The sequence below is a fragment of the Cervus canadensis genome, chromosome 10 (assembly GCF_019320065.1).
Source record: "Cervus canadensis isolate Bull #8, Minnesota chromosome 10, ASM1932006v1, whole genome shotgun sequence".
Lineage (NCBI taxonomy): Eukaryota > Metazoa > Chordata > Mammalia > Artiodactyla > Cervidae > Cervus > Cervus canadensis.
The window spans coordinates 53631607-53692554 of NC_057395.1; the positions used below are offsets into that span (position 1 = coordinate 53631607).

General features: G+C 56.4%; 1 protein-coding gene and 1 long non-coding RNA gene across 4 annotated transcripts; both read right to left on the bottom strand.

Moving 5' to 3' along the window:
• Positions 1 to 8362: 8362 nt before the first annotated feature.
• On the bottom strand, positions 8363 to 32474 carry SLCO4A1 (solute carrier organic anion transporter family member 4A1). Its single transcript, XM_043480152.1, has 12 exons — positions 32296 to 32474; positions 20395 to 21218; positions 19375 to 19465; positions 18670 to 18791; positions 18185 to 18296; positions 15227 to 15381; positions 13605 to 13800; positions 12894 to 13059; positions 12619 to 12791; positions 12294 to 12358; positions 11542 to 11690; positions 8363 to 9572 (listed from the first exon to the last, which is right to left on the bottom strand). The coding sequence occupies exons 1-12, from the start codon at positions 32364 to 32366 to the stop codon at positions 9408 to 9410; spliced, it is 2289 nt and encodes a 762-aa protein (XP_043336087.1). The 5' UTR covers positions 32367 to 32474; the 3' UTR covers positions 8363 to 9407.
• Positions 32475 to 35679: 3205 nt separating this feature from the next.
• Positions 35680 to 42436, bottom strand: LOC122448297. Of its 3 annotated transcripts, none has more exons than XR_006271561.1 (4): positions 42219 to 42436; positions 39969 to 41263; positions 38195 to 38925; positions 35680 to 36979 (listed from the first exon to the last, which is right to left on the bottom strand). It is a non-coding gene; the product is annotated as an uncharacterized LOC122448297 (long non-coding RNA). The 3 variants fall into 3 exon arrangements; XR_006271560.1 differs by having other exon boundaries at positions 38195 to 38947; XR_006271559.1 differs by lacking the exon at positions 38195 to 38925 and having other exon boundaries at positions 42219 to 42425.
• Positions 42437 to 60948: the final 18512 nt, after the last annotated feature.

Below are 60948 nucleotides of genomic sequence, written 5' to 3' on the forward strand. Positions count from 1 at the left end.
TCGAGATGACTGCCAGAGAAGGCAGGTGACCCACTTGCCTGGATGGCCCCTGCTCTGGGGCAGGAGTCTTGGAGAGAGGTGCAGTCCCACAGAAGCGCCAGCAGCAGGCCTGGGGGCTTGTAGATTCCAGGGTGCAGTCCCCATGGCACGTCTGAGACTCTAGTGACCCCAGTGGGCTCATCCCCTCTCCCCTTCGCCCTGCAGGTGGGTGTGTCTTAGGAGTAAGTTCTGGCCTGCAGGTGGGCGGGGCAGAGAGAGGCGCCCTCTTCTGTCAGGCCCGGGTCCTCCTCTGGCTGCCATTGCCTGCCTCTCACCTTCCTGGAACTCCCTTGCCCTGCAAGAGCCCCCTGAGACCATTTCTGAGGTGAGGTAGAGTCTGCAGCTCCCGAGGATGTGCTTTGAGACCCTGGATGGGCCCCGATTCCTACAGGATAAGCAGACCAGTGAGGGATGGGGTGGGCAAGGCTGGTCAGCGCCCAGCCCCGGGGACTCAGAGGGACTTCCTCTGGACCTATTAATCATGGACAGTTGAGGAGCTCCCCTGTGGGCCCCATGAGGGTCCAGGGGCTGCTGTAACCAAGGAGCACAGCCTGGGGGGCTGCAGTGAATGCAGGTGTGCGTGAAGCCCCCTTCTCTAGAGGCAGCAGTGATGTGCCGTCACTCTCATCCCTGCTCAGGGCCGTCCTCGTGGCACTGGGAGGATGACCAGGTGAGGGTGAGGGCCAGGGCTGGCCTTCTCTGGGGCCCAGTCCTGGGAAAGCCGTTTCCTGGGGCAGGGCTGAAGGCTCTGCAGACGCATGGTCTGTTCCCCTCAGAGTGTAATTCTGGGGCGGGCAGCATCATGTCCACACGTGGAGAGCCGCTTGTTTTCACTTCGGAAAGCTCTCTCAGTGCAGTTGTACCGCCCAGCAATCTGGTTTTTAAAAATATCATTGAGGGGGAAAAAAAAGAGCATTAGCACGTTTGAGGGAAATGTGTTCTCGTGTAAATGAGCAGTTAAAATATAATCAGATTATGCATGCAGAGCAAACGCGATCTGCTGAAATCACAGCCTCTCTCGGGTCCATAAATACACACGTGCTTGCCGTGCAGATAGGCTGCCCGCGCTGCCGACATCAAAGCGGGGATCTGCTGCGGGCATTGTTCTAGGCGCTTCACATGCACCGTCGCCTTGAATATGCTCCCTCCCTCCCCACCCCCTGCGCGCACACACACACACACACACACACACACACAGAACCATAGATCGAATATTAAATACACACGCATATGTCATGGCTGCGACAGCTAAGAGAGCTAATATGGTATAATATTTTTCTTTGAAAAGGGGCCAAGGCTGCTGGATGCCACCAAGTGGATAACCTTGCTGTGGACACCTGTCACGACCCTGGAATCTCAGCCTGCTTTCTATTATCTTGGTTTCAAATGCCAAGTTGGTGGAACAGGCTCATCCTCCACACGGGCAATCTGTTGCCCGTTTGTTACTCTCCACAACAGGCTGAATGGCACTGCTCTGCCGGCGACAGTGGGCATGGACCCAGGAGGGGACATCTGTTGGCTTTGCTCATCCAGACCCACAGTGCCCACTGCTCCATCCCGGTGCCCCAGACTGGCCCTCCTGCTGGGTCCCAGGGGTCTGTGTTCCTGAGAGCCCACCCTGCATGGCCTTGGGGAGGGGCTGGTCCTTTCCTCTCCATTCCTGCTAATCAGAGTGCCCATCCCCACCACCCTGGGGACACGAGTTGTACACTTAGAGTCCTTCCTGCTCATTGGGAGAGGCAGGCCCCTGTCACCGGTTGCCAGGCTGGTTCCAGCAGAGCTGGGGATGGGAAGAGGCCTGGAGTCCTGATGGCATCTAACGCTTGATCCTTTCATACCTGGAATGCACCCACCCACCCCACTTTTTCTCAGGCTGGCTTGATATGCATTTCTATCCACCCCCCACATTCAAGCATTGAAACTGTGGGTGCTTGAGCAAAAATGTACGCGCCGAGCCTGCCACGGGCCCTTCAGACATCAAGCAAGGATTCCGCATCCACTTGATGGCTGATTCCTTTATGTGTGAGGATGGAGAAATGGCCACAAAGCATCGAGAGGAAGCCCAGGGTTTCATTTTTCTGAAATCAGTGGGAGGATGACAACCAGGCCACGCATGAATTGCCGTCTTCTCTGGAAATTTCAAGGCTGGGTAATGAAGACATCAGCTCCTGGGCTGCTCCTGTCTGATGGGAGCCAGTGGGGATGATCGCCTCCTTCCTGTGGCAGCTAATGATTAGCTTCATGCCAGCACGTCGCCGCCACAGACTGATTTGCCTACACGGTCAGTTACTTATGAAAAACAAGTTTTTGAGAAAACATAATTCTGGGGCCCCAGTGCTACTTCTTTCAAAATAATCCAGAAACCCCACCCAGCGTCTTCTGAGTCTGAAAATTCTCGAGCAGCTCAAGTCCACTTCCTTCCCACCCGGGGATGGGGGTGATGGTACCTGGCCCTGTCATTCGGGTTTAAGGGGTGGGGGTGTCAGCTCTACTGTGGGATATCCGTGAAAATAAAAGCCGTGGGAAATTACCCCGAAGCCAACATTTCACCCTATTCTTCACCTGCTGATGGATGGACAGATGGATGAGGGATTTTTGACTTTGTCAAATTCATGTTAAAATAACAATAATTCAGTGGAGACCCTAGATTGACAGTGGACAAAACTGGAGTGCCTCTAGGCCCAGAAGGTGGGAGCAGGGGACACTGTTCTCGATTCGCTTCTGTGTGTTTGGCAGTCTTACAACAAAGTTAACAAAACCAAGTCTGGCTTAAATAAAAAAGGTGTGTATTGAGTCATGATGCTCCATTTGCAAAGACTGAGCTGGAAATCAGTGGGTGTTTCCCTTTCAATGCTGAGACTAAACCTCAGAATCAGTCCATTGAGGTACCTCACTGCCTCTCCTGTTGCTCCCAATGTGGAATGAGTGGTGAATCCAAAGTGTCTGTATTATAAATGCAGAGCCAAGTGCACGGAAGCACACCATCCCATGTGGCTGTCTGGCCTTTAGCTGTCTCCATGACATCTGGAGCATCGTGAGGTTGAACCAGGCTCGGCCCAAATTACAACAGAAATGAAGGTATTTTTCTTCAGAGATGCCTGGTCCTGTTTGGGGAGCTTTTCTTGCAGGTGGCACTCCCTCCATCTGCCTTTGCTCTGTGGCTCTTTGTGTCCTACCTCCCTCTCACCTCCCCCTGCACCATCCATATCCGCCTTTGGTGAAGAAGTTGATGCTAATTCAGACTAAAGGGTGACTACCAAGGCTTCATGTACCCTCTTTTCCTTTCTATCTTGTCACAATAGATTTTTGAAAAAAGAAAGCCGCAAAGATCTGACTGCAGAGTGATGGCAGCTAGCAGGGGCTGTGTGTGGGGTCTGAGCTGCGGGGCTCAGGGCTTGGTTTTCAGTCCTCATTCTGCCCCCTTCCCGAGGCTGGTGGACTGGGCACCATGTCCCCTAACCTCTGCCCTTGGAGGTGGGAATTTTCTTCATTTTGAAGCTTCATAAAGTCCAGTCTCAGCCTGGTCATCAGACAGTCAGGGTTGTCCTTGGTAACCAGAGGGTGTGTCTAGGGCACTTCTCCACTGCAGGGGTGGGGTGCAGGGGTGGCAGGGGAAGGAGGCTCATTTGAGCTGGTTCTGGAGGTGACACATCTCAGTGAAGAGCTATTCAGACGTCCTCTGTCCCCCTGAGCCTGGGAGCCGAATTCCTACTGAGACACTCAGGCCTCCCCGAAACAGCTCAGCGGGGATGGCTGCTCTGGGAATGACCCCTGGAGAAGCCCACTGCCTGGAGGCCTCACCCTCCACACGGTTCTGGTCTGATTCAGTTTTCTCACTCTGGGCAAGTTTTGTCATCAGAGACCAAAGGTGGCCGGACAGAGAGGCCCAGCTGCTGCTCTGGGGATCACCCACAACTGCAGCTTGGGGGGCAAGGCAGAGAGTTGGGGAGAGGAGGGGCTTTCTGGGAGGAGGAGACCTAGAGCAGCCTCCCCTGCAAGGAGCCCTCCTCCCCTGCTAGACTGCCAGGACCCCCAGAGCCTGAGCTCTGCTGCTTCCATGGACCAGTACAGGTTGATCCACACATTCCCTGTCAAACCTTCCTTTGAAGCGAGTTCACCTGGTGTTCCGGGAATGAGGGCCGCAGCTTCCTGCCTGGTCATTTTCTGTATTTGACTCTTCTGTCTCTGGGCATTGGACACCAGTGCATTTCCTTCCCAAGAAGGCCAGCAGGCAGTTCATCCTCCATAGAAAAGCCAGGACATTCACCATGGCCTCAGTGAAGCTCCCGCTGAAGGCAAGCGATGTGTAAGGCCCACGCCTGCTCTGATAGCTTCCTGCATTCACTCTCTCCTTAAGACAAAAGACTTCCTGCTCAGCCACACAGACAGAGTGGAAGGGCCAAGTACAAAGTGGACTCCGGAGTTCTTCCTGAGGATCCAGGCTGGGGAGGCATAGGACACAGCAGCCAGGCCCCCCTTTCCATTCTACGCCCACCTGCCTGCACACTCCCCTGTTCCTGCCCTCCCCCAGTAGCTTCCCTCCCCCCGAAGGCCCTCCCATCCCAGCTAAGACAGGATGGTGGTCACCCGACCCCTGCCCTCAGGTCCATGGCCCAACTAGCAGCCAGCCCTGACCTGCACAGTGCTGCGGGCCCCTGGGTGGCTTATGCACGCTGCCCTTGGCACTTTTCTGGGGAAGGTGGAGGTAAATACCAGAAAGAATTGCCATTCTTGTCATGAAGACTCAGTTATTAGTTGCAAAGCAGACTCATGATGGGCCGTTGTGATGAGAAATGGGCTGTGGGGCTAATTAGGCTCCTAATTAGGGACCTCCAGGTGCGGCAGTGTCTAGGGGGCGGGGGGCAAGGGCGGCTGTGATTAATTGAGGAGAACGTCACACTGCTCTTGGGGAAAAGACTCCCAGCAGTGTGGACAACACTACATGCCAAGGGGATGTGCCTGTGAGATAGCGGATGGAGGGTGGGGCCAGGCATGGACCCAGCAAGCACTGCTGGCCTGAGTGTGGTGCCAGCCCTGCTCTTTAATGCAGGTAGTAGAAGAGCCTCCCCAGAGATTCTAAGCCAGTGCGTGCGAGGGTGGTGGACTCTGTCCTTAAAAGCAAGTTCCCCACAGGACTCTGGTGGAAGTATCGGGGACTGAAAGCCTGAAAAAGGCCCTTTGGATGGTGGACAGACATCTGGGAACACCTGAGTTCTCAGAAGAGGCAGAGAGGCCTGGCAGGTGTGTGTGATGCTTTATGTTCTGTGTCAACCAAACTGGCCACGGGGCACTCACATGGAGGGACTGGGACTCACACCCATCAGCTCCCCTGGTTCTCAGGCTGTCAGGCCGAGAATGAGCTTGACTGCCAGCCTCCTGGTCCTCCAGCGAGTGGTAGGTGTAGGACTCCTTAGCCTCCCTGGCTGACAGCCAGCTTCTCAGAAGGCCTCCACCTTCATGCATTTATATACCCACTTCGGTATTGTTTTGTGGGACAACCTTAGTTTCCTTGCCTGAGCAGCAAGGATGAGAATTGCTTTAATTATTTAAAAAACTCTTTGACTGCATTTACTATATTCTGGATCTCCAGTCTTCACAGGCCCCAGTGAAATGGGTACTGTGGTCTCATCCCTGTGTCAAAAGTGGGGAAACTGAGGTGTGGAAAGGTGAAGTCAAACACTCCGGACATCAGAACTGAACCCACAGGTCCTCCCAGGCCTGTTAGACTCACACTGAGCTGTTGGCCCCTGCCTTTCGGGTGTGCTGGGTGTGAGGTGTGCACACGTCTTGCGCAGTTATTACATTAAATAGAAAGTGTCTGATATTATTTCAGCCTTTGCTGATTGCATCACCATCATTACCACCCACTGCTGGCTCTGGCCGGCTCAGAGTTGGAGCTGCTGGCCCAGAGCTCCCACGAGAGCCGAGGAGATGTCGGTGGCCTCGCTAGCTTCCTGCATGGCCAGAGCAGAGGCTGAGCTCCTCAGCAAGTGGCACTTCCCTTGAGCCTGTGGACCAACCCAGCATGACTTGGAATAAACGATCAAGTTATGAATTAAACACAGCAGAATGTAATTACCGTGGGAGCCAGCTGAGAATAAAATGGATTATACATATAACAGTCATTAAACGGTTATCGCATGTGCCTGGCTAATGTGCTGCCGATTATAAATCTAAGTGCAAATTATCATTCAGAGCAATTGCTCTTCAGCTCATCTTTGTGCCCTCAGGAGCTGGCATGGGGAGCGGGGGGGAAGAGCCTTGCCACCCCCACCCTCAAGTGGCCAGTCCTTCAGGGACCACTGGCCCCCAGCCTCAGATCACAAGGGGCACTGAGGGTCCTAGAGTGACCAGGATGGTTCACTGTGTCCAGGGGCATCCTGGGGGCTCTGCACAGAATGGATCCATCCTCACCTCACCCTGTGAGGTGGGCCCCCATATCGGCCCTACTTAGAGTGGGATCACTGAGGTGGGGTCACCACAAGTCTCCCAAGGTCAGATCTCCCTGCCAGAGCCAGGCTCCAACTAACTACAGGACCAGATTTAGAACTCATTTCCTAGGACTCACTTTAGACATGACTGAGTGTCTGTGTGGCTGCTCCTTCTGCCCTGAAAAGCCCCCTGGTTCCGGTGCCTATTCCTCTACGGTATTCACTCCCTCCTTCCAGCCTCGGGTCACTGGAGGAGGGGGGCTTCTGTCGCGGGCAGTGGTCTCACCTTCAGAGAGGTCCCCATGCAAGCTGAATCATCGTCCCCGGAGGAGCTGTGGTCGGAGAGCCTGGCCCCGTGTCTGCCTTTCCCCCTGTCCCCCAGGCCATATCTTCCCCCTAGTCCATCGCTGCTACCCAGCCTGCCAGACCCGGCATGTGATATGTAATTACTATGGGCTCCAGTGCATTCCCAGAGCTCCCTGGGTGTGTTCGATGTTCTGATGCTTTATTCCAACTCCTAATCTAGGGGCTTTTCTGCCTTTCATCTCAAATTCCTCTTGTTTGTGTCGCTTAAACACTGATGGGCATTGTGGACCAGGAGGACTGTCTTGTGCACTCTGCAAGACATCCCAGTCTGCTGCCTGAGCCATTCTCCTCAAATGGACAAATTACATGCATGTCATTTATATTTAACTAGAGCTACTTTTTCTTAAATGTGATTTTTAATAAGCACACACTGGCTCAGTGAGTGCACACACAAGACACCCCATCTCCAAGAACAGAGACAGAAGGCATACAATCTAGAAGCATTGGCTCTGCCAGGCACCAGGGGTCCCTCTGCCCAAGGGCGTGTGCCCCAGGCCCGGCATGGGGCAGGTGATCAGTTAATGTACCAGCCTTTGTTTCCTGCTTAAACCCTGGCCCTGCAAGTCCTCAGCAAATGGAGGATCAGGATTCCAAGAAGATGGGCATCCACCTCATGTCTCAGACACCTCTCCCAGGGGAGTGGAAGGGAGAGACCCCATTTGGTTTCCCCCTGAATTTTGGGGGGAGGGGCTACCAGCGGGGGACAGGACTGGGGTCCAGTAGGGCAAGTGGGCCAGAGAGACTGGGTTCCGGGAAGCCTGCGGCCCAGGACGCATCTGTGCTGCCCTCTGGGGCCCATGGTTGCAACTGCAGATCCTCTGGGCTCCCAGCTGGGCAAAAAGGGGCTGAGGGCCAGCTCATAGCTCATACCCAGAGCTGGCGCCTGAGGACTCCCCACCCCCAGATTCAACCAGTGATTCCATCCACATTGATGGATCCCCAGAGGAGGCAGAGGGGCTGATGTGCCCTGTGTAATGAGACACCAGAGCACCAGCCGCAGGCACCGGGACGGGCAGAGCCGGGAACCAGATGCCTCCTGTTCTGCCTCTTCCAAGAAGCATCCAGTGAGAATGGTGATTGCCACCTCTCACCTTCAGGAGATGAAGCAGACAGGGTCACAGCCCATCCTGGTCACTGCTCCAACACATTTGGGCATTTAGGGAAAGAGTAACCCTGGGCTGGGTCTGACAGGTGTGCATACGCGTGTCCACACACACAAGTGCCGGCCACGGTATCCAGTCACCCCAATCGAATCCCACTGCTTCATGAGAGTGGTGGGAAGCAGGACCCTGGCTGAGGGCCAAGCCCCCTGTCCCCAACTTGGGTGCTGGACCCTGAAGGGAGGGGACTCAGGTCACACGGGGAAGGAGTCACCACTTGGAGCGGTGGGAGGGACCTCAATCAAGTGACGGCTCGCCCCAGGGCAGCCCATAAGGACATGAACTCACAAAAGCCCACTCAGACAATTTGCAAAACTGCTGAACTTTGCAGATTTATGGTAATAAAATACACTGGGCAGGAACATATGCTTTAAATATTAAAATATATTTATACACATACAGTTTTAACAGAGGACATGGACAATAAACATTCCACCCAAGTCCCAGTGCCCTCCGGGTAGAATTCTCAAGTGCTCAGCACACGGTCAGGTAAAAACAAATTCTATAAATAAGTGCTTATACAGAATATGGGTCCTTAGCTACATTCTTAGGTTGCTCCTGTCCCACTGTGGGGTTGTGAGCCCGAGGACAGGAGATGACAGCAGGTTTACAACAACACATGAAGGAGAAGTTCCCCAGGACACAGCCCCTGGGTCTCCTCTTTATCAGGAGAAATGTGGGACATCAAGGCAGGCTGCCTGAAAAATGCCATGGACCCACCCAGGAGCTCCAAGGCACCAGCTTGTCCATAGTGCAGGATCCCTGTCCCTTTCTCCAGTGGCCTCAACTGGGCCAGCATCAGCGTGAGTACTGTGAGGAGCCCCAGACATCTAAGACCGTGATGGGAGCTCAGCGTCTCCACTGGGCACCACTCATTCCAGGCATCTGCCACTGGAAGGAGAGAAGAGGGGACACAGGAGCAGCTCCCTGGAGTCCACAGGTGGTTTCGCATTCTGTGCAATGACAGACGCAGTCACATAGGAGGGCGCAGGTGGCTTTACAAGCACAGCTGTTCATGTTTCCAAGGGACCCTGAGGCTCCCGAGGACGCCATCTGGCGAAGAAAGAGTGGAGAGTGAGGGACCAAAGGGAGATGGTACTTCATCTGGCTGGGAAGCCGGCTGCTCCTTCCAAGCCAAGAGCTGGTCACCCTGATCCGTCTGGTGAGGTCCAGAGGGGCTGGGTCAGTGGCTTCCACTTGGATGCATCTTGCATTCTTCCTCCTAGGTGCCCTTGAGGCTTCGACACGTGGTCATCAGCTCAGTCCCCCAAGATGCACCGGCAGATTTTTGCAAGGTCTTCAATGCTGGGGTTCAATTGGGGAGGGGTCCCCGCTTCTGGGGAGCAATGAGACAGTGTTTCTAGGAAGTGCTGCATGGCAAGTTTGTGCCTCTGGATGGGCAGGTGGGCCATCAGATGTTACTCTGGATACGGAGAGCTGAGGGGGCTTCCTGAAGGTCTGAGGGGTTGTCAGAGGCTGAGGACTGGCTGGGCAGAGAAGCCTCCAGGCCATCAGAAGACCCCAATGGGCTCTTGTACAGAAAGTAGGCAATGGCGAAGAAGATGGAGCCCAGGACCTGGGGAGAAAGGAGCCACTGGACCTTGGCCAAGCTGCCCGCCCAGAGGTCCCCGGTGCTCCCGCTTCTGAGCCCCTGGCCTGGCCCTGGGTTCCTCACAGCATCCTGGAGAGCCAGGTCATGCTCTGGCCAGAGGACCCATCTGTCCTGCACAGCCAGGCCCAGCTTGGATACCAGTACTTTTAGTGGGGGAATGAAAAATTAAATTTGACTTGAAAACAAGGGCATTGGGGAAGTGGGGAGTGCTTGCTGTGGGCTGAACAGTGTACCCCAAAAGATATGTCCTGACTCCCAGAACCTGTGAGCAGGACTCGATCTGAAAATAGGATCTTTGTGGGCAAAATTAAGTTAGGGGTGTTGCAGTCATTCTGCATGAGGTCCAGTGACTGGTGTCTGCATAGAGAAGGGGGGCTGACACAGACACTCAGGGAGCAGCCAAGATGGAGGTAGAGATGGGGTGCTGCCCCCAGAAGCCTAGGAGACCCAAGGGTGGAGGAGCCACTGGGAAGGGGAAGGAGGGAGGGGGAGACAGCTGACAGAACCCCTCAGAAACACTACAGACACCTTGATTTTGGACACTTGCCTTCCAGAACAGGAAAGAATTAATTTCTGTCTAAGCCCCAGTGTGGGGTGTTTTGTCATAGCTGCCCCTGAACCTAAGAAAGAGGTGGTCAGTGTTGGTGGTCACTTCACTGCAGGCACTGCCCAGATCACCCACTGCTGATGCTGGAGTCACAGGCCATCGGGAAGACAACACTATGGGCAGGCATGCTGGCCTCTGTCTGTGTATGTGTGTTTAAGGTGTGAAAGCTGGGTTTTCACAGGGGCACTGCCTGGGTGGATGGACCTGAAACTGCAGTGACAAGAGGCTATTTCCTCTAGTGACCTTGTGACCCAATGGGAGCACCTGGCCACTCCCCCGTCCCCACTAAAATTAGCACTGACTTTGGGAGCCGATCCAACCCCAGTGCCGAGGTTGTGGGGGTGCTATCTGGGCAGACAGTGGTCCAGGTACCAGCCAGCTGCTCTGGCTGAGGGATCACACAACACAGGGAAAAAGGAAAGCAAGGGCCAGCTCCCTGTGTAGGCACGACTCTTTGAATTGACCCACTTGTCCGGGCCCCACAAATCCCTTCTCACACGTGGCTATTTTTAAGCTAATCTTCGGGGAGATAAACCCAAAGGTGGCTGAGAATCCTGTCTTTGTGGCTCTCCCCAAAGAGGCGGTTCTGCCAGTACGACGTCCCGAGTCTACCCTCCACCCGAAGAAGAAAACCAAGACATTCTTATAGACTGGCCCTAGGCTTCTGCTTTATTTGGGAAGTCTTGCATCTTTTCCTCTAATGGGGGTAAATTCAAAATAAAAATACTAAGTTTCTCCCTGCAGATCTTGTATGGAGAGATACAGCAGAAAGGTTCTTTTAAGAGTTGAAAGCAGAGGGTCAGGCTGAAAAGTGGGACGTTAACTCAAGGCCCACCAGAGAGGCAGAGGGAGAAACTCAGCTTGTGGACCCTCCCAGCCCACCAGCCCAAAGTGGGCAGGCCTACCTGGCTTTTGCTCAGGGGAGTGGTTTTTGATTTCTTCAAAGCCTCAGCTGACCAGAGCCCCAGGGCAAGTCACGGTGGGTGGGGTAGGTGGGTGGGGGGTGGTGAGGGCTCTAGAGGGCAGGGGGATGGGGGTGGCCTGGACATAAGCCCTGGACTTGCTGTCCTGCCATTGCCTCCACTGGCATCAAGTCATCATGACCCAATAGTGACCGCTCAGAACAGGGAAGGATCCCCTTCTGACAACCAGATGCAGGGGTGATACCCAGGGCACCCCTTCCAGTGGGGGATGAAGCTGTTGGAAGAACCCAGGGGCTGCCCAGACCCCCTGACTAATGGGAGAAGACTCTTGGCTCTTTGGAGTGGGCTCTAGGGCTCCCACCCCTCCCCCAAAGCACTCCTGGAGGGACGTTGCCCTGCTCACCTTGTACCCCAGCCCTGCGATGAGCAGGTACCAGCTCATGGCCGAATTCTGGTACACAAAGCAGGAGCCCTGCTGGCCACACTGGTCTTGCCAGAGCAGACAGGCCTTGTCGATCACCCAGCCAAAGGCAATGGGCCCCGGGATGCTGCCTGTGAAGAGAGGTACACTCAGGGACTGGACACATCCGGGGAGCAGGGGCGGGGGTACAGTGCCAGTGACCCACACAACATGGACCCTCAGGAAGGTGTTCTCAGGGGGTGCAAAGGGAACTTAAGTGCTCCTTTCTCTGGGGATTTGCCTCTGCAACCAAGATGCCCCATGATCTTTGGCTCTGGTAGAGCCTGTGTGTTACTGAGGAAAGGGCACACTCTGGGCTGTTTAGAAAACACCCTGATGCTAGGAAAGATTGAGGGCAGGAGGAGAAGAGGGCATTGGAGGAAGAGATGGTTGGATGGCATCACCCACTCAATGGACATGAGTTTGGGCAAACTCTGGGGGATAGTGAAGGACAGGGAAGCCTGGCGTGCTGCAGTCCACGAGGTTGCAAAGAGTCTGACAAAATTAAGTGACTGAACAAAGGCACCCTCAGGGCAAATAAATGGCCAGGGGTCCCTCTAGTGGACTGTTAGGGAATAGCATCCTTCCCTGGGGCGACATAGCCTCCTGCTGGGAGGCTCGTCAGCCTGGCTGGGTTCTTGTGCAGTATGAACACACCACACAATTGTGCTTGGCTTCCTTACACAGCACAGTACCTAGAGTTCTAACCACGATCCACTGGATTCCCAGTGCAAAGGATCTCTGCTGATCACAGACGCACCTGCAATGGAAAACCAATACCAGTCAATGCCTGGGGAAGCTTGGTTGCCTGACACATAACACCCCCAAGGCGGCTCTGGGTCCTGGCCGAGCCCCGGGCTGCATCACTGCCTCCCTGGTGGCGAGCACCACAAGAGGCAGTCAGCTCTTTCCTGCCAGAGCTCTTCGGGGCCCGGCACACACCCTTCAGGGATCCTCAGAGCTCCAGCTTAGCTGCAAAGGGAAGGTTCTGGACCAGAGCGAACCCCACCCCGGGCTTACCGTAAAGTTGCTGTTAGTGCAGGAATGCTGCTGAGGAAGGTAAAGACAATTACAACGAATATGAAAACCAGAAGGAGGGGCTTTCTCTGACAAGTTGAAGTGCATTTCCCTGCGGTAGCATGGCCAAAACCAGAGGAAAAATTCTGAGGGACACAGCTACAGTCTCGGTACACCTGAGGAGCGCAACAACAGCGCTGATTACAGGAGGAAGCGGCAGGGCCCCAACCCCCGCCCCGCGACCGGGCGCCGACCACGTGTTCAGGGGCCACTCTTACCTTCTGGCCGCCCGGGCCGGGCATGGCCACCTCCAAGCAACCCGCATAGCACGGCGAGTAGTACATGAGGCCGTCGGAGCCGCACACGGGGCTGTAATGCTCCGGCTGGCAGCCGCAGTGAAGGTTGCAGGCAGCCATCAGCTCCAGGTGGCCTTCAGGCAGGAGGCTGCGGGCAGAAGACAGGGACGGTGGGGTGGAGGCCAGTCTGGGGTCTGGTCCTCACCGGCCCACATCTGAGGGGTTCTGAACTTGCTGAGAGTGCTCCACAGCTGGGGCTGCCACTGTCCCATTTTATAGACAGAGGCTCAGGGACCGGCCACCGGGCCCCATTGAGGTCATCATCCTTGCTGTTACGCTTGTGTATTTGCTAAGTCACTTCAGTCATGTCCAACTCTTTGCAACCCCATGGACCATAGCTCGCCAGGCTCCTCTGTCTGAGGGATCCTCCAGGCAAGAATACTAGAGAGGGTTGCCATTCCCTTCTCCAGGGGAATTTTCATGACCCAGGGATCAAACCCATATCTCTTATGTCTCCTACATTGGCGGGTGGATTCTTTACCACTAGCGCCACCTGGGAAGTCCCCTTGCTGTTATAACCACCTCCAGAGGCTGCACCCCAAGTGCCAGACCCCACCTCCATTCCAGGGACCCCTGGTCCCCCCCCAGCACACGCAGGGGTCTCCCCTCACCCCGGTGCTGCCTGGCCCTTACCTCCCATTGTAGCCAGTGGTCACGCCTGCCATGGGCACCCCGGGGCAGTGCATGAGGAAGATGAAGGAGGCCAGCAGGCTGATCAGGGTGCAGAGCAGGCAGAACTTGATGATGCTGGAGCCTCGGAGCTTGAACTTGTTCACAAAGAATCCACCCAGGAATGTGCCTCCACCTCCTGCTGGCACCACCAGGTACCCTGAGGAGAGGGAAGGGTTCAGGGCCATCCTGGGGGCCTTGGGGGTGGGGCCAGCTGGGTCTCATCTCCACTTTACAGATGGGGAGATGGAGGTGCACAGTCATGGGGCCCCATTCTCATGGCAGCGCTGGGCTCTGCGCCTCACATGGGGGCCCTGACCACTGCTCTCAGGGACCCTGTGGCCTGGGGAGGCCACCAGGTCAGCCACTCAGAGGCCCAGGGAGGCAGGGGAAGAACAGGACAGGGAAGAGGACAGGTCACTGGCCCCCAGCCCCACCCGCTGGGGAGGCCACAGGACAAACACACTACTGGGCCCATGCAGTCAGAGTCTGACCACAAGTATTTGGAGAAGCTGGTGGCTGCTGCCATTTGGTATGAAGTAGGGCTTCCCTGGTGGCTCAGATGGTAAAGAATCCGCCGGCAATGTGGGAGACCTGGGTTCAATCCCTGGGAGCCTGGTGGGCTGCAGTCCATAGGGTCACAGAGAGGGGGACACAACTGAGGTGACCGAGCACATGGCATGCATGGCTTCATCTGCATGTGGCTTCCAGGTCACCCAGAGACGGGGTGCAGAGGGGAGGGGGTGGAGGAGACCTCAAAGTCCCTGGGCTCAGTGAGCCCCTCTCCCCAGATTGAGACCAGCTCTGGGGACCCTAGGGATATGCTGTTCTAAGAAGGGATTATCGGCTGCTTTGGGGAAGGGGAGACAGTTGTTTGGGTGGGGATATGGGCAGACGGGCTCAGCCATGAGGCCAGCAAGGAGGGATGTCTAGGGGCACTAGTTGGGGGGTAGGGCCCCAATCTGACATCCACCTATGCAGGGAAGGGAGCCCTGTGGGTGGGGCCTGGCCAGGATGGACCCCACATACCTCATGCCCGGCATGCTCTCTGTGAGGCCATGGTTGCCCCCAAACACAGGGCTACGCCGTGAACAGGGCTGGGAGGAGGGTCCTGAGGAGGACCCTCACTCTCCTGGGAAGGCCAACCACCTCTGGCCACAGTATGCCTTCAGCCAAGCTGGCCCAGGGCTCCAGACTCAGGGAGATCCCAGGACACTGATCGCCTGGCTCCCAGGGATGGCCAGGCCCAAGGGAGTCTAGTGGTATCTGCCACCCAAACCCCTTCCACCACGACCAGGGACACAAAGGCCCAGGCTCCCCAGGCCCCACAGAGAGACTGGTCAGCCTCCAGGAAGGACCTTTCTCCCCATCTGGGAGTGGGGCTTTGTAAGTGTGATCAGAGCTCTCCTGTAGGAGCCTGGATGCCTGCTCTGGGCCCCTGCCTGGGCAGGATCACGCAACCAGGATGTGTGGCCTGTGTGGGTGGCACTGCCTGGGGTTTTCTAGAAGAGATTATCAAAGGCCCCTCTGAAAACTGATGAAAAAGCAGAGGACCCGTTCCCCTAAGACTCAAGGAGTGTTCTCACCAAACAAGGTGGCAGCTTCCGAGGCGCTGAGGCTGAACTGCGACTCGAGGAACTTGGGCCCGAATGTGGACATGCCGGCGATGAGCGTGGCCTCGGTGGCCCCGGCCAGGCAGAGCAGGATGAACGTGGGGTTCTTCAGGAGGAGCCAAATGGAGCTGCAGGGGAGGGGAATGGAGACCAGACAGAAGAGACCGAGGGTCAGAGTGGGCCAGAGACAGAGCCCTTCCCACCTGAACACAAAGAGCCCTGGTTCTGAGGGAGGAGTGGGTGGGGTGCAGGAGAGCAGGGGACATCCCACATTTACCCCCAGAGAAACCATGCGTGGGGCAGGTAAGCACTGGTGCCGGGATCTGGAGCCCGTGGCTTGCTGGGAAAGGCGGGGGTCACAGAGTCTGGCTCCAGTGTTGGGAGAGACCCCGAGGGATCGTGATGCTACTGAATCAGCCCCGGGGGCAGCTGGGAGGACCAGCAGAGGGGTCTGGGACAGGAGCAGAGGGAGGGGACAGGCAGCTGTCATCATCCAGGACTGGGTGGCCACCAGGAGAGGGGATCAGGGCCTGCAGGGGGGCTGACTCAAGCACCACCAGTGAAAGGGGGTGATGGGAAGACCTGAGGTTTGGAGCCAGAGACCCCTCCAAGGAGCCCCTGGTGGGCTTGATTGGCTCTCAACTCCTCTCTGTGGGCACTTGGGGGACAGTGGCTAGTGGGGTAACACCAGGGGCTTGAGAAAGCGATGTGGGCTGGGGGCAGTTTCTTTTGGAGCCATGGGTGTTCTCAGGTGCCCACGAGCAGGCAAAGTCTGGTGACAAATGTGTTGACAGAGCCTGTCACAGCGGCTGAGGACGGCTGTCTTTGCTCATATTCTCTGTGTCTGCAGCTGAGGCCTCATAAGCCTCCTGCCTGCAGAGCCAGCCCCTCAGACATTGTGGGTCACCCTCCCAGGAGGAAAGTCCCACACCCTGAGACACTGTGGGTCACACTCCTAGGAGGGAGACCCGCCCGGAGAACCAGTCCCTCAGACATGAGTGTGACCCTCCCAGGAGGGAAACCCTGCCCATCCCAGCCGTCAGCGCATCTGTCAAAGCAGTGCTGACACCCTGACACCAAAACGCTCTTCATTTGGAGGACACAGGCCAGCGTTAAATTGGATCCTGACTAGTAGGAGCTTGCAGTGAGGCCATAACCCCCGGGGGAGGGGATCGACACTAATGAAGTCACCCCAACCCCGCAGCTGCTCAGGTTAACCTCAGAGCAGCCTCTGTCCCCCTCCTGATGCAAACAGGGACCTGATTCCATTTTAGAACTGACTTCCAGACTAGAGGACTTATGACCAGGCTTCTTTCTGGTCAACAGTCTGAGTCCCACGTACATGGAGGAAATAAGATGCAGAGGAAATGCCGTCTTGGTAAGGCTGTCTGGGACTAGCCTGTGTGTGTGCGTGTGCCTGTGTACATGTGTGTGTGTGCCTGTGTGCGTGCGTGTGTGCCTATGTGTGTATGTGTGTCTGTATGTGTGCCTGTGTGTGTGTGTGTGTGTTTGTGTGTGTGGCAGTGGGGAAGCCCTGGGTGCGGCTAGTCCCTTCCCGGACCTGCCCAGACCTGCTCAGGCTATGGGGATGCTCAGCAAGGCTCAGGCCAGGTGACTTGTCCCAGAAATATGTGAACTTCCTCATTTCTTAATCCCTGTCTGTAGGTTCCTCAACTGAAATTCTTGTATTGAACTTTGGCTCAGAGAACTAGTCACGACCTTGACAGTGGGCCATGTTCCTGGATTCCTTTTATCAGCAACAGCCAGTTCAGGGAGCCAAGCCTGAGCAGAAATCTCCTTATCTCTGCACTTTGTCCCTGGGGCTATGGGGACCAGGCTGTTAACACCCTTGGTGCTGGCGTTGCTCTGAGGGAGTGGGTGGCCCTGCACCCAGCTCCACTGTGCTGTTGGGAGACAGGACAAGCGTGTCCCCAGCCAGGGCAGCCCTGGGCCAGCTCTGCCAGTCTCAGGGGCAACTCCTGGGTGGGTGGCTCTTCTGGGGGGTCTAACCAGGCAGCAAGAAGCCCAGGGCTTCCATGACCCCATGTCATCCTCCCTGTGTTGAAGACAGACATCAGGGGCTCATTCCCACCACTGACAGCACCCACCCCCCAGGGGGACATTTATGGGCTCAGGAAGCTGTGGGGCAGGTGGGCACTCAGTGAGGCTGAACTCAGGCAGGTGATTTGAGGGCCTCCTTCCCCTGCCTAGGAGAGCCCCTCACAGAATGCCGTGATGAGGGGCCCTGGCCCACCAGGAGCCCCCTCCCAACATGGTCCCTCTGAGATCCCAGCAGCCTTGGCTCTGTCCCGACACGGTGACGTCAGCAAATGAGGCCGGGTCACACGTGACATAAACAGGACATCACTGCCCAAGAGGAGGTAGAGGCTGGATGGTTCCTTCCACGGAGCCCCGAGGGCACATGAAGGTGACTCCCAGTGAAACGATCAGAGGACAGGTGGAGGGGTGACTCCTGGGGTGGGGGGGTCAGTAGCTTCCCTGAGGACTGTGGGCTCATTGTCTGCAGGGCAACTCACCCTAGCATCAGGGGTTCACTTAGTGACCATGAGGAGGTGCCAGGCACGGCCCCCAGAACCTGCCATGCGGGAGTATGAACAGGCCCCTGTGTGCGGGTCCCTGGGTCCACAGGCCTGGGCAGTGGGGGGCAGGCACTGTGGGGTGTCAGAACTGGCCCTCGGTGGCCCCATGCCAGGAGGTTCTGTCTGCTGCTTCTTAATCTCTTTGCCCAAGTTTTGGAGCCAAGACCTGAAGGTTGCTGGGTCACAGGATGTATAGGGGGTGTGGGCTTCCCACGTGGCCCTGGAGGGGTCACAGGCCTCTCCTAGCTGAGGGTGAAGACCCAGCATGTGGAGGACCCTAAAGGGTCTGCAGGACACACAGGCACAGACGAGAGGCCCCCAAGGTCCTTACAGAGGCAGGTCTCTGATGGTTTTCCCGAAGTCAGGGTTGCTGGTCACCTCGTGGCTACTGTCCTTCAGCTGGTATGTTTCAGATGCTCTCATGACCACATAGCGCTGGGAGCCTGAAAGGATGGGTATTGGTGAATGGCAGAGACCAAAGGCCCCAGCGCTTCTCCTGGGTGTGGGACCAGCTGGTGGACAAGGCTCCTGGACAGACAGTAGATGCACTGAGGTGACAGACTGGCAGAGAAAGGGGGTGGGAGAGAGTCTGCAGGCTCTCCTTCTCCAGAGGGAAGGAATTGAAACGGGCGCACCTCCCCCTTGAAACAAGCCTCTCCCTTGGGTCCCTGAGCGGGTAGAGGTGGCAGGCGTAGAGGGAGCACATGGGTCAGGCCACCCTGCAGGAAGGCGGCATCACCCAGGGGATGAAGGGAGGAGGGGGAGCAGGGCACAGGGTGTCCTGTCTCCCACTCACCTGGGGCAGGAAGCACCCACCTGGCAGCTGCCGTGGGTAGCCAAGGATGGGGATCGCGATGAGGAAGGCAGCGGCCCCGGCACCCAGGAAGCCGACCCACCAGGCGCCCACCCACAGTGGGCTCTCGGTGGTCAGCTCCGTCCTGTGGCAAGAGATGCTTGGGGTCGGTGTTGTGCTCACAGCACCCAGAGCACACACACCAGGCACCCTTCTGTCTGCTGGTCAGCAAGAGGCAGAGGCCAAAGGCTCTGCCCTGATGCCTCCCCCCACCCCAGGTCTGGACCAGCAGTGGACGAGGGCAGCAGGAAAGATGTAGGGTGGGGATGCACCATGGTAACCAGCTGGCAGATGCTGTGCAGCCTGCTCAGGTCCATCCCTTCCTCTGGGGCCTGCCAGGCTGCCTCCCGACAAGGCCATGGGGACTGGGGGCTGGTGGGGGGCCAGGCTCTCCCAGCAAGAGCAGGGCAAGGCACATCCCCCTCCCGAAGCAGTGCAGAGGGGCCGTGGCTGATGCCCTGGCCTCAGCAAAGAGCATGGGAGCAGTTGCGGCTGGTCTCTCCCAGCTCTGGGAGGCCGTCCATCTACACTGTCCCCTCCCCCAGGCCACACTCTCCAAGTGGCCCCCAGACTCCCTGGTCCATCAGAGCAGGGCCACCATCCCCCTGCACCAACAGCAGCGCTTTCCCTGTGGACTAGATCACAGCCGTAGGGCCCAGGTCACTCACTGTTGGCTGATATCGGTGTAAATGTTCAGCAGGGCGCCGCCCACCAGGTAACCCGCTGCGGGGCCGAGGATGGCCGCGGTGTAGAAGGTGGCTGGAAAGGAGCAGAACCGTCAGGACCCACCGCCCCACTTGCCCACCTGGGAGAAGCCCCTGCATCGCTGCCCTCTACCCCAGCCCTAGGCGGGAACCCCTTTAACTCGAGTGTTCCTTGTACAGTCTCCACTGTGTCTGATATTGGCCAGTGTCAACCTTTCAAGGTGATTTTAAAACATTCCTCTCAAAGCCTCACAGACACCCCCTGGACTTTTTCTCCCTCAAAAGATCCCAAGACCCTCATTTTGCAAGTTGAGGGTGGCACCTGTGCGGGGCTGTGGGCTCACCTGGGTCCCAAATGCCCCCCCACCCCAGTCCTCAGAACGGCAACTGCCACATGATGGTGGATGTAGGAAGCGGGACAGTGAGTGAGCCTGGCCAGGCTGGAGCAGGGCTCTCCACTGACCCCGGCCCTGCCCTGGAAGAGTGGGCCACGTAGGATGGACACAGAGAAGTAGGCGGCATTAAGGCTGAGAGCTCAGAAATCTCACCCAAATAAACAAGAGGGTCTCGGGGGCAGCATGAGGCTTGAGGCCATCCCCCACAGGAGGCATGGCAGTGCCCAGCTCTGTAGCCCGGTCACTAGCTGAGTCCAACTTACGGGATCTTAGTTTCCCAAACAGGGATCAAAACTGGGTCCCCTGCAGTGAAGGTACAGAGTACTAACCACTGGACCACCAGAGCCCACGCACTTTGGAACTCGCAAGATGTATGGGGATCAGGCTGAGCTCGGCCGGCACCACCTCCATCACCTGAGGCGTCAGGTGAAATTCAGGCCCATGCTTACCTGCCACCTCACCTAGGAGCCCCTGAGGCCAGGTGTGACCACATGTGGCCAATGAGGAAATGCACATAAGGGGTTTGGACGGGGCTGGGCTTCGAGCAGACGCCCAGTGGACTTTACTGCCAGCACGCCCGCCCACTCACCGATGTAGACGGGTGAGTAGCTGGACTTGACGTTCTCATCCAGGTAGGTGACGCCCAGCGTGTAGAGAGGTGTGGCACCCATGCCGTGCAGGAACTGGCCCAGCATGAAGACCAGCCGGTAGCTGGACAGGCTGGAGGCGCCATCCCTGCACGTTGAGCTGCGGTTGGCCCCGCAGGTCCCCACGACCTCATCCACCTGCACCTCATAGCGGCCGGCAGTGAAGTGTGGCAGCGCAAAGATCAGCGAGCCGGCGCCCATGACCAGCACGCCCCAGCCCAACCAGCGGGGCTTGTGGCCGTGGCCTCCGAAGTAGCTGACGAAGGTGAGGCAGAGGCAGGCAGCCACGTCGTAGGAGCTGGCGATGAGGCCGCTCTGGTAGCTGTGAAGGTCGTAGCGCCGCTCGATGGATGTGATGACGGTGTTGATGAAGCCGTTCACTGTCATGCCCTGTAGGAAGGAGGCCACGCACAGGAACAGCAGGAAGCCCCGAGGCGTGTTGAAGGCCTGCAGGCACGCGGGGGCAAAGGCCCGCCAGCCGCAAGCCTCCCCCGGCTGTCCAGCTGCCACGTAGCACACCTCCTGGGCCGCCTGGGGCCCACACTTCTCGGGTTGGCACAGCGGCTGGCTCAGTGGTGCACTGAGGGACACCCGCTTGCTGGGGGGGGTGTGTTCACACTCGCTGTTGGTGCCCGGGGGTGGGCCGGGGAAGACCAGCTGCGGCATCGAGACGAAGGGCTTGTCCCCCATCGAGTGCTGGGGCATCTCCGCTGAGGCAGTGACAGCAATGGGAACGGACACGCGGGATTCCAGCAGCTGGTTCGATCTGCAGGAAGAATTGTTGGTTAGCGTCTCCAGCTCCAGGAGAACCCTCCCCCAGGCCTTGCACTCTGCCTACCCAGTGTCCAGCGTGGTGGGGGTGGCCTCCCTGACCAGCCCCCTCCTGGGATCCAGACCCATACACTCAGGGCACCCCTGGCCTGAACAAGGCCACAGAGCAGAGAGCAGAGCTGAGACCCAGCAGGACCGAGTCGGATGCTGTGTGAACACCTGAGTCTCCCCAACCCGCACCTTCCCCGTGGCCTTGGCTCACCAGCTTGAGCTGTGTGTTCCGCCTGGGACAGCTGACTGCCCCCTACTCTGAACTCACACCCGGCTGGCTTTGCACTCTCTCACAAAAGGGAAAACCATCCAAGACCAGAGTATGGAGAGTGTGGGAAGTGAGCAAGGGATAAGGGCGGGTGCCCCAGAAACCACCGAGGTCTGCAGCCCCGCAGGTAGTTTAAGGGAGGTCATGCCAACACTGCATCTTTCTGCAAACTCCCAGCCTGCCATCTCTGGGCCTCACTCTGACCCCTGGCACCTGACCAAAAGGAGCTCAGTCAGAGCCATGAAATCACTGCATCTTGAGGCTCCCAGGGGCTCCTGTGCACCCCAACACTGCCAAACTTTGAGAGAGGGTGGTCCCTATGCCAGGTCAACAGGCCCTCTGTCTGCCCCAAGGTTGCCTGGGAACCCAGGCGGCAACAAGCACTCTGCATCTTAAGAGGAAAGAAGCTGATTTTCCTGCCTCACTTGTACCTACACCCCTGCCACCCATGAAAATGCCAAGGGAGGGGCCGCTGCCTGGAGGCCTAAGGCTGCCCCAGACTCAGATCAGATCTGTGGACCGAGTCTTTCAGGCATCTAGTGATGGAGCTGCTCTGCCAGGGACATGGGAGGGAGAATGGTGGTCCCCCAGAAAAGGAATGTTCCCCCCCCCGCCCCTCAACCCCGAGTGTGACCTTATTTGGAAAAAGCATCTTTGCAGACGTGATCTTTGATTTGAGATGCGGCCATCCTGAAATCTGCCTGTAATTCAGGAGACACAGGTTTGATTCCTGGGTCAGGAAGATCTCCTGGAGGAGGGCACAGCAACCCGCTTCAGTATTTTTGCTTGGGAAATCCCCTGGGCAAAGGAGCCTGGTGGGCTACAGTCCCTGAGGTCACAAAGAGTCACACATAACTGGGCACGCACGCACAACCTGGTTTGGGGATGGCCCCAAATCCTGAGACTGTGTCCTCAGGAGAGACGCCATCGACAAGGAGGCAGAGGTACAGTGATGCAGCCACAAGCCCAGGACGCCAGTGGGGGTGGGGGGGACCAGGAGCCGGAAGAGGTGAGAAGGCCCCTCCCTGGAGCCTCCAACGGAAGGCAGCCCTGCCCACACTCAGACTCTGGCCTCCAGACCTGGGGGAGCAAAGTTCTGTCCTTTTAAGTCTCTGGTTGGTGGTCCTCTGTTATAGGACCCTCACGCAGCCCCCAAGGGGTCCTGGCTTCCAGGAGGCCAAAGGCACTCAGAACAGGATGTAGGCCCTGTGGTAAGGGCAGAGGGCTGTTCCCACTGACACTCTCAGGCTGTGGGGTCAGGGAGGGGCACCAGGCGTGCCTCAGGGGAGCTGCGCCTTGCCTGGGCCCTGCTGCTCAAGAGCAAAGAGAGCTTTTCAGCCACAGTGGCCAAAAACAGACCCTTCAGCCCTTGGAACAGCAGCTTTGGGGTGTCCGTGGGCTGGTTTTTGGCCATGAGAGCTGCCTGGTTTACAGGATCTTAGTTCCCCAAGCAGGGATTGAACCTGGGCCCCCTGTAGTGTGGAATCTCAGAGGAAATGGAAATACTTCAGTATTCTTGCCCGGAGAATCCCACAGACAGAAGAGCCTGGCAAAGCTATAGTCCATGGGGTCAGAAGAGTCAGATATTACATAGCAACAAAACCACCAACAACCACAGGACCACAAGGGAATTCCCAGGACTGCCTGTTTTTAAACAAAAGAATGGCTTATCTTGTGTTAATCTTGCAAACTGGGAAGCAGCCCAGGGTTAGGGAAGTGGCTGCGGTGGGACCACACCCCGGGCCAAGAGGCAGTTCTGCATTGGGAGGGGTCTGGGAGCAACACCTCCCATGAGCCCCTTGCAGGTGCGTTGAGGCTGGTGCACCCCGTCTTTCCTACAGACCTCAGCCTGCTCCTTAGAGGCTCCATGTTGGCTAATTTTAGCCTCACCCTGGCCTCCTCTCCATCCTCCCTTGGGGCCAGGCCATGGACACGAAATGGCAACATCCCACTTTCTGGTGTCTGAGCTCCACACCCAGGTTGTGTCCCTGTCGTTGGTGCACACCTGGCCACAGCCCATCTTCCAGGAAAGGGGAGTGGACCCAGAGAGGTCAGCAATTTCCTTGAGGTCACACAGCCAGTTGGGGCTGGTTAGGATGAGACCACGTGCAGGAGTCACAGGTGTTCTTGCCGACATTTCATTCAAAGAACCGTGACCAACTGTGTGTCATCGACCCACAGAGTCCACTGTTTATTTTGCAAACTGGCACTGCCAGGAAATCAGCAGCCAGATCTTGAGGCCGAGTGTGGACAGAAAAAATTCCCCCTCAGTCGTTCCCGGGGCCGTGACGACACCCAGAGCTATATTTATAGAGCTATGCACCCTGGCATGCCAGGTTCAGTCATGAAAGCTACAAGGAAGGTGTCTGCAGAAGGGGAAGGATCGTCAAGGCTCCTAGGGGACAGAAATCAATATATCTGCACCCACAGACCAGCTCCCGAAGCAGCTGTGTCCACAGTTCATATGGAGCCCAGGCCCCTGTGGAAGAGCGTGGCTGGTGACAAGCGTGAGCCCTGGGACAGGACAGCTCTGCCTTTCCCACCCCCCAGCCCGTGGCTCCAACACTCTCCCGATGCAGAAACTCAGAGAAAAACAGAACAGGCTCATCATTGCCCAGAGGCCACCGTGTGCTGCTGGTCCTGTGCAGCTCGTCCCTCCAGTGTTTTGTCTCAATGTGCCTACACAGGTAGGTACACACACACAACACATCTGTGTGTGCACCTGAGCACATACCACTGTCTGCACTTTTCACGCTCAAACACATGAATGCACGCACATCATCAACAGGGCCCTGGACCCCAGCCTGGGCTGGGATAGACCCAAAGTGAGTTGCCCCAAGCAGGCCGAGGGGATTGGCTGCTCGGAGAGGCTTGGTCCAGTCACCTGTGGGGATGGAGGGCAGTACCGGACCAAGGAGTTATCATCAGTGGGTGGCTGTTCCCACAAGGAACTGCAAAATCGCAGACTTGTTTACCCCTTCCCCAGTTTGTTTCACTCTCCCGCTGACTCCCCAGCAGGAGAAATGCAGGGTCCAGGACAGGAAGGATCAGGCCCCAGCAGGGTTTAGGAGGCAGCCAGGCCGCTAAGCTTTCATGACTAGCAATGGTCACTAAGAAATAGAGTCCTTCCTATTTGAAAACAGAACCCATTTAACAAGACTGGAAGGCCAGTGTGGGTGGTACAGACAGTTCCAGGTCAGCATGACATTGATCTGAGCCATCAGCTCTGGTCTCTGACACAAACACAGGAAGTCAGTCTACTATCAGGCATATCGCTTGCTCCTCAATTTGCAGACGGAAAATCCCATTTTAGACATTTAACCAGGTGACCGGAAGTGGTCACCACCCGTATGGCCTGAGAAGTAAACGGGACCACAGCACCACTAATTACACAGCCCTGGTGCCTCCCGGCCAGGTCTGTCAGGAGTGGCTGTGATGGCCAGGACACAAAAGCCTGCGTGCAGACCTCGACGCCACCCCCTCCATTGAGGCAGCCTGTGACGGCATCCACCCAAGCTGTAACTGAGCCCCGAGTCTGCTCCGCCTGCTGTGCGCCAGTTGGAGACATCCACCCTCATCAGCGGTGTTTGGATCAGAAATCGGGTGGGTGGGCCCTTGGGTGACATAGGCGCTGTGGTGTCTGTGTGTGGGGGGTGGGGGGGCAGACAGAGACACCCATGATGTGAAGCCAGTGGTGCCTGGTATCCCCTCCGTTGGCAGGCATGTGGATCCCGTGACACGGGGATCTCAGCCTTGAGGAGGGCCCAGTGTTCCCAGGTCCTCAGGAGGAGATGCCTGAGTTTGTACCAAGGTCCCAGGTGACATGTGCTGGGTGTGTGTGGTGTTAGGAGCCGGCTCCGGAAGTGAACACAGACGGTCATGCGGATGCCTGCCCTGGGCTTAAAGGACACTTTGCTATGTGCGCAGCTCAAGGACTTGATCTCACCCACAGGTTTGCTGAGAATCGGGCCTGCAGGAGCTGCCAGCACTGGCACAAGGGCGTTTCAGGCACCGCAGAGAGTCCAGGACACAGACTCGGGTATGGGCGGGGGGCGGTGGGCATGGCCAGCCCCTTTGTCTCAGGTTCCTGGTCATCAGCTCCCTCGAGACAACACTGCTAGGGCCTGGGGGTGCAGCCCAGGCCACTCAGGGAGATTTCCTTCCTGGACCCGATTCTGCAATGGTCAGAGGTGACCCCTGCCCCCCACCCCCCTCCGCCGACCACTCGAAGCTCAGCTAGGAGAAGATGACTTCACAGCTGTTCTCCATAAGGTTGGCCAACTCCCTTGAAAGCTAGGCTGAGCCCCAAGACTATTGTCTTTTATTTCTCTGTCTCAGGCCAAAAAGCAGGTGGCAGGGTGGCAGAGTCCAGTGGCGGCACCACTTAGGGACCAGCTGGGTCCCCCGAGGACTGGACAATGCCACAGGGCTCGGGGAGGATGTTGGGCCACCCCTCCGATTCCTCTCCTGGGCCCTGTGCATGTGGCCTAGGTTTCCATCTACTTGGAAATCGTTTTAGCAGAAAAGCATATCTGCTTCCCACCTGCCACTGAGGCCTGACCTACCGTGTGGCGTCTCTGCCGGAACCTGAACTTTCAGGCTTGGCTGATGGTTGAGGGGCTGGGTGACTGCAGCTGGATGGTAGAGGAAGACTCAAGCAGGAGATGGGAGGTGGGGGACATGAAGGGGACAATGGGTGGAGACTGAACCACAGGAGGGCCGGGCCTGCTCCGGCCAGTACCCCAGGTCCAGGGCAAAGGTACCCTCACCTGAGAGACTGCAGCCATCTAACTCCAGGCATCTCGCCCCACCCCTCCTTCTGCTGAGCCTGCAACTAAATCTGGCACCTTGTCCATGATCTCAGAGCCAAGAGCAGCGTGATGGCAGATTCTACCTGTCAGTCTGGTGGGTCCTGGGGCGCACCCCCCAGACACTGGACAAACATTACAGGTGTGGCTGTGAGGGCATTTCTGTAATCAGTGAGCATCTGAATCAGTAGATTCAGGACAGTGGGCCTCATCCAGTGAGTTGAACGACTGAACAGAACAGAAAGGCTGACCCTTGCCTTCTCTGGCTGGCAGGGCCACCTTTGAACTGGGACGTGGGCATTTTCCTGCCTTCACTTCACTTCACTTCATCGCTCTTTCTGGGTCTCCAGACTGTGGCTTTCAGATGGAATCATGACTTTATTTCTGCCGAGTCTTGGCTTACAAAATCATGTGGGCTGAACTCTTCTAATTAGTCTCTTTTTGTAGCGATCTGTCTCCTATCATCTGGGCTTCTCCGGAGAACCCCGACTCACGCAGCAGGTAATCCTGAGTCAACACCTGCTGTGCAAGGTCTGTGCTGGGCAGTTGGGGTGGGGATCCCCAGGACACCATCCCATCCACAAGAGTTCACAGTCCCCCACACTCCAGGCCACCACTTAAGAACCAGTAGCAAACTGTCCCAGCTGCAAATCCAAACAGCACAGGCTGCCGAGAGACTCACGGCTTGGAGCTGACAGAGGCCTGGGAGTGCGGCTGCGGGGAAGGGGCACCTGACAGGTCACTGCCACCACCTTCATCCATGCCTGTCCCCTGGGTCTGGCACATGGAGCTGTCTCCTGCTCATGTGAAATCCCTGCCATGGGCGCCCCCATGTTAGAGATGTAACTCTCTCCCCCGAGTCAGGAGGGCTCCTCTGAGCCCTGTGCTGGACCACTGCCCCAGGACAAAGTCTCCAGAGTACTCCAGCCATGTGACCCCAAAGCGGGTTTCAGGCAGGGGACTGGCGGCCCTGGGGGCACCTTGCTAACCACCCAGCCAGGCCCACTCTGCTGCCTACTGCCCTGGTTTCTCATGGAAAGATCTCGAGGCTGGGGGGGACAACTCTTGATGAAGGTTTTGACCACCCTTCCTGGCCCTAGATGCACAGAGAATCCCCTCCATGTGCAGGGAAGAGAGCGACTGTCATCCTCAGCCGTGCAGGCACACAGCTCTCCGGGGACCTGATCTTGCAGGGGAATCTTGTCCCACCCACGCCTTGCCTCCTTGTCCCACCCCAGCTTGCTCTTGGCCAGGCAGCAGCAGGTCGGAAGCAGGAGGAGGGATGGGTGGGGGGGACGTCTCCTCTCTTGCCAGAGCCTCTCTTTCCTGTTCCCTGGGGGGAGTCAGAGCCCGAAGGATTAGGCAGGAGGATTAGCAAGAACAACATGCTCCCTGGGGCTCCAGCCATCAGCTCCGCACCTGGGGCTTTCTGAGAGACAAGTGAGGAGAGTGCACTCAGGTGCATGCGTGTATGAGTACTTGTGTGTCACGTTATGGCTATCTAGGCAGATAAGGTTCTTCAACACCTTGGACATAGCTGCATACCGAGGCCTGTGCCAAGTACTCCGGGGTCCACCTCCTGGCTCCTTTCTTCCCCCATCTCCTGCATCTTTCACAGTTGCCTGCAGCTCCACGTTGGTGTTCACTTGTTGGCCCTGCCTATAGAACTGAGATCCTGGCGTCAGTAAAGGACTGACCTCAGTTGGTTTTCACATTTACCTGGCCCTTGGCCCTGCCCACTTCTTCCTCAGGCCTGCCCCAGGCATTTACTACTCCCAGTTGAACTCTGTCTGCAAAGCCCAGCAGGTAGGAAGGATGCAGGATTACCCAGAGTAATATGTTACGCCTCAGGTGGTGGTGCCTGGGCCCCTGAGGCTCCTCAGACTGGCTCCCCATGGGATAGTCTGGCCGCAGCTGGAGCAAATGCCCCAGGGAGACCTGAGGCTGGAGTGGGCAGGTGAGGCCTGTCCACACGTGTGAGGTGCTTCTAGGCTCCATCCTGATGCCACTGAGAACTTGGCAGCCAGGGAAGAATCGCAGGTTTCATTTCTCCTTCCTCCTCATGCTCCAGCCAGCAGACATCCTGACCTGACTGCTCCAAGGCCATCAGCCATGACCACACAGCGGTGACTGCCCCACACCGACACAGCAGCCCCATGGAGCTCCTGTACCATTGCCCCGTTGGCTGTCTCCCGGCCTCCCCACCCTGCTCCTTCCATTCCCCATGACCCTGGGGGCTCTGCAGGCAGCCTTCTCCCCTCGCCTCCTAAACTCCTCCTGCTCTCTCCTCCTCTGACTGGGTGGGGGAAGAGGAGGGACTTTCACATCTCAAAGCTATTTGCAGAGCAGACTCCCGGGTGGCTGGACCTGGGGCAGCCACCGCAGCATCGGCACACCCTAATTTGCAAACCTGGTGACCACACACAGGTGAGTGGGCAGGGAGCCGGCTGCTTTGCATGGAGGCCGACAATGAAGGACTGTCTGAAGGAGACCTGGGAGGACCTGTCCAGCAGGGAGTGTCCTGCTGTCTCAGCGTGGACATTCCTGCTCCCACCCTGAATCCACAGCCCAAGCCCGGGCTGTGGGAGGGTTGGGTGAACAGAACTGCAGAGGCTCTCACGGCTCTGGGGGTGCTGGGAGCAGGTTCTGTCCACATGATGGGCCTGCCTTGGCACAGGCCAGACACTGCCACTCTCAGGTGGCCTCTTGGGCCTATGGGTCCAAGTACCAGCCCCATGCATCTGCCGAGAGGTTGGGCCCTGAGCAAGCCCGGGTGGGAAGGGAGCGCCACCCTCAGCCCAGCGATCCCAAGACCCCTGTCTTCTGGGTGGAGGGGGGATTCCTCAGGTATCCCCAAGGCTTGCTGGGTAAAAAAGCCACTGGGGAAAGGCAGCCCCGTGGTGAGGATGTTCATGTGGTTCCCGGCCACATGGGAGGAGAGGACATGTTGGTAGCCCACAGTCCGGGAGCCTGTGACTCTGGACACTGACAAGCAGAGCCAGGCCAGCCTGGTACTTGGACCTGAGGCAGCCTCACTGGCTGTACGTGACTGAGCAGTTTTTGTAAGAGGCACGTGGTTTGTGAGTGCGTCCTCCGCCCCCAGAGATGTGGTCCAAGAGGCTAATTCTGGTGGGAAGGGGGCTGTGCTATGGTCGTCATGGACATCAGCGGGCTGAGGGCTGACCTGGGCCAGCAGAGGAAGGGTCCCCATGACTAGCCCATGGGAGACACATCCTGGATCCAGCGCGTCCGTAGCTAGGATGGCCCCCCTTCCCGACAGCAGGACCTGACTCCACTGAATCTCTGTGAGCCCAGGTCATCAGAGGTCCAAGCTGGTGGGCCTTGTCTTGGGGCAGGGTCCCAGCAGGCCTGTCCATGGTGAAGACGGGGGTCCTGCCCAGATGTGGGCACCCATGCTCACCATGACCATGCCAAGGCCACACAGCAGCTGAATGTCCAGGAACAAAAGTGGCTGAGTGTCCCGATGACTATCATATACACCCCTCCGAGGCGGGAAGTGGGCTCTCTGCTGCGCCTGAAGGCAGAAGGCTCGGGATGGCGGGGGGAATATGTTCATGGTCTCTGTCCACACTCCAGTCAGAGGAAGCAATAGAGGAAGCGGGAACTGGGCCAGGGCGAGTCCTCTGGGCCCCCCACTGGGCCTACTGTGCCATCAGGATGGCAAGCACCTGGGTCTGTGCCAGCACCTCCCCGTAGCCTGTGGGGAGGCTCAAATTGACAAGTAGCAGAAACTCACTCCAGAGCAAAAGTGTATGAAGCTGCGAATTTGTACAGCTTAGCAGTGCTGACCTGGGCTGGATTTGCACTCATGGAGACGAGTAGATGGAGGGCATGGAGGAGACAGTGCTGAGCCCTGGAGTTAACTTGGATTTCGCAGCAAGCAGGGGAGAACTTAACTGTTTGGAAGCCAGACATAACCCAGAGCCCAAGCCACAGCCAGTCCAAGGTCCATCACGACCCAGCGAGGGTCAGGCTCTCCAAGCTGAGTCCTTGGGAGTTGGGCACTCAAACCAGACTGGAGTCCAGGACTAGACACCAGCCCCAAGACCTCCCTCACACGGCTGTCCTGTCTGACTTTGCATCTCCCAGCCGCCTCACCATGGCAGTGGGGAGGGACTTGGTTGGGACACCTGCCACAGGGGCCATGCCCAGGGAACCAGGGTTAGGTCATAGCCATTTGGGTAGGTAGCAGCCCTGTGAAAAATGTCCAGGCAGTGGCTGCCAACCCTGCCCAGCAGGACCGAGGGATGAGTCCTGATGCAAGATGGTCAGGGTGCAGGTGGGGGTCCCACCAGGATGCCTCTCCCTCCCTGCCCTCCGGCAGCACCTGGAGAAGCCTCCTCCCTGCCCCCATGGGCCTGGGCTGTCCAGCCAAATTCTCCTGTCCCCTAAGGTGCTGCCCACCTTTGGGGACCTTGCCCTTTGTCAGGCCTGGCTCTCCTGGGTTTCCTTCTTCCCCAGGTACAGAGCTGTAGAATGTCTGGAATCACACAAACATGGACTCAAACCTCTCTACCACATTCTCCAGTGTGACTTTGGGCAAGTCATCTTGCAGCTCAGTGCCTGGGTTTACTCATCTGGGAAGTGGGAGCAACAGTAGCTCCCATGTGAGTGGAGGGAGGTTTCCATGTGTTGATACTCAAAGCCTGCAGCACAAGGCCTGCTGTGCTAAGCGCTCAGTGACCCAAGAGCTCAGCCTGTTAGACTGCTGCTGGTATTAGAGCTCCTCCGACCTGGCTGAACCCAGGGTCTCCCCTGAAGTCCACACGCTCCAGGCTACACAAAGAAAACCAAATGGCACCACCGTGATCACGGTTCACCCACCTCCTCCTTGGAACCTGTTTCTGATCAGACAGAACAAACCCAAGTTCCCAAAAGCACCATGAAAAGCGGTCACTAGGAACTTGGTTACTTCACTGTGGAAAGCTCCTGTGGTCCTGAGAGAAACAGGCCCCACACGAAGTCTGACCCAGCAGAGGGAGCCCCCAGCCCGGCACGTGGCGGGAGGGGAGGGGGAACCACGGGCCTCTTCCCCGGAGGCCAGACCCCAGTACCTGGCTGGGTTCTCCCTACCAGGTTCGGTAATGCCCAGGCTTGCTCCTCGGGCTTGGAATCCCAGCCTCTGCCATGGTTTCCAGGTCTCTGGCCAAGCTGCCCGTTGGGCGCAGAGCATGGGCTGTACCCTCGTCCATCCTCCCTCAGCTCCCAGACCCCTGTACCCAAGCCCCGGCTCTGTGCAGGGCTCGGGGGACCTCGCCGTGGCGGGGCGGGGACAGCGGAGCGCCCGGCATCGCACAGGCTGGGACCAGTCCCTCGCACCTACCCCGCCCAAGCCCGCGGAGCCGGCTCCACCCGCGCTCCCCTCCACGAGGTGTCTGGAGCGCGGTGGCGCGAACAAAGCGAGGCCACCCGCGAGAAACTTCTGTTCATGACGATTTCCTCCTTGACTCAGCAGTGGCGGCATCCGCCGCAGGTGGGGGCCCAGCCGCTCCGAGAGGAGCGTTTGTACTGGCGCGATCCGCGTGGCCTGAGCTGCGTGCGCGCCGGGCCACCTGCCCCGGCAACCACCCCAGGCCCTCCCTCCATTCCCGCCCGAGCCCCAACCAACACCCGTCCCCTTCCCTTCCGCGCGCCTCCGCGGAGGTGCCCTGCCCGGGGAACTAGAAGCGAGAGGGGGTCAGTTTTGAAGCCGGTCCCAAGGGATAGGCGGGCGGCGGGGAGCACTGCCGGGGCCCAGCGTCCCGCGCTGCCTGGCATTCCACCCGCGCCAGCGCCGGCGCCACCTCGATCCCCTAGCCCCCGCCCAGTGTCTGCGGGCACCTGCCGCGCCCCTGACGTCAGCAGGTCGCGGCCCGGCGCACCTAGGCGGCGCGCCCATGAAGGCGCCCTGAACCTCCGCGGCCCTCGCTGCCCCGCGCACTTACCGTCCAGAGGTCCGGGCCGCTACGCTGCTCACCACGCTCTGGCTGCTGCTCGGCGCCCACTCCTGCTTCATTCATCCTCTCCGGGCCCGCCCCCCGCGGAGGCCTCACCTACTCTGGCCAATGGCAGCGCCGAGTAGGCTGGGCCCGGCCCCTCGCGCCCCCGGGCCCTCCCACTGAGGTGACAGCTGGCCTAGCTCGCTGCAGCCGCGGAGCGGGCGGGGCTGGAGAGGCGAGGGGAGGAGCCCGGGGCTGGAGCAGGGAGGAGGGGGCGCGAGATCCCGGGAGGCAATGAGCGCGGGCAGAGGGGCGGGGCCCTGGCGCCTTTCCAACCCCTAGGTCGCCGCCGCACCAGAGCCCAACGTGCTCTTGGAGCCGGCTCTGGCTGGGCGCCTTCGCTGACTAATCCGTCCCAACTCCAGGAGACCCTCATCTCGGAGCCACAGGCCAGAAACCGAGAGTCAAGCTGTGAAGTCTGCTGCCCAGGTCACGCTGCGACTCAGTTTCAATCTGACTCGGAACTGAACCGGGGCTGGTGGGACGGAGACGGTGGGACAGGACGTAGGAGGGAGTGAGTTTTCCGCCCTACCGCTTCGGAAAGGCCTCCTGTGGTAGGTGGGGGCCGGGGCGGAGGCTCCGGGTACCGCGGCCACTGCCGGCCTCGGTCTGGCCTTGGTCCAGGTTGGGACGTCCACCAGTGCATGGCCCTTCGGGTGCGCCTTGCGCCCCTGAGAGTTAGGGATTGCGTGTTTGGGGACGTGCCCAGGACGTGGGCCAGGTCGTGCCGGTATGGTGAGGCCGGCACCTCCCTTGGGGACTCCACTGTTTTCAGCATGTTGCCTTTTCAGTAAAAGGATCCTTTTTTTGACGTCAGTAGATGTCAGGCGTGGGCAGAGCACTAGACCCTTTGCCCTCAGCATGAGGGAGTCTTCAGATCCTCCCATGTTCCTAACCTTGAACACAGTGCTTAGTCTCTCAGAGCCTTAGTTTCATCATCAGTAAAGCAGGAGTGATGACAAATTTAGTTGGCCAGTCATGTCCAACTGTTTTGGGACCCCATGGATTGGGATTTTCCCAGGCAAGAATACTGGAGTGGATTGCCATTTCCTCCTCCAAGGGGTTTTCCCTACCCAGGGGTCGAACCCTCGTCTAAACCGCATCTCCTGCTTGCCTCTCCTCCATTGCAGGAAAATTTTTTTTTTTTTACCACTGAGCCACTGGGGAAACCCTTTCAGTTATGATGTTGTTTTAGCACAGTTGAATGAAACAGCATACCGAAGAGCGATGATGAAGCTTCCTTAAAGGGCTGTTGAAAACACTGAATAAAATAAAACAGGGCAAGAAGTTGGCCCATGTAACTACTCATAAGAGTTGCCAGGAAGTGACATATCAGTAGCTGATCACAATAACACTCCACAATTTTCCCTTTTTATTTTGCTTTACATCTATTTTGAAAAGAAACTTATAAAAGTGAACCATGCATGTGTCTGTGTTTGAATCCTGAGATAAGTTGGGTAACAGAATAATGACCAAAATGTGACCCTAGGGTTGTAAAGCCCACGGAACCACAAAGGAGTAAGAGAGGCTGGCCTCTTCCTGTGAGGGAGGCGGAGGGGGCCAGTCCGAGTCAGAGGAAGAGGTGCTGGGGCTTATAGGGGAAGGCCCCGTTCACAAAGTTATTTGTGAAATGCTCTTCCTTCAGAGCCCAGCTTTTACCCACTCTCTTGTGGGCCTGGGAATCCCTTGTGATGTCCCCAGGGCTAGTGGCTGCCTCCAAGCCTCTGCTCCTGGAAGCCGGGAAAGGTCAAGTTCCTCCTGGAACACTGGCCTCCACTCCTGGTGCTGCTCTTTAAGAGAAAAAACCACCAACTGTTGTTCCTGGGTGGCGAGACTCCCTCCAAGAGGAAGTGGAATTGCTGCCCAGTTGGCTGTTTTACCTGGCAGAGCAGGCTGGCAGGTGTGAACGGGTGCCCACCATACAGAGATGTCCCCGTGAGGTTGGAGAGTCGAGTTGCCCTGTAGACCTGGGCTCAGCATGGCCCTGGAAAGCTAAATAGGGCTGCCTGCCTTTTGTATGTAGTGAGCTCCCCATCATGGGAGGTGTGTGAGCAGGACTAGCCCCTCTTCTGATGGGGATGCTATGAAGGCCTTTCAGATGTCAGAGGCAGGATCAGACTCAGTGTTTCCAAACTTCATTGTAGATTTTATTCCTTGAAACCATTATTTACACATTTTTTTCCTTTGAACAAGACATGTATTTTACTAAAAGAGTGAATTTATTTTTAAAAAATAAGTCTGTGTCATTACCATAAAGAGGTTACCATAAAAAAAATAGATAAAGAGAGAAAGCGGTATTAGATCATGGCCAGGAGTCACGTACGGATGTGAGATTTGGGCCATGAAGAAGGCTGAGCGACGAAGAATTGATGCTTTCGAACTGTGGTGCTAGGGAAGACTCCTGACAGCTCCTTGGACAACAAGGAGATCAAACCAGTCAATCCTAAGTAAATCAACCCTGAATATTCATTGGAAGGACTGATATTGAAATTCCAATACTTGGGCCACAGAGCCAACTCTTTGGAAAAGACCCTGATGCTAGGAAAGATTGAGGGCAGGAGAAAAAGGGGATGACAGAGGATGAGATGGTTGGATGGCCTCACTGACTCGATGGACATGAGTTTGATTGAAGTCAGGGAGATGGTGAAGGACAAGGTTAGCCTGAGCTCAGGCACCCCCAAAGGCCCTGGGGAGCCCCTGCTTGTCCTGGGACCCTGTGCCATGCAGCCTGCCACAGGGCAGCAGCAGCCCGGGGTGTCAAGGGGTCCAAGATCTAGCTCAGATCCTGGCCACCAGTACTGTGGGGTCAGGTGACCCTATCTTCCCCTGGAAGAATTAGGAGGGGCCGGAGGAAACCCAAGAGGTCACCCACAGAGCACAGCAACTTTTGAGAATGAGGGTAGCCTGGTAGAGTGCCCTAGAACTTTCTGAACTTGGGCACTTTGCAGAGGAAGTCATTAAAATGGAAAGAAAGCACAAACCGGGTTCCACTGCTATCTGGGCAGCTCTAGGAACTGCCCAGATCTTCACATTTTTATGGTCAATCATTGTCCTCTGGCATTGTGTTTGGAGCACTGCCCCTTGACAACGAACTGAAATTGGGGTGCTGGTGTGGACACCCCCCTCTCTCTATGGACTTTAGCTGACTTCAGCTGGACATCTCACTTCGGGGAAGGATGTCTCCTCCTGCTATCGGAAGAGAAGACAGAAATTTTCTCCGGGTCATGGAGTGGGTTCATGGCCAAACAGGAAGCACCCCCCTCCCCCGGCCCCGCTCCAAGCGGCTTGGCATTGGGGGTTCTGGCCTGGAAAAGGGAACGCTAGGCGTGGTACTCAAAAATGAGCTGGCGCAGCTAGCATGCTTTATTTGCAGAACACAAAATCCTACATTAGTGGAGTGTTTTGTGGTCACTTCTGTTTGGGGGATCTTTGCATATATATTATTTGAATCTTTAGAAACTGTCTTTTGTTCTTCCTTTTTTTGATTCCTAAGTTGTTCATTTCCATCTAGTGACAATTGACACCATGTCTCAGAAATGACGAGAACATGCTGGAACAAAGTGGGCTGATTTAACTGTGTTCCATGAATAACAGAGTTTTGCTGAAGGTTAAGGGCATTGGCTATGTGACAGAGCAAGCCTGCATGAGCTGTGATCTGTTAGATGTTGCGTCCAGGTGAGGGTTATTATTCAGTGTGGTCCAGGTGTGGGCCGACAGTGGGTACCTGGCATACCCAAGAAGACGATCATGTGGTCAGCATGGTCCCGGGAAAAGAGTCAACCCGGAGTTGTCCAAACATCCGGGAAGGCAGAGCTTCATGGGGATTAAGTTTCTCTGGTGAGGGGAGGGCACAGGTCTTTGGAAGGATCTTTGGTAGGAAGAGTCCGTGGATGGTAAAAAGTGTTTTGTCTCCTCAAAGTTGTTATTTCAGCTTAGGCAGGGAGAACACCTTTGGAACAGAGAAGATGGCTTTGGAGTCTGCGTGGCCACTTGCTGACCTCTCCCGGAGCCCTTTGTCAGCCTCCTATCCCCCTCACAGGGCTCAGAGCCTGCGGGGCATGCCCAGGCCCTCCGAGTGAGCTGCCATCATCATGGCAGGATCTCTATGTTCCAGTCGCCCTGCTTTGCTGACCTCTGATGTGAACTGAGATGTCAGCCTTGCTGGGCTGGGCCACTGTCCAGCTCAGTGCAGGTGCCTGCTGGCTGGTACGGACAAATTGAGAAGGGCTGACTCGGGGCCACAACACCCCTGCTCTTCCTCGCTCTTTGTGAGTCCCCAGCAAGGTGACTCTCCCAAGTCCGAGTTTCAGTTCCATCTGTCTTTTTTAGAGTATCTGTGGCCTTGGAAAGCAGTTACTAGGGAATCTGATTTCCTTGCGCACGTCCTGGGCATTCTCCCAAAATGTTGGCGGATGGGGGAGGCTCTCCCTGGGCTTATGAATGCGCAGATAAATCACACGGAGGAATGTGTTGGCCCTTCTGGCAGTGGCGATGGGAACAGAGATCCCTGTTCACAAGCATTTTCTTGGGTCTGGCTTATTCCGCTGGTGATAGTCAGGCGTCTGGGCTGGCAGATGCCATGGTGTCCAGTTCTCTTTAGAAGCCACCAGCTGGATATAGCTCAGAGAACCTGGGTGAAAGTTTAGGTTTTGGGCAGAAGAAGATGGAGTCTGGACTTCCTGCCCTCCCTTTGAGCCCTGACAGCTGAGGAAATCTGGAGCACCCTCCGTTCTAGGGAAGGCCAGCAGCAAAATGGGGAGACACTACCTCCATGCCAGCAGCTCCAGGGCACAGGTGCTGCTGGAAGCTCAGGAAGAGACATGCCAGGCCCCGGCGCCAGCAGAGCCCTGTGTTGTCCAGACTCTGGGCCTCGGCTGCCTGGCATCTCCCTGTAAAAACCATTTGAATTTCATTTTGGACCCACGTGTGCGATCTTTCTGCATCCGCCTCCATAAAGAGGCAAATGTCTTGCCAGGCGGAGGGCATGGGAGCCGCCTGGGCCTGCCCAGTGCCTGCCTGCCAGTCTGGGGGTGGATGAGGGGTCAGGAGGTCCACTTGGCGGAGACCTCGTGTTCCTGAAGACCCTTGCTTCAGGTGAGTTATTACGTCGGCTTCAACCACAGCTATGCCCACACCGCAGGGTCCACCGACACGCGGAGAGACACCCGCCAAGCCTCCCGCCTGGCTTGCATGCCAGCCCGCCCACCTGTGATGCCCGGTGTTAGTCTTCAATCCTGTAACTGCCTGGTGACTAGGAAGAGTATGTTGCACGGAGGAGGTTTTGTGTTAAAGACGTGAAATGCAGACATTCAGTTACTAACCACTCTCTGCAGTGTGCCTGGGCCTCTCTTCCCGTTGCATCTGGTTGAGAATCTCAGCAAACTGAGGGGCTGGGAGCTCTCCTTGCTGTGAGACCCTGCCCTTGGCATCTCCAGCGCCAAGCCACTACCTCCTGGGAGCAAATGTCCTGCCACTCATGACCACCAACAAAAAGGAGCGATGGCCCAGGAATGGAGGGACAGAGTTGGGCCACCAAGGGACTGGAGCCTCTGCTTTTTCAGTGGATCAGGGTGTGTCATCCTGCTCTGGGCCTCTGGATTCCCCTGTGCCTTTCCTTCCCCATCCTTCTCTTGTCCAGTGGCCTTGTCTTCTGTCCCCCATGGTCCTGCCTGCTCTTGGCTCCCTGTCCCACCTGCCTGCTGATTCACGCTTCTAGGGCTCTCCCCATCGTGTCCACTGCTCATGCCACAAACGCCTCATGAGCTGTTCCTCAACCCTCGTTCCTCTCCCCTTGTAATGTTCTTGAAATTTCCTTCTTTGTTGACTATGCAAATCTCTATCTCACCTCCTCCAGGAAGTCCTCCAGGACCACACCTCCTGTCTTCCCTCTTCTTCACTCCTGGAAGCTGACGTATTTCTGGGTTCCATTATGAGGTCCCCAGTGTCTCCTCTGCTCAGGATGGTCTTATCAGAGTCCCAGAACTATGACCAGAGATGGCCCCTTCCTGCCTACTGCTCACTGAGTCACCAGGACTGGCCAAGCCAGGGCAAATAGTGGCCTGAGCCCTTGATACATCTTCCTCCCCCATCTAGGACCTTTCCAACTATCAGAGGATCAGCTGCAGCTAGACATCCTAGACTGCCCTGCTGCATCTGACTGATAGGTGCCAAGGCCTGACAGTCACCCCTCCCATCACCAGAAGAGAGACAGACTCCCCCCTGAGAAGCCCACCATCTGGGGCTCCAGCTCAGCAATGGAGCTGAGACAGTGCAGCAGCCACTGCCCTGCAGCCATTCTCAGGGTGCTGGGGGGTTGCTGGGTGGGAGATGCCCCCTCTGGGACGATTGCCTCCAGGGTCCTGACAAGTCCGTGGGTTGTGGCCTTAAAGAGGATATGACATGGCTCTGCATCAGCCAGAAAGGAGGGCCAACCGTGGCTCTGGGCCAGCAGGGGCAGATGAGTCTGCCGGTGGAGATGGAGAGCCAGGCGGGTGCTGTGGATGCCACGGCAGGTCTGCCAGGCCCTGGTGGGGTCTGACTCCTCGGAGGGGTGAAGTTTGTGAGGAGACAGAGCCGCTGCATTGGAGCAGAGAAGGACCTGCGTTAGGAAAGCAGGGACTGCCATCAGGGAGGAGACCCTTGGGCCTGTGGGTGACCCTCCTGGCGACCAGCTGAGACTTGGGTCTGCCTGAGGTGTGTGGGGTCCCTGAGGAGCTTCGCTTGGGGGTAGAGTGACCAACCTGGCCCTCTCCAAGCTCCTGGGGTCAGGCTGAGGCTACTGAAAGGGCTACTGGGGGGTGCGGAATCAGGAGACAGTGCCCAGGGCATATAAGGGGGCTGTCTCCAGGTTCTGCGCTTCCTTCTGGGGAGGTGTCTGCCGTCTGTGGAGCCCAGGAAGCCTGGCAGCCACCTGGACCCTGTTCAGCTTGTACCGACTTGCTCTGATCTGAACAGCCCATCCAGTGGGCGGGCGGGTTCAAGTGAGTTCTCAGGGAGAGTGAACGACATCTAAAGCCCCTTAGCGGTGAGAACGTCTGTCCAAACCCTCTGCAGCCATGTGGCCCATGGCCAGTGCCCTGCAGAGGAGCTGGCCCTCTCCCGCCTAGGAGAACATTTTCTCATTCCAGGGTACACATGCGATTTTCTGGCTCGCTGAGAGGCCTGAATGTTCTATTAAACCCCAGGAACACGGAGCCCCTGAGGGGATTTGAAGAGCCTGGTCAATTTCTGGATCCCAGATGTCCTGATCCACAGCAGGAAGTGGGGCGACTTGTGGCTCTGGGGGCCCCAGGGGTTCCCATGTGTGCAGGCCCTATGGGTCTCCTCCGGGCTCAGCAAGGCCGGCAGAGGCACCCTTGCCTCCCACCTGTCTTCCCCCCTGCAGCCTCCCCCTCCACTCAGGTGGGGGCCAGGCCTGCCAGACCCCCCTCTGCGGCCATGCCTCTCAACCCCCCAAACCCTTCCAGCTGCTCCTGGCTGGGCTAATGAGGTCACCTCTGAACCCGAGCACCTCGGCGACTGTGGCCGGGTCACCCCATCCTCCTCTTGTGCAGACCCCTCCCCCACACTGCCCCTGCTGCCCTCGGCTCCGTCCAGCCCCCCAGTCCCCAACCACTCACCTAGTTCAGCCGAGGCCCCTGCAGCAGCATCTCTGGGGAATGCATCCCCCGCCGTCCAAAGCCTCACCACTGGGTGTCCTCTGTCATACCTCTCTGCCTCAGGCCCTGGCGCTGCTGTGATCCAGGGCTGCTTCCCTCTGTCCCTGTGCTCCAGTCCCGTTTCCCCACCAGGCTTCCTCCAGCTTCTCCCCACGAGCCCTGTGGTCCCAGGAGGTGTCCTCTTCGGCCTCTCCCGTTGCTCCCCAGACAGGGTCACGGCCCAGGACCCCCTCCTGTGGCCCTCACCTGCTCCCTCCCCGAGTCCTCATCTCAGTGAATCTGCTCAAGAGAGCTGAGCCCCTCTGCCCACACCCACTTCTCGGAACCATCTCTTGAGTCATTCACTCTTCCTGTTCCCTGTTCTGCACCTGGCCCGTCATCTCTGCCGCTATCCCCATGGGTCCCTGGGCCAGCTCTGTGTGTCTTCGTGCAGTGCCAGCTCAGGGGCAGTGCGGGGCGCCAGTGCACATGGGCCCCTGCACTTCATCAAGATTATCTACCCCTTCTGCTCGCTGTCTACACCCTATGCATTGTCCTGCCCTGTCCTTCCCAGCGTCCAACTGCCAGGGCTCCCAGGGACCCCAGACCCTGGGCCAGGATGTCCCACGTCCCTCCTGAGGCCCAACTCCTTTTGCTCCCTCCCCAGCCTCACTGACTTTCTGCCCCCGCCCCCGCCAGGCTTTATCCTCACCACGGCTCTCTGGGTCTCTGTGTCTATCGCTCCCTCTGCCTCCTCTGTTTGTCACAGGAATTTTATTTATTGCAAGATCGACATCATAACAATATTAAAGGATGTTTAAGACATGTATTTATTGGCTGTGGTGGATCTTTGTTGCTTCGCACGGGCTTTTCTCTAGTTGTGGTGCACGGGCCTCTCAGCGGTGGCTTCTCTTGTTGCAGAGCGCGGGCTCTTAGGGCACACAGGCTTCAGGAGTTGCATCTCGCAGGCTTAGCTGCTCTGCCGCGTGTGCCCAGACCAGGGGCTGAACCGGTGTCCTCTGCGTTGCAAGGTGACTCTTAAACATTGAACCATTGAATAGGGAAGCCCTATTACAGAATATTTTAGAGGAGAACCATTCACTCTTGGCTTGAGCATGGTGGCTGTGTTCCTGCACCCATGGTCTCTCCGGTCCTGACTGGTGACGGCCACTTCCAGTGTCACATGGGGAGCGAGGTCCTTGTCACCAGACGATGTCCATGCTGCCCAGATGCAGCAGAGTGAGGTACCTGGTGGCTGCACCCCTATGGCCTGGCACCTGTTTTAGCAAAAGGTAGGGAAGGGGACCCACTGTCAGCTCTGGGTAGTGGGGGAAAGGGGTGCTGAATTCCCAGACACCCCCACCCTCGTCACTGGGTGTGCTGGGTTCTCAGAGGGGGCCCAGGCACCCCCAGCTCAGCACACGGGAAGCCACAAGGGAAAGGAGTCAGTGCAGGAGGGCTTCGCCCAGTCCCCAGACACCATGTTTTCGAGGTGGGGGTGTCTCCCCAAGGCTGTGCCAGCTCCCTGGATGGCCCCTCTCCTCCCATCCAGGCCCCAGTCACAGGCGAGATCCAGCTGTGGGTGCAGTCAGTCCACACACCACCCACTGAGGTAGGGGCTGGACTCCTTCCAGCCCTTGGTCCTCAAACCCACAGCCCCTCTCCCCCACCTCCCCATCCCTCCCTTGCTCGATCAGGACCCTTTTTCCGGCTGCTCCCCTGTGCTGGGCTGAGGGTGCCTGGGCTGCTTTGAGGATCCAGCCCTGAGGCAGCCCTCCTCCCCCACCAGTAGGCCAAGCCGTTCTCTGCCCCTGGAAGCCCCCCAGCCCCACCACCAGCCTTGAACCTCCTCAGAGCTGGGCCCACTTTGGTTCAGACTGTTTCCTGCTCCTGTCCCCTGCGTGTTTGCAAGTGACTCGGGTCCTGGGCTCCCATGTGGGTCGGGGCCGCAGGGGGAGGCACCAGGGCAGCATTTCCAGGGAATTCATGTCAGCATTTCTCAAGAGCACACCCGCCCCCTTCTCTACCCTCTGGGGGCTTTTCAAAAAGCCCGCTGGCATGCATTGCTGGTGAGAATGTAAAATGGTGCAGTCGCTGTGGAAAACAGGCTGGCAATTGTGCAAAAAAAACCCCTCTTAAAACAGAATTGCCATATGATCCTGCAATTCTCTCGGGGATACTATCCCCGAGAGAATTGAAAGCAGAGATTTGAGAAGATATTTGCACACTCACATTCACAGCAGCACTATTCACAACGGCCAAGAGATGGAAGCAACTGAAGTGTTCATCAGTGGGTGAAGCATAGACAACCATGCCTGTCCGTAGGATGGAGCCGCTGTGGGACATCTGTGCAGGCCGGGGCCCCAGAGGGCAGGCTCCACAGTTGGCTGAGCGAGGTGGGGGCTGCCCAGTCTGATTAACTCAACTCTGGATGACAAGTGACTCATAGCCAGTTGCCTCAAATCAGGGAACTGGAAAAAACCAAGTGTTCAATAAATATTTTCCTCATAACCTTCATTAATTATGTCTCTACATGGCCTGGGAGGTGTTAATTGCCTTCTGTCCAGGCTCTGCTCACAGTGACAGGAGCACTGTCTTGGGGGTGTCCTTGCCTTCTGGGTCCCACTTCTAAGGAGACTCCCCCCTAGCTCTGGCAAACTGTAGTGAGTGATGTGTGGTCAATGGTGGTGTTGGTGGTGCTCTGAGTTTCAGGGACAGTGAAGCCTGGATGTGAGAAATGGGCCCTCATCTGTGGAAATTAGGTGGCGCATATGTGGGGCCTGGGCCCCCTGGGCCCCTCGGCTGGGAGGGGCCCGGGAGGGAGCTGCCAACAGAAGAGAGGGGCACAGAGGAGGAGGGGGCACAGAGAACCCCATGTGAAGGCCTCTGACCTCTCCCCAGGTGTCCTTCTACCCAGAGAACCCTGCTCCTGGTCTGAGGCCTCAGTGGGCCCCGAGCTGTCTTGACCAAGGAGAGGAGGGCACCCAGAAAAGGCCAGGCTGCAGGGAGCAGGGCTGCCTACTGCTTGCTAAGTCACCTGCCATCCCATCTTCCCCTGGGCTCCTCATCCCACACCCTGGATCCAGCTCTGAGCTGTACCCGTGCCCCCCCACCCCGGCCCCAGCCCCCGCCCTGGCACATGAGCTGCCTCATTGTGCAAAGCCCTGGGGGTATGAAGTGTGGGCTGTGCGGAACTGGCCCGGGGGGGCAGCAAGGTACTGCCAGTGAAGCTCCACCACCTCCTTCAGGTGAGGTTGCTCCCATTTCACGGAGAACGACCTGTCTGTCTTCTGACCCTGGGTGGCCTTTGAGCCGGCCTGTGGGCAGCCTCCCCCACTCCTATCCTTGGCACTGCTCTCTCGAGCAGGAAATGGATCCCAGCAGCTGCAGTCCTACAGGGCAGGAAGGCGGCCTCAGGGAGGGCTTTTCCTTGTCCTACTTGTTCTGTCTTGTTCAGGGCAACATATTAACCGAAGGATGGAAAACAGTGGAAATTTCAGCCTGCAGGCCCATGGAGCAGAGTTCTTCCGAGGGCGACAGTCAAGGAGAGCGCTCGCTCTCGGGGCCCAGCTGCTGCCCCTGCACGAGCTTCCAGTGTCCACCCCAGACTGTGACCCCAGGCTGAGGGTCCTCCTCTTAAGGCACTTTCTCAGCTTCTCTTCTAACTCATAGGCAGCTGCCTGGACATGGAAAAGAAGTGTTAATTGCACAGTTGTGTCTAATTCTTTGCAACCCCATGGACTGTAGCCCACCAGATTCCTTTGTCCAGGGGATTCTCCAGGCAAGGAGACTAGAGTAGGTTGCTATTCCCTTCTCCAGGGGATCTTCCCAACCCAGGGATCGAACCTGGGTCTCCTGCATTGCAGGCAGATTCTTTACCATCTGAGCCACCAGGGAGGGAGATGGTTTATTATGATAACTGAGTTAGTGAAACAGGGATTTGCATTTATGTTTTCTTCGCCCTCATTTCTGGGGAAGAAAGTGAAAGGGGGCCTCCCCACAGGGGATTCTGGGAGCACACCCAGGGCTCCGCTGACCTGCGTGGACTTGATTGGCTTTGGCTTCTGTTCAGGCCAACCTGAAACTCCCGGTGGCCACAGGGACTGGGGGACTTGGGGACACAGTCTGTGTCATCCCCACTTGTTCCTTGCTGATGCTAGAGAGTGGGGACAGTATGGCCCCTCTGGACACCGGAGGATGTGATGCCCACTTCCTCTGTTTTGAAGGAAGCCTCGCTCCATCCTTTCATGCAAGTTCCGGCTTTATCTGGTCTTTCTGGTGAAACTGGCAAAGTGTGGTTTGAATGGGTATTTCCCTTTTTGGATAGTGATTACATAGATAATAACAAAGAGCTTCCCGTAGAGATATCCAAATACAGAATTGCAGAAGTTGCCTAGAAGTGGGGAGGGTCTGTTCCCAGCACTTCTGGGGCTGAGCTCAGGTCAAAAGTAGTACATCAGTCAACACGGTTATGCTGCCATGACCAGCAGGCCCAAGGTCTGGGAGCTTCATCCCAAGTGGCCTTGGAGGGGGCAGTGCAGGGGCCCAGATGGTCAGGGAAGGAGGGGCAGGTGACCCTTGTACCTGCTGAGTCCTGAGGGTGCCCACCGGAACGTCACTTTCCGGGGGGCCCTCCACCCCCATCCTACCCCATGCCCTGAGGACAGAGCAGGATTCCCGGACACAGGCTCAGCCTGACACGTGACTTCCCTTCTGCTTGGGTCTGGTTCAGGGGTCATCTAGGGGGAGCTGTGCAGAGCTCAGCACACAGAGCTGTCCACCCGCATGGCAAGTGGGAGAAGCCTTCACCGGCGTATCCTCCTGTTGCCCCCAGATGCTCCCACTGTGGGAGCAGGAGATGGGAACAGGAGTAGTGACCTCCTCAGCCCCTCTCCTGCCTTTGGCCCCGTCCTGGGTGTTTGCTCACTTGAACCACCTTCTCCAGACTGTTCTGCACCCATCAGGGCCCCTAACGTATGGCCAGAGAGCACATGGTTTGAAATGTAAGGGGTGGCCAGGCCCCCCAGCTTCCATAGACCTGGGTGTGCCCCGCGGTCCCTAGGCTGCCTCCGCCCCTGCCCCACCCCCTTGTTCTGCTGAGTCACGTCCTGGCTCCTCTCTGGGCAGTTATGACTTCTGGTCAGTCGGAAATGTTTCTGGTTGAGCTGCCAGTGGCTTCATGTCCTTCCTGCCCCTTGAGAGGAAAATTTCAGTTCTGGAAAATTACCAGGCCAGAAAGGGAGGCAAGTTTCTGCCCTGGGGCAGTTTGAGAAAGAATTTTCCCGACTGCCTGGCTCCTGGCAACCTCTGATAGCACCCTCTCCTGACCCTCTGGCAGTGGGACCGCTGTGTCACAGACTGTCCTTGTGGACACGAGCCAGTGTGTCAGAGAAGCAGCTCGGCCCTGTGTGACAAGTGCAGGGTGAAACTGTGAGTTCAGGCATATGGACTCTTTCCAGAAAGCACAGCAAACCCCTACAACTGCCTGGAATGACTGAGAGGTGCACAGGAGCCAGGCCCTCCCCCACCTCCCAGGGTAAGCACCTGGAAGTCAGGTAAACACCAAAAGTGGGTTCAGTAGCAATCGAATCTTTAGAGCAGAAAAAATAGTTGACGGTCAGCTTGCGTAAGGCTGGAAGTCCCCCAGGGTGGGGTCAGGTCCAGAGCTCTCTGAGTGCCCCCTGCACCGCCCTGCTGACACAAGTGATGCTATTCAGGTTCATAGACATCACTGATCTGAATATTCATGCCACCCTCTTCCTCTTCTCTGGTTGAGGAAGCAACGTGGCTCCTGTCTCAGCTCCCTCTGTCTCTGACTGGGACATCTGTCCCCGTGAGTGGGTGTCACTCCAGCACACACAGGTGAACCCCGTCATCCCATGGAGACTCCTAAATGCTCCAGGAGGGAAACCCTGGGAAGTTTTACACAGCACAGTAGGTCTGTCCAGGGAACCAAGGACAGACCTGACCAGCCTGACCCTAACCCTAGGCATGTTACAACATTGCCCCATCTGGACTTCTCCGTGGTCCATGCCCACCAGGCTGGCACGTGGGTTGCGCCATGGGCCTCAGTCTGTCCATATGTGCAGTGGGGGAGTAAGTGGGGGTGTAGGAGAGCTCAGGCGACAAGACCACAAGCTTCCCAGAAGGGTGTGGCCTTGGGGTCACTGTCCCATCACACACTAATATTTAAGAAGCACGGATCAAACCTTTGAAAGCAGCCATGGCTTCTCGCAACTTCATGGTGCTGGCAGCACCCAGCTCCTCCCGGGGAGGTGGCAAGCCTTGGCTACTATGACCCGTCCCTGAGCTGACCAAGAGCAGCACACGGCCAGCACCTTACAGCTCTGGGGCCAGAGTCCTGGTCTCCCTGCCTCCGGTGTCTGCAGGATGGAGATCCTCCCAGAGGCTTTTCCCGCCATCCGGAAAAAGCTTCCGGCTTTCAAATGCACCACACCCCACGGCTCATGGCCCTTTCCCCACACCGCTCCCGCCTCTGCTTGCATCACACGTCTCCTCTGGCTCTGAGCCTCCAGGCAGGGTGCTCTAAACCCCGGAGACTACCAGGCTCATCTCCCATCTCACAGCTCATACCCCTTTGCCAAGCAAGGTTCGCAGATTCAGGGTTAGGACGGAGGTATTGTTAGGGACTACTCTCCGCCCACAACCCGGCGTCTCAGCTGCTATTCAGGCACCCTCCCTCCCCAGGTCCCCTTGCTGTCCTTTCTCCTCTTTGTGCCTACTCCAAGGGCTTTCAATCCCTTGGCCTGGGATCTGAGCTGGCATCTCTCTGCAGGGGTGGGGTTGGCCGCCCAGGTCACCCAGCTAGTGCCTGGTCACTGAGACTTTTCTGCTATTGGTTCTATGCCAGCAGGGCATGCATCTGCTCCTGCCCCACCTTGCATGTCCTTTAGAACCCCGGTAACGTCATCTCACGGCTGTTAACCCAGGTGGGCTACCTGAAGGTGGGGGCTGGAGACACGGCCTCTGAAACCCAGTCCCAGCCACCCAGCACATTAATCTGATTTTAAGTTACCTTTAAAAACTTAAACTGATACTTGTGCAGTTTTTGAAAGCTTTTAAGTATGTTTAAGACAACTCAGGTAAATGAGTATCTTTTTTGACTATAGATCTTTTGAAATTTAAGTATAAGCAATGATTTCTGATAAAGATTTAGGTTCTGAACTTAGATGCACTGTAAGCATAAAACATACCTGGGAACTTTGAAGACTCAGCAGAAAAAAAGAAAGTAAAATACTTCATTAATAATCCCTGATGTTCATTATATGTTGAAATGATAATTTGGGGGCTATTTCAGGGTAAATCAAAGATGTATTAAAATTAATTTTAACTGTTTCATGTAAAATTACATATGAGGCTCTATTATATTTTTATTCCACCATGATAATCTAGACGCAGGAGTTTAACAATCAAAACCTGAAGGTTTAATGTGCCACCTAGTGGTGAGTGACTCTGGAGGCTGTGAGTGTCTCTGTGGGTGGCAGAAGAGTGTGTATGTCCATGTGTGTGTATGTGTCTATATGTGTGTGCATCTATATGTGTCTGTGTGTGTCTATATGCCTCTGTGTATGTGTGTCTGTGTGTGTGTCTGTGTCTCTGTGTGTGTCTGTGTATGTGTCTATGTGTGTCTGTGTGTGCCTGTGTATGTGCCTGTATGTCTGTGTGTGTATCTATATGTGTCTGTGAGTGTCTATGCGTGTCTCTGTGTGTGTGTCTATATGTAACTGTGTGTGTCTGTATCTATGTGTCTGTCTCCGTGTGTGTATCTATACGTGTCTGTGTGTGTCTATGTGTGTTTATGTTTGTCTGTATATTTGTGTGTCTCTGTGTGTGTCTTTGTCTCTGTGTATATCTATGTCTATGTCTATGTGTCTCTGTGGGTGTGTGTCTGTATCTCTCTGGTGTGTCTATGTCTATGCATGTTTGCGTGTGTCTGTGTGTGTCTACGTCTATATGTGTGTGTCTGTGTCTCTATGTATGTGTGTGTCTATGTCTATGTGTCTCTGTGGGTGTGTGTCTGTGTCTCTCTGGTGTGTCTATGTCTATGCATGTTTGCGTGTGTCTGTGTGTGTCTATGTCTATATGTGTGTGTCTGTGTCTCTGTGTATGTGTGTGTCTATGTCTATGTGTCTCTGTGGGTGTGTGTCTGTGTCTCTCTGGTGTGTCTATGTCTATGCATGTTTGCGTGTGTCTGTGTGTGTGTGTCTATGTCTATATGTGTGTGTCTGTGTCTCTGTGTTTGTGTGTGTCTACGTGAGGTGGGTGTGGTGGTGGGCACAGTGCTGACTACACAGTGGTGTGAAGCCCATGGTCTCTGCCACAGGAGGGTCAGTCTGGGGCGCAGTCCCCAGCATAGTGGTTAGAGTGGATGTCCCACTGACCCCTTCTTTGCAGAGGGGGCTCAGCTTACCAGCTGGGGCCCAAGGGAGAGGCTGGTCTCCAACCAGAAACAAGGCCCTGCCCTGGGCTCCCAGAAGGGTGTTCCAACCAGGAGCTTCCTCTCCCTCTTGCCATTGGCTGGACCATGCAGAGGCTCTTGGGGCCTGGAGGGTGTCCTGGCCCCCACCCACAGCCTGTCAGAGGAGGCAGATCCTGGAGGGCTTGGGCAGGAGGGCCAATCTGGGTGACAGATGATCCCCCTGCAAGGCAGCAGACTTCTCCTGGGGTGTTTCCAGCAGGGGGCATTTCCAGAGAGGGGCTCTGCTCCGCTGGTTACTAACTGCTCACAGACAGTGGCCTCCTCACCCTTCCATCAGAGTCACTTCCTGGGTTACTGTGTCCCAGACTCATTCAGCCCCCACCCCACCCTGTGCTCAAGAAGTGGAGGTCACATGGGGGGTACCTGCCATCAGCAGCTGCAGTGGGGACATTTGACAAGTAGTGACTCTTTCTTTGGGAAACTCTCCAGTCTTTGAGGGACCATGAGTTCTCCAGGCAGGCCAGGGGACAGTGGGCTGGAGACCCCTGGCAGGGCCAGTGGGGAGCCGACCTGAGCCTGGCCCACCAAACTCTTGGGCTCCTGGGTGGCTGTGGGGCTGGTGGTGAGATTGACTCGGGTAGGGGCAGGAGTCTGGTGGCCCTGGCGGTGAATGTGTATGTGGGGGGAGGTACATGGCAGCCTGATCCACTGGGCACCAGTAGGGAACCTGCACACCTAGAGTTCTGCTTTCTCAGTGTTCTGGTCAGGGCCAGAACTGAGAAAGCCAGCAAAGCCAGCCTGAGACGAGAAGCAGGGAGCCCAGTGGTGAGCAGGGTGGGGCCATGGAACCCTCCAGAGCTGGGGCCACAGTGAGGGGTCCATGATGGGACATTGGTCCTCCAGCCCTGGGTCTGCTGAGGTGGCTGTGGCTTTATCCCAGCGATGCTGTCCTGTGTCCCTTGAGGTCATCACCTTGTGCAAGCTGTGAGGTGCTGGCAGCCTTCTCCAGCCATTGCGGGTGAGCAACAGCACTAGAAGATAGACGAGAAGCAGGGCGGTCTGACACCCGCTCTCCCGGCACCTCCCTTGGGCAGCAGACGCAGTGAAAACCCTGTGGGCACGGAGGGTGGCTGCTTACCGGTCACACAGACCTGGATGCCACCCTGGTCTCCACCTCTCACCTGTGTTTCCTACCTGTTCTTCCTCTGTGTTTTGATACAGCCTTTGGGCAGCGCCTCCCTGGGATGCATGTCCAGGAAGGTGATGACGCCCAGAAGGTGATTAGTCAGCCGGCTGCTTTGGGACCTTGGAGCCACCAGGAACACAGGCAGGCTGGCAGGGGTGTCCGGTCACCATCCTCTCCTGCCCTCTTTTCGGGTCCCTAGACAGCTGTGGCTGTGCAGGAAACCTACTCTTGGAGGAGGGCCTCCATGCGGAAGGAACAGGTGGACATGAGGGACAGGAGCCGGCTTCTCTGTGCTCTGGGCTCAGAGCACATCAGCAGCCCTGGGTCTCCGGGCCTGGGTCTGCCCGGCTACCCCAACTCTAGCAGCCGCAGGACAGCGGGTATCTCTGCCGGTGTCTGCAGGCAGGAGTGGAGGGACGGCTGGCTGGCTGCCGGTCCTGCTGAGTGAGAACCTGGGGTGCATGAGGGACTCAGCTTTCCCAGGAGGGAGGGGAGTGAATCAGCTTCATGGAGGAAGGTGACCTTGCTGGTGACTTTGGGAGCACTGCCTCTGGGCCAGATTCTCGCTCTTGGCTGTGTGTCCAGGCAGGTATGGTTCTTCCATGCCCGGGAGTCCCCGTCTTCACTGCAGCAGAAAAGGAAGTTACAGGATCCCTCAGCAGGCTCGCTTCTCCCATCCCTGTGTCTCCAGGAACCTGAAGGGCCTCAGGTGTCCCCTCGGATCCTCTCGGGAGGGGGTGTCCTTGACTGTGTCCTCTGGACTCAGCTGCCGGGTGAGCCAATCTGAGCCTTGCCTCAAATCATCAAGGCCTCGGCTCCTCCAGGCCTGGGCTTGACGTCCCCCCAAATAGAAGGCAGAGGGTGTCACTGGCCCTGGGTTGTTTCTACCTTTTGGTGATGCTGTTACGAAGAACTCTGTGTGAACATCTCCTCAAGATCCTGCTTTTATTCCTTCCAGTAAATAGCCAGAGGCGGAGATGCTGGGTCAGATGACAATTCTAGGTTCACTTTTTTGAGAGGCTGCGTCCTCTTTTCCAACTTTCCTGTCTCTTTCCTTTGGTGGAATCATTCAGTATGTGTGCGTGTGGCTGGCTTCTTTCATGTAAATTATGTTTGCAAGACTCATCCTGGTTGTCTCAGACAGTGGCAGCCTCTTTCTTTGCGTTGCTGTGTTGTGTGCCGTTGTACGAACACACAACAATTTATCCAGTAAACGGCACATAGAGGGACTTCCCTGGTGATCCAGTGGCTGGGACTCTGAGTTCCCAGGGCAGGCTGCCCAGGTTTGATCCCTGGTCGGGGAACTAGATCCCACATACCACAACTAAGGTCCTGCATGCCACAACTAGGATCCAGGGCAGCCAGATAAATAAATGAAAATATCTTCTTTAAATGGCACATAGACACTGGGCTGTCTCCAGCTTGGGGCTGTCGTGAATGGTACTGCCTGGGGAGTCTGTGCAGAGCTGATGGGTTTAGGGTATGCATGAGCCTTAACTGGATTTCTGTAAGTTTTATCCAATCAAAATTCCAATGGAAAGGAGTCTGTCATGCTTAAATACCTGACATACCTTAACATACCTGACAATAGCCACACACTTCTGAAGAGGATTCTAACCCCGTGACAACCCCTCTGCAGGGCAGACAGGCTCATCCCCCCACCCTCGATGTTACAGGTCAAGATAAAGCCTTGAGGTTAAGCAGCTTGCCCGGGTGCCACTGCTGGTGAGCGGAGAGCTGGAATGCAGGTCCTGTTTCCCACGGTCCGCCTTTATTCACCTCTGAAAGGCAGGCACTGATTTTTCCTCTTCACCACTCACGTTACCTTTTAAAAATTCTGTTTTAATTGCAAGGAAAATATTATGACAGTGGGCCTGCCCCGGCCGCCCTGCCGCTTCCTCCCCTGTTATTACAGTAATCGACGCACTGAATCGGTTGAAAGGAGGGGCCCGTCGTCCTCGTCTCGTCTGTGTTTGCTGGTCTCATTCAAGTGCGTGCCTCTTTGCATTATGATTCCAGATAATTCAATTGGAAGTGATTTATAGAACAAAATCGATGGGAACAGAAAGCTGATTAGTCAGCAGTGGAGCTAAGAAACCCATCGTCTTGTCATTTCTTCTGGTTTGTAGTGAGAAAGTTCCCAACAGTCGCTTGGTCACCTGAGAGCAGTGACCAGGGTCAACATGCCCTTCACCGTCTACTTATTTACTCATTCCTTTCCTATAAGATAGTGCACACATGTTACCACCCGGTTTTCTCAGCCCCTTCACTCCACTTCACAGTGTACAATGGATACCATTCTGTGCCCGTAAATATTCATCTATAGCTTTCTTGGTGGCTACATCCTGTTCCACCATAATTTATCTAACTTACACGGACTGTTTCCAGCTTTGGGGATTATGTAGGATGACTATCCTTGCATGAAAATCTTCTGGTGGAAACTTTTTTCCTATGGACACATTTCCACGAATTTTACTGGGGTTTTGGTCTGTCTTTGCACCCTCCAAAAACGACACACCCATGTCTACTCCTCCTGGCGGAGCATAAGAATGCCTTTTCTCTCTCCTTTGGCCAGAATTGGCTTTACAATGTAAATCATCATTTGCCAGTTTGGCAGATGATGAATTGAATGTCATTGGCTCTTTCACTGTGTATCTTTGATTCAGGCACAGTCAGGCATTTGTCGTGAGTTGCTCGGTGTAGTTGGTGAAATGCCTGTTCAAGTCTTCTGTTCATTTTCTGTGGATGTGTCAGTGCTTCAGTACTTAAGTACTTCATTTTCAGAACACTGTTGACTGTCCATCTGTAACATGGATTGAAACACTTATTCTTGGTTTGCCGTTTGCTTTTAATTTCAGTTATGGTATCTATAACCATACAGGCGTTTTAAATTTTCAAGTGGTCAAATACATCAGTCTTTTCCTCGGTGGTGCTTGTTTCATCATCCCAGAATAATAAAATGATTCATCTGTGTGCCCACTACTTTAGCTGTCTGGCAGACTGGGGTATGTGGTGACTCAAGGATTCTAAACGATGCTTCAAATACTTTACTTACCTAATTAGCTGAGGGTCTTGCATTAGTGACCAGAAATTGCAGACAGAATATAATTATATGGTTTTTAAATGGGTTGAAGTTGATAGATCTTCATCAACCCCTCTGAACACAAAGTGTTTCTGGTGGGTGGACTTGGAGAGGGTTGTCTTCCCTTAATTCATCATCTTTCATCTTCCGGGTGGTGACCCCTGAGGTCAGAGTCAGTTTCAGAACCACTGCTGACCCCAGCAAGCGCAAACAAGGTCTCAGAGAGGGGAGCCTGTGAAAGCCATGGAAACACAGAAACAGGATCCTGCAGACACGGCCCGTGTGGGTATGGTTGGGCTCCTTGGGAGGTGTAAACACTTGAGTTGCTTCTGCTGTATCTGGAGGTGTGAGGCACTGGGGCACAGTGGGTGCTGGGAAGGTCTCAGATGGACCTGTCTGAGGTCACCCCTCTGCCTGACGGGCCTGCCTGGGAGAACGCCACTGCTTCTAATGCCGGGCGACATAGAGAAGAACTGACTTGTGGAATTTCATAAATCAAGACTATTTTCGTTCCAGGGACTGAAAATTGATCACGGTCTAAGCCATCACGTGTCAAGCGGATCCAGGAGGCCCGACTCCCTCAAGCTCTCTCTCTGCCAGAGAGTCCCACGCGTCAGCAGTTTTCCCGGAAAGCAATCGTTTTATGTTTAGCATCCTTGCAGCCGATGACTGTAATGTTGCTGCCTGGCCAGACAAGGGGTGTGGAGGGCAGGCGCTCCACTCCTAAAAATCCTGGTCCTTGGATGACCCCTTGGGGGGAAAGTTGAGGCCTCTGGGCTGGAAGCCACTCACTCCTCTGCCCCCTCCAGCTGCCCTCACCTGTATTTCTTCCTTCTTTGGCACGGGCTTGTGCCACCACTGGACATACCTGGAGGAGGAGACTTTTAAAATGGCTTATGCTCCTAGTGTGGAGAAGGGCAGGCTTCCCAGGTGGCTCAGTGGGTAAAGAACCCGTCTGCAATGCAGGAGCCATAGGAGACGTGGGTTGGAGATGTGGGTTTGATTCTTGGGTTGGGAAGATCCCCTGGAGGAGAGCACGACTACCCACTCAAGCATTCTTGCCTGGAGAATCCCATGGACAGAGGAGCCTGGCGCGCTACAGTCCATAGGGTCACCGAGAGTCAGAATGACTGAAGCAGCTAAGCACGCATGCACATTGCTAGTCACTTTGGTTGCTATTTAAAGAGGAAACCAAATAACCTAAAATTAGGTGGACACACAGTGGCCCTCACACTCCTCCATGTGTGACCATTGAGCTGGAATGAACTGAGGTTCCAGCTGTCCCACAGCTCAGAGAATCTGCTTGTGACAGGCGTGTAGTTGAGAGGTTCCCCAGACCAAAGCCTCAGTCACCCACAGTGGGGGACACACCTGGGCCCGCAATTTATGCACAGGGATTTTTGACATTTGAAGCTATAACAAATATTCCTTATCTGCCTCTCATCCATCTGTCTGGGTTCCAAATTCTCAGAAAGTGAGAGCTGACAGCCAGCTTCCTTGGGTGGGGCCTGGGGAGGGGTGGTGAGCTCTGGGAGTACGGGGTCTCTGGGACATGTCCCCAAAGTGTAAGGAGAAGGATGCTGTTGGGGGGTGGTGAGGTGTACACTGCCCAGCCCTGGGGGATGTTCGCCCAGAGTCCCACATCTCTACAACCCTGGAGGCAGCCGGGGCTGTGTTGGGGCCCGGCCAGCCAGTTGAGTAAAACAGCTAATGAATAACACCAGTTAAATCTGGGCCTCTCTCAGCTCTGAGAGTGCTCCATTGGCCCCCAGCCCAGAGCTTCCCGGCGCAGGGTCAGTGCATGGGTCCTCAGAGAGCAGGGAGCAGGAAGTGCCAGCATCGCTGGCTGGGAGTGGGGTCCATTTAGCTGGGCTGCTATTTTTACCCTTTGTTCTCCAGCGAGGGGTTTTTCTTCATCAGAACCTCCCACCTGTCTGTCTCTCCGACCAGCAGCATCTTTCTCTCCTTTCAGAATCTCAGATGCTGCCGCCTACTTGCGTGAAAGTCAAGCAGCTCGGTCCTCACAGGTAGAGGAGGGCGTCACCCACAAGCGCTCTATTCCTTGTTAATGAAATTGTGCCCAAGAGGCATGAGCAGCACCTTGAATGTTATAAAGTGGCTCAGAAGGGTGTGAGGGAGAACTTCGGAGGGGACTTCCCTTGCAATTCCAGAGGGTGAAAAATTTAAATGTTCCAGGCTGCCCAGCCCAACTGTGCATCAAGCCACAGAGTGACTCAGAGAAGTGTTTATGACAGATACAGGTCACGTGATTCCCAGTGGCCAGCACGTCTCCAACGGTGGCCTGTTCACCTGGCCAGCAGCGGCCGATGCTGGGTTCCCAGCCTGCGGCTCGATCCTGACACTGCTGTGAGCCATCCCTCAGTTGGCTCCTGGAGGACGGGTGGGCTGCAGGGCACCCTCCTCCCACTGTCCCTGTTGCAGGCAGCTCTGGGAGAATGGCTGGCCATCTCCAAGAAGCCAGCTCTCACAGGAGGGGCAGGGGAGGGCGGCACCACGCCCCAAAAGGGGTTCCAGTTGGGGGCTCGATGGGAGTTGCTGGAGGGCTGGAGCTGAGGGCTGGGGCTGAGGGCTGGCCCGAGTGGCCCCACCTTCCCACTCAGGGCCCCTCCTACTTGGCCTCTGCCCCTCCTACCTGGCCACGCTGCTGCTGCTGCTCCCGCTGCCTCCCCGCCCGCACAGCTCCGCAGCTCCACAGGGGAGTGAGCACAGGGGAGTGAGCACAGTGGGAGGGGGTGTAGAGGCCTTGTCCTCAGACCCCAGCAGGGCTGAGAACCCCGCCTGTCCTCACCCTCCCAGCCCAGCTGATGGAGCAGTTGAGACTGCATAGAGCTTCCCCAAACTAACTTGTTCAGGGGCGGCTGCTTTAACCAAAGGCCATTAAGCTGTCAAGGCCCATATGTCTCACGTCCCCCTTCCTGCCTGTGACCGCGGGGCTGGGTGTGCGTGAGATACGCCTGCTTCCCATCTCCTCCTTCCAGCTGAGTCACTGCCATCCGGCCAGACCGCCCCCGCCGCCAGCTCTGAGCTCATCGGCTCTGCCATCAATTATTCACCCCCTGGAGTTGGTGTGTGGGGTGGGAAACTTGGGTCTGACTAAGTCTCTGCCGTCCCAAGCAGCCAGAGTGGCCCAGAGAATGGGGAGTAGGGGTCAGAATGGGCTCCAGCCCTCTGCTCCTAACTCCATGTGTGGACTGGTGGCCCCCAGCTCAGACTGAGTCCAGCCCTGCCCCCCTTTCCCCGTGGTGGAGGCGGGAGGGTGGGCAGCTGATGCTGGTGATGAAGATGTTGGTCAGACTTTGATGTCGAAAAGGAATATGTTGCATCAATGTGCTGACGCCACTGCCCACCTGACCCAGCTTCCGGCTGCACTCTGCCTCCCCCACCAGGCATAGGGCAGCTCAGGCCTGGTCCTCACCACTCCCTGAGTTGTACTGAGCACCGAGCCAGCCACACACTGCAGGGCTAAGTCCACTTTGTTGTTGCTGTTGTTCAGTTGCTCAGTTGTGTCCGATTCTTTGAGGCCCCATGGACAGCAGTACTCCAGACTTTCCTGTCCCTCATTATCTCCCGGAGTTTGCTCAAGCTCATGTCCATTGGGTCAGTGATGCCATCCAACCATCTCATCCTCTGTCACCCTTTTCTTCTCCAACCCTCGATCTTTCCCAGCATCAGGGTCTTTTCCAATGAGTCGGCTCTTCACATCAGGTGGCCCACATATTGGAGCTTCAGCCTCAGCTGACATTTACTTACTTATGACATATTTATTACTCTTGCTGCATTTGATTTCTCAGTATCTGTTGAGGATTTCTGCATGTCCTGGACTGAGTGTGCATCCTCCTAAAATTCCCCCAAATGCATGTGTTAAAGCCTTGCCTCCAATGTGATGGTGTTTGGAGCTGGGGCTTTGGGAGGCAATCAGGGTTACATTAGGTCATGAGGATATGGCCCTCATGGCCCCATAAGGTGAGTACTCTGTCCACATGCACACCAAGAGCAGGCCCTGTGAGGACTTGGCAGGAAGGCAGCTGTCCACCAGCCAGAGAGGGAGCCAAGAACCAAACTGTGCTCGCCCTGATCTCGGACTCCCAGCCTCCAGACCCCTGAGAAAGTGAATTTCTGTTGTTTAAACTACCCAGTGTGTGGTATTTTGCTGCAGCAGTCTGAGCTGGCTAAGGCAGCCTTGATGTTCATGAGGCCTGGCCTCCCCTGAGGCTGTCCAAGCGAGGCCCAGCACACCCTCTAATACCCAGGCCTGACCAGTACCCAGGCTGACATAGCCAGAGCCCCCAGCAGTTGTGGTCATGATGACGTGAGCAGAGCACCCCCCACAGCCAACCCTTCCTTCCCCAGGCCACAGGGGGCTCGTGGGGAATGGTGCCCCCAGCTAGATGCAGCTGATCTGTGTCCCAGGCCAGCCACTTGTCCTGACCTGTCTCCCCTCTTGGTGGTTGGAGAATCATTGTCCTTGTCTTACGGCGGTGACTTCAGAGGCTCATCTCCATCAGAATGGGGCACTGGGAGCCATCAGGGCAGGGCCTTGTCCTACTGTGCACTGGGACTCCACCTGTGGGGGCCTCAGTATTCTTTCCTGAACAATGGGCCTGCAACATCTGCCCTCTAGTCACGGTGAATATGGCTCTGAGTGGACGTCCACGGGAGGCCCTTCCTCACCTTTGATGGAAGAGGATGCAGGAGGTGGGTAATGGTTTGCTTGGGTCTGGCATAGCCCCCACACTCCTAGAAGCTTGTGTGACCCGAGCCTCACACCAGGAAGCGGAGGAGGGGAACCATAGCAACGTGGGCACGTGGCCGAAGGGACACCACACTGACACTGGGGACCAGCTTGCTATCTGTTCGTCTGGACTCAGGCAGGTGAGTCCCACAGTCTCTTGACCAGGGAGCTTTGAGCCAATAACTTACTGAAAAGAGTGTAAGTGTTAGTCGCTCAGTCGTGTCCGACTCTTTGCAACCCCACTGACTGCAGCCCACCAGGCTCCTCTGTGCTTGGAATTCTCTAGGCAAGAATACTGGAGTGGGTAGCCATTTTCTTCTCCAGGGGGTCTTCCCAACCCAGGTATCGAAACCAGGTCTCCTGCATTACAGGCGGATTCTTTACTGTCTGAGCCACCAAGGACTTCATGTTTATTGAGCACTTATGGTGTGCTTGGCCAGACTGCACACACTGCATCCCCCAACTTCTCTCTCACACTCCCCATCCCAGCTTCCCCTCTTTTCTCCCCTTCCTGAGGCTGCAGGACTCAGGCTTCCTCTCCCCGCTGTCCACAGTCCCAGTGACCTCAGCCAGTTCCAAGGCTTCAAGGTCACCCAGATATTGATGACCCCAAATTGACACCCACGTTCCAGACCTTTCCCCTGACCTTGTCTTGACCGTGGATTCCTGCTCTTCAGTGGGAGGTCCAGCAAGTGTCCTGAGCTCCGTGTGGTCAGGCAGTGCCCAGGCAGTGCCCTCTGGCAACCGTCTCCCTGGTGAGGCCAAGCATCAGCTCAGGCACAAGTTGAGGGCTGGGTGGGGAGCCCTCCTTACCTCTGCTTCCCCACCATTCTCTCCATGGGTGTGGGGATGACCCGGAACCCACTGCCAGCCCTCGTCCTGCCTGCCCTTCACTGGCTGCTCGGAGCAGCCTTGCCTGCCTCCTGTCTCAGCCGGCCTGCTGAATTATTCACCTGGCATGGGGCTGTGTTCTCCTGGACCACGTCCCATTCCTCTGGTGCTCTCTTAAGTCATCTCTGGCTCCAGCCCGGAGCCTCCATCCATGCTGCTAATGGACCTGCAGCAGAGGCGCCTCCCCTGCAGCTGCCACAGCCTGGCCCATCCCTCCCTTTCCCGCAGCCCATCTTTGTGACCTGGCCCCGCGCTGGCCTGAGCCCTCGCTCGGCTGCCTGCCTGGCACATTCACCATGCCAGGCCCAGCGCTGCAAACACAGGCTCCAACCAGTCACCAAGCCCCACTCTTCACCACTAACCAGGCAAAGACTCGGGACAAAAACGGGCTCCAAGTCTCCCAGGGCTGGGACTGCGCATTTTCACCTGTTATCTCTAAAAGTGCTTCCCAGGGGCACAGAAAGGGTGGCTGTGGGTGTGCTTTGGGTTGTACATGTGTGTACACACATGTGTGAGTGTATGACGTGCTCACAAGTGTCATGTATGCAACACTTTGTATTCAACACAGCTTCCATTGCTCTCTGACCTTTGTGCACATGCGTGCATACTTGCGCACATGCACACATGTGCAAAGGCCCTGGCCATGCAGGATTTGGAGTTTAGGGCCTGTGCGTCCAGGCCTGGTCAGCCTGAGCACCCCAGATTTGGTTTCAGGGCTTAGCACTGCCATTTCCTGCTGGCTTAACCAGAATCACCTCCCAATATCTGGGTCCCTGTAAGACTTTCACACCAGCTCTGCTGAGATAAGGGCCCCATGCACCTGCAGGCCTGTGTCAGCCCTGTCTAACCCAGTAGGCAAGGAGATGTGCAGATGGATGGATGGATGGATGGATGGATAGGGAACTCCCAAGACATGGAAGCAATGTAAGGATCCATCAATGGATGAATGGATAAAGAAGATATGGTACAAGCACAAAGGAATATTACTCAGCCATAAAAAGAATGAAACCCTGCCATTTGTGACAACACAGATGGACCTTGAAGGTATTACGCTAAGTGAAATACGTCAGACAGAGAAAGACAAATGCCATATGATTTCACTCACATGTGGAATCTAAAAATACAAAATGAAACAAAAACAGACTGATAGATACAGGGAGCAGATTACCAGAAGGGAGGGCTTTAGGGGTGGGTTGCAGCTGGTCTTGTGGTGGTGACCACTCTGTAGTGTACACTGATGTTGAACTCTAGCACCGTGTACCTGAAACTTATATAATATTAATAGTAAAAGGCCAGGCAGGATGGTAGGAAGTTGGTTATTCATGTCCCAGATAAAAGAGGAAACCTTGTCCCACACAAACCACTGCCTGAGAAGCCGTCACCCTAGATAGTTGCAGCACTTTCTGCCTCAGCAGAAAACCATGTAAAATTCTGCCTTTGTGTGGTTTACAAACCTGACCTCAGCCTGCTGCCAACCCAGGCGTCAGTGTCCCAGAGAACACAGACCTCGGTGTGGGGCCAGCACGGCCTGGCAGCTGCTCTCCTTGGTACTGAAAGCAAGCTCACAAAGGGAGGTGGGGGGGCCGTGGACGGTCCCGAGGCCACCTCGGACAGTTCTGGCATCTGCCACCCACAGAGGACATCTGTGGCCTGAGTGGACAGTGTGCAGGGCAGGTGGAGAGCCTCCAGGAGAGAGGCCCCATCCCCGAGGGATAGGGGCTGGTAATAGACACTCAGTGTCCCACACTGGGGCCCTTCACTTGGGGCAACCTCAGGGTCCTTGGTGGAACTGAGCCCCAATGCCCAAGGTGGTCACCCCTCATCAGCTTGCCCTCATGGCCTCTCCTCTTCCTGGTTTCTCCTCCCAGCTCCTTGAGGCTTTGCTGGCATCACCTCCATACAGACTATGTACCTACCCCAAACCTCTGCCCAGTGCCTGCTTCAGGGACCCAGACGAAGATGCCAGTGCTCCCCAGTGTGGCAGCCTAACCAGAGACTGGCTCTGGGCAGTGTGTCCACCAGGTGTTCCTTGAGAGGGGGTCCCACTTCTGCCCGCCAGTCTCCCAGTCCTGGGATGAAGTTTACCAGAAGCTGCTCTTCCTACAATGGGTCCCAAGGACTGTCGGTCCCATGGCTGCTACATTAGCTATGTGGTCAGAGCCTCAGCTCATGGTGTCCCAGAGGTGGTGTCCCATGGTGTCCCAGAGGTGGGCTGCAGGCTGGCAGGAGGGGCCTTTTGACATTGGTGCCATGTGCTCCTGGATGAACTCACTCAGGAAAGCCTCCTCTCTACAGACACCTGTCCATCCCCCTCCTGGAACCGGTGCTTCCAGGCAGCTTTCCGCTCAGGGAGGGACTCATCAGATGCACTCTTGGAGTGGCTTTCCTTAGCAAGTTTAAGCAGCGTGAAGCCACCAAATTAGGTTTCCACACTCGCCCTCAGGAACACATAGTTCACACATCTGTGGAATCCTGGAGCGGCAGTGATGTGTCATCCACTTGTGCTTCTGTAGCCTCAAGGCAGTGCCCGGGCAGCCCAGGAAGTGTCAGCTGCAGGATGAGTCCTGAGGGGTGTCCAGTCCTGCTTGGGTGGCAGCTCCAGGGCGGTGT

Coding starts and splice junctions, on each gene's coding strand:
- SLCO4A1 (XM_043480152.1), bottom strand. CDS start 32,366: ATGAAGCAGGAGTGGGCGCCGAGCAGCAGCCAGAGCGTGGTGAGCAGC. Junction 18,297..18,669: donor CTACCCACGGCAGCTGCCAG/GTGGGTGCTTCC, acceptor CCATCCTTTCAG/GCTCCCAGCGCTATGTGGTC. Junction 12,359..12,618: donor GCACTAACAGCAACTTTACG/GTAAGCCCGGGG, acceptor TTTCCATTGCAG/GTGCGTCTGTGATCAGCAGA.